The sequence below is a fragment of the Bombina bombina genome, chromosome 2, assembly GCF_027579735.1.
Source record: "Bombina bombina isolate aBomBom1 chromosome 2, aBomBom1.pri, whole genome shotgun sequence".
In the NCBI taxonomy this organism is placed as follows: Eukaryota; Metazoa; Chordata; class Amphibia; order Anura; family Bombinatoridae; genus Bombina; species Bombina bombina.
Genome location: NC_069500.1, coordinates 1,336,564,167 through 1,336,636,255, shown reverse-complemented (window position 1 = coordinate 1,336,636,255; position 72,089 = coordinate 1,336,564,167).

Here is a 72,089-nt window from a genome sequence, read left to right as displayed (position 1 = left end):
GTTTTGCGTTAGAGGCTATGCGGTGCTAACGAGCAGTTTTGTCTCACCGCTCACTTACCTACAGCGCTGGTATTACGAGTTTTTACAAACCCGTCGTTAAAAGACAAGAAGTGAGCGTTGAACAAAAATTTGCTCATTACCGCACTCCAATACCAGCGCTGCTTAAGTCAGCGGTGAGCTGATGTAACATGCTCGTGCATGATTTTCCCATAGGAATCAATGGGGAGAGCCGGCTGAAAAAAAGTCTAACACCTGCAAAAAAGCAGCGTAAAACTCAGTAATGCAGCCCCATTAATTCCTATGGGGAAATAACATTTATGTTTACACCTAACACCCTAACATGAACCCGAGTCTAAACACCCCTAATCTTACACTTATTAACCCCTAATCTTCCGCCCCCGACATCGCCGCCACCTACATTACAATTATGAACCCCTAATCTGCTGCTCCGGACACCGCCGCCACCTACATTATACTTATGAACCCCTAATCTGCTGCCCCCAACATCGCCGACACCTACATTATATTTATTAACCCCTAATCTGCCACCCCCTACTTACACTTATTAACTCCTAATATGCCGCCCCAACATCGCTGCCACTATAATAAACATATTAACCCCTAAACCGCCGCACTCCCGCCTCACAAACATTAGTTAAATATTATTAACCCCTAATCTGCCGGCACTAACATCGCCGCCACCACCTACCTACATTTATTAACCCCTAATCTGCCGCCCCAACATCGCCACCACTATATTAAAGTTATTAACCCCTAAACCTAAGTCTAACCCTAAACCTAAAACCCCCTAACTTAAATATAATTTAAATAAATCTAAATAAATATTACTATCATTAACTAAATTATTCCTATTTAAAACTAAATACTTACCTGTAAAATAAACCCTAAGATAGCTACAATATAACTAATAGTTACATTGTATCTAGCTTAGGATTTATTTTTATTTTACAGGCAAATTTTTTTTTTTTTTTAACTAGGTAGAATAGTTATTAAATAGTTATTAAATAGTTATTAACTATTTAATAATTACCTAGCTAAAATAAAGACAAATTTACCTGTAAAATTAAACCTAACCTAGGTAACACTAACACTACACTATAATTAAATAAATTAACTAAATTAAATACAATCACCCGGCTTGGATGAAGACGTCGCCTGGTAAGTCGATCTTCAGGGGGTTAGTGTTAGGTTTTTTTAAGGGTGTATTGGGTGGATTTATTTTTTAGATTGGGGTTTGGGCTTGCAAAAGAGTTAATTGCCCTTTAAAGGGCAATGCCCATCCAAATGCACTTTTCAGGGCAATGGGGAACTTAGGTTTTTTCAGCTAGTATTTTATTTGGGGGGTTAGTTGTGTGTGTGTGGTGGGTTTTACTGTTGGGGGGGTTGTTTGTATTTTTTTACAGGTAAAAGAGCTGATTACTTTGGGGCAATGCCCCACAAAAGGCCCTTTTAAGGGCTATTGGTAGTTTAGTTTAGGCTAGGGTTTTTTTTTATTTTGGGGGGGGCTTTTTTTATTTTAATAGGGCTAGATTAGATTAGGTGTAATTAGTTTAAATATCTGTAATTTGTTTATTATTTTCTGTAATTTAGTGTTTGCTTTTTTGTACTTTAATTTAATTTATTTAATGTAGGGAATTTATTTAATTGTAGTGTAGTGTTAGGTGTTAGTGTAACTTAGGTTAAGTTTTATTTTACAGGTACTTTTGTATTTATTTTAGCTAGGTAGTTATTAAATAGTTAATAACTATTTAATAACTATTGTACCTAGTTAAAATAAATACAAACTTGCCTGTAAAATAAAAATAAAACCTAAGCTAGCTACAATGTAACTATTAGTTATATTGTAGCTAGCCTAGGGTTTATTTTATAGGTAAGTATTTAGTTTTAAATAGGAATAATTTATTTAATGATAGGAATATTTATTCAGATTTATTTAAATTATATTTAAGTTAGGGGGTGTTAGGTTAAGGGTTAGACTTAGGTTTAGGGGTTAATAACTTTAATATAGTGGCGGCGACGTTGGGGGCGGCAGATTAGGGGTTAATATGTTTATTATAGTGGCGGCGACGTTGGGGCGGCAGATTAGGGGTTAAAAAGTGTAGGTAGGTTGTGGTGACATTGGGGGCGGCAGATTAGGGGTTAATAAATATAATGTAGGTGTCGGCGATGTTAGGGTCAGCAGATTAGGGGTTCATAAATATAATGTAGGTGGCGGCGGTGTCCGGAGCGGCAGATTAGGGGTTAAAATTTTTATTATAGTGTTTGCGATGCGGGAGGGCCTTGGTTTAGGGGTTAATAGGTAGTTTATGGGTGTTAGTGTACTTTTTAGCACTCTTGGCAGGGTAGGGTGTACTGCTCACTTTTTGGCCTCCCAGGACAGACTCATAATATCAGCGCTATGGAAGTCCCATAGAAAAAAGACTTTACGAAGTTTACGTAAGTCGTTTTGCGGTAGGCCAAAGAAGTGTGCAGTGACCCTAAACCTTCAAGACTCGTAATACCAGCGGGCGTAAAAAGCAGCGTTAGGACCTCTTAACGCTGCTTTTTTACCCTAACGCACAACTCGTAATCTAGCCGTTATATTTTATTTATGTTAAAGTTAGGGGGTGTTAGGTTTAGGGTTAGGTTTAAAGTTAGGGGGTGTTAGGTTTAGGGGTTAATATAGTTTAATTTAGGTTGTTGCGATGTGGGGGCCAGCGGTTTAGGGGTTAACAGGTTTAGTTAGTATTGGCGATGATTGGGAACGGCGGTTTAGGGGTTAATAGCTTTAGTTAGTGTTGGCGATGTTTTCGAACGGAGGTTTAGGGGTAATAGGTTTAGTTAGTGTTGGCAAATTGGAGAGTGCGGTTTAGGGGCTAATAGCTTTATTTAGTGGCTGCGATGTGGGGGGGTTTGCGATTTAGGGGTAAAAAGGTTTAGTTCGTGTCGGCGATGTTTCGGAACGGCGGTTTAGGGTTTAATAGGTTTAGTTTGTGTCAGCAATGTGGGGGGGTGCGGTTTAGGGGTTAATAGGTTTAGTTCATGTCGGCGATGTGGGGGGGTGCATTTTAGGTTTAGTTTGTGTCGGCGATGTTTCGGGACAGCGATTCAGGGGTAAAAAGGTTTAGTTAGTGTCGGCGATGTCGGGTAATGGTGGTTTAGGGCTTAATACCTTTATTATACTTAGAGTTAGTGTCGGGGAACTGCAGTTTAGGAACAATGAAAAATTCCGAATATGAATAATGGATCCGAAAATTCGGAAACTAATTTATTAATTTTCGGAATTTTTTGTAATTTTTCGGGATCTGCCAATTTGGAAATTCGGATGCGTCCGAATCACTGAATCGTCCACAATTTGTCTGAAATGAAACGCACATGTCTACTAAATAGGCAAACCGCTGGAATTGGAAATGTTCCCTGTGGATAGGAACATGAAGATACGCGTCCTTCAGGTCGATGAACTGACCCTCCTGAACTAAAGGGAGAATAAAATGGATAGTCTCCATTTTTAAGGACAAAACTTTGAGAAATTTAATGTCAAAAAATTATCTCTTACTTGGGAATCACATAGGTTTGAATAGATCCATGACCTTGTGTCACCAAAGGAACTTTGACAATCACTCCTAGAGAAGCGAGATCCTTTACACAGTCTAAGAATACCTCTCTCTTTATCTAATTTGCAGATAATCTTGTCAGGAGAAATCTGCCTTGGGGAGAACAAGATTTGATCCCATACAGTAACCCTGGGAGATTCTTCCGCTGCCCAGGGATCTTTTGGAAGAAGATGAGGATTTCTGTCACTTGAAGTGTGCAAAAGGAATGAAAATTAGAAGTTAGGAGACCCTTGGGCCTACCTTTTTTGTCCTGTGGCATAAAGGCTCTCTAACCACCTCAAACCATGGAAAAAAATGTACGCAGACCAGGATAAATAAAGTCTTGCCCTTAAAGGGCAAAGACAGTGTTTAGACTTAGATGTGATGTCAGCAGACCAAGTCTCTAGCCACAGGGCTCTGCGAGATAGAAAGGCAAAGCAAGAAAACTTTGCCCCCAGACGAACCACCTGCATGCTGGCATCACAGATAAAGGAATTAGCCAGCTTTAGCACCTTGATCCTATGCTGGATCTAAACTGTTGCAGTCTCTTCCGAGATCAAATCAGACAAGAAGTCACACCAATAAGAGACCGCCCCAGCAACTGTCGCAATACTAGCAACAGGTTGCTATTGTAGACCCTGGTGGAGAACACCCGATTCCTATCCATTGGGTCCTTAAAAGAGGAACTATCCTCTAGGGTAATAGTGGATCTCTTGGCCAAAGTGTATATAGCGCCCTTCACTTTAGGGAGAGTGCCCCAAAGAGCTCGTACAGAGTCAGCAACAGGAAAAATCCTCTTAAAAACAGGAGCTGCGGAAAAAGGAACACCTGGCTTTTCCCATTCCTGAGAAATAATGTCAGACATGTGATCTGGAACAGGAAACACTTCCACAGATTTGAGTTTGACATCAAATACTCTGTTAAGCTTATCAGCCTTTTTAGGAGTCTCTCAAGTATCAGAGTCCTCCAAAGTAGCCAGAACCTCCTTCAAAAGTTAAAGGAGGTGTTCAAGCCTAAATTTAAAAATCACTGCTTCTGAGTCCGCTGTACTAGCCACAGCAGAATCAGAGATCTTGCCCTCAGAAGCCGCAGAGGAGAGATCCTCCCCAGATAACTGAGACAAGCTGACTAACTCAGCCCTGGGGAAATCAGAACTACTTGAATTAGCAATGTTCTTAGACTTTCTGTTTCTTACCAGCAATAGGTAAGGCACCCAGAGCTGCAAAAGTCAGCTGCACAGCAAAATCACCTGGAAAAATACACCCCCACGAACTGACTGAGAGGTACCGCAGGGCACTGCTTGTGTAAACTACCAAAGACTGAGACGTCTGAGGAGTAAGCTGAGGCATTTGTACGGACCATATGATCCTGAGAGAAAAATGGCTCTGAAAGGAAATCTTTACTCAAAGAGAGTAACATTATATTGAAGCATGTAGAGCAAAATTGCACAGAGGTATAACCTAGACAAATACAATAAAGGCACTTGCCAACATCCATTGTACACAGTATAGGTGAATAAAAGCAATATCAGATTTTAAAATTCCCCAAATGTGCAATCTATACCAATCTATACCGTTGACCAGGATCAATATCCACACTAGAGTAAAGTGATCCTAACCTCTGTAAAATGCGGCACCTTGATGTACCTAAGATCCGCTGTGGAACAGGAGGAAAAGCAGGCTCTCCAAAGACCGCTACTATCCGCCTTGTCAGCTAGCTGAAACGCCTACGGACATTGCTGTAACTAACGGACGACTAGATTACGCGTTTTGCGTTACAGTTTTAATGCTGACAAAAATGGCCATTTCAGGGTAAAAACAGTAATGCAGCCATTACGAGTCGTGTCGGTAAAGCTATACCGCAAGCATTTTAGCCTGTAACGCAACGTCAATCCCGCACTAAAAAAACAAAAACATTTTTGCGTGGGATTTCTATAGCGCCGATATTACAGGTTGTACAGTGAGGCTAAAATGCTTGCGTTACAGCCTATACCGACATGATCCATATCGCCATCTGAAAGCAGTAGTTATGGATTTTGTGTAACAAAAATGTTTCACAAAACTCATAACTAAAGTGTTACAAAGTACACTAACACCCATAAACTACCTATTACCCCCTAAACCACCACCCTCCTGCATCACAAACACTATTTAAAACTTATTAACCCCTATTCCGCCGCTCCCCAACACCGCCGCCACTAACTAAACCTATTAACCCCTAAGCCGCCAGCCCCCACATTGCCACTACTAAATAAATCTATTAACCCCTAAACCATCAGCCCCCCACATCGCCACTAATAAATTAAACTATTAACCCCTAAACCTATCACCCCCTAACTTTATCTTAAAATAAATAAAAACTTACTGTGAAAGGACCTTTTGTAGGGCATTGCCCTAAAGAAATCAGCTCTTTTACCTGGAAAAAATACAAAGAACCCCTCAACAGTAAAACCCACCACCCAACCAACCCCCCAAAATAAAAAACCTAGCTATAACAAAAACCTAAGCTACCCATTGCCCTGAAAAGGGCATTTGTATGGCATTGTCCTTAAAAAGGCATTCAGCTCTTTTACATTGCCCTGAAAAGAGCATTAAGCTCTTTTAAAAAAGCCCAAACCCTAATCTAAAAAAAATATCCACCCAAAAAAGTTAAAAAAAACCTAACACTAACCCCCGAAGATCCACTCACAGTTTCTGAAGTCCGGACATCCATCCTCATCTATGCGGCAAGAAGTCTTCATCCAGGCGGTGAGAAGTCTTCATCCAGGCAGCATCTTCTATCTTCATCCTGGAGTCTTCATCCAGGCGGTGAGAAGTCTTCATCCAGGCAGCATTTTCTATCTTCATCCTGGAGGATTTTCAGAAACTTGTAATGGCAGCACTATGGAGGGTGAAATAACGAACTATAGAGCAAAGTCAAGCGGTCCTGTGATTGCAAATACCTCTCACCCTCAAACAAGTGCGACACAGCAAACAGAAAATGGCATGAATACAGTGCAGAAGCAAAAAGAAAAACGATCCCTAAAATGCTTCCTAGGCCTTACACCTATATCCTATAAACTGCCCGATAAGGCAGTCAGTAAACAGAAAAGCGCGTGAATACAGCGCATAATTAAAGGGAAAACGATCCCTAAAATGGTTCCTAGGCTTTTCACTTATTTATATATATATATATATATAAACTGCCCGATAAGGCAGTATAAGAAACTATCAGTAAGGGCTACAAATAAACTGCCCGATAGGACAGAATGAAAAAGCCTCTCAGTAAGTGCTAAAAACACACAGAAAAAACATGCCTCCTATAGAAGCTGTAGCTTGTATCCCCCCTATAATAAGGGTAAACCTCTCAGAACCACAAAAAACTTTCACTACCTATAAAACAGTGCCCAGTCTCTGCTGCCCAGGAATTATACTGTATCCCCAAATGTAATGAGATACTTAACCCCTTGAAATGTCCACATTTTCTTAAAAGGGTTAACCCTATAAGTGCTGAATCCTTCAAACCTAGAAGGCAAAAGCACTTACCAGTGGATCTGCTGCAGGGCAGGTACTGCATCACAGGTATCACATACTCAGCCAACCTCTGACATGGACCTGTAGAGAAAGAAAAGCAGAGTAACCAACCCTGGTTTTCTATAGAGGGGTAGCATAAATGTTGGAAGGTAAGCAAGGACTACCTTGCCATCTTCCAACTGCTAAAGGCCACCATTACTCTTACTAAAGAGGATTACATGGACACAGCATAGCCCAAATCCTTGCTTGCAGGGAAAGTGCCCATTAAAGGATTAAAACTTGATTTTCTTCAGACACCATGTTTGCACACCGCCTACGATGTACACAGGCAAAGAATGACTGGGGATTGTGGGAAGTGGGAGGATACTTAAAGCATTGCTGGGGTGTCCTTTGTCTCCACCTGGTGGCCAGGAGTTGAATCCCCACTAGTAATTAGAATGGATTTGTGGAATGTCCATGCCATTGGAAAGAAAATTAGGACAAAGGTGAAGAATTTAAAAGTAAAAATATATTTTGACAAATCTCCGAAAATGTTTTTTTATGGATTGTTACAGTGGTGTCAAACTGTCTCCATACATTTGAATCATGAAAGTTTAATTTTAATTTACATTTTAATAAAAAAGAAAGAAACAAACTAAAAAATAACAACTGAACAACTGAGACCTGAGCCAGTATGTGTGCACAGACATGTATTTCTTTGTACATTAAATATCAATTTAAAAGGTTTAACTTAACCGATATTTATTTACTTTTAACATATTTAATTGCTATACTTTCATATGCATGATAGAAAATTAATGTAATATCTTTCAAGGGCAATATTAGAGTAATCAAGTTTATAAATAATATGTTAATAAAGAATGCTCCGTAATTTGAAGAAGCAAGATTTAGTGAAAGAGAAAAAAACTAATGGCCAATTATTGCACCACGAAAGTGGACTTGGGATGCTGGTGAAATAGTGGTGTATTTCCATGTCACCAGAGGCGTAACTAGAAACCACAGGGCCCAGGTGCAAGAATCTAAGAAGGGCCCCGCCCCCAAAAAAGTGAATTTGATACATATCTTTTTTTTTTTTTTTAAAGTTGGGCCCCCACCCTTGGGGGGGGGGGGGCAGTCATAATTGCAAACCTCTGCACCCCCTGTAGTTTTGCCCCTGCAATGTCACTTATATGACCAGTTTTGGTGTGGGGTTCAAAGTAAAAAAAAAACAGTATAGATTGGAATACTGGAAGGAAGAAAAGAGAGCGAGTGTGTGAGAGTGAAAGAGAAAGAGAGAGAGAGAAGTAGAGTGAGGGAAAATGTTCATTTCAAATAATTAAAAAATGTAGCTACTATATACTCTAAAATAGTAGTACTCTGAATAAATTATTCAAATCTAGTTAAATCACTCAGATTATTTTAAGAAAATTCTCTAGATTGTAAATAATGCCATACACATTAAGTATATTGATTTTTGGAGTAAATTGCTTTCCAATGTATGATGTGTATCCATCAAAGAAATGTGTTGTTCTTTGTCATGATTCCAAAAGTTCTATATATAGTTTGACCATATTCTTATTTACAAGTTTTATCCATAGGTATTCTATTAAGTTGAATGCATTACAATCAATATATAGCAAGCGCATTTCACCAAGAGATTTAATTCCAAGCTTTTATGCCTCATAGACAGAGTTCAACAAATGATCCAATTAACAATGTAAAAAGGGCCTATACTTATACAAAGTATTGTCAAAGGACTCCAATACACAGATCTAAAGGATTCATTTGCAAGTTTATGTTCATTGCATATACAGAGTTTAACAAATTATCCATACTGTTAACCATTTAGAAGACAGAGCTATTTTTTTAAATTAAAGACTGTGACATCCTAAATTAAAGGGACAGTCAACACTCAATATATAGATAACATTGTGCACACGCCTGTGGGTTCTGCACAACACAGCTAAAATGCAAGTCAATAGATAATAATTAAAAAGTCATGTGATCAGGGGGCTGTCAAAAAAGGCTTAGATACAAGGTAATCACAGAGGTTAAAAGTATATTAATATAACTGTGTTGGCTGTGCAAAACTGGGGAATGGGTAATACAGGGATTATCTATCTTTTTAAACAATACCATTTTTTTAGTTGACTGTCCCTTTAAGTAATAATTGTTTAATTATTTATTTAATAGTCTTTTACATTTATTGAGTTCTTAAATCATCACATAAAGATAACTGAATTATTTATATTTTAGACCTGTATTATGAATTATCTGTATCAATTATAAACAAATCTTATTACTATTGAAATTTTGAGGTTAAATATTTCCTTATACATTGTAAACAAAAATAGCATTAAATAATAAATAACCAATCAATAAATTAATATAGGCACTCAGTTACATCTCATAAAATAATTATATACTATAAAAATGAATAAAGGAAATAACAAATTTCAACTATTATAATTAATTTCAACTATGCAATAAATACAATATGAATAACACAAATCTAATTAAAAAACCTATAAAATTAGAATCATATTATAATAAAGTATATTAAAATATATATGTAGATGTGTGTATGATGTATGTATGTATATGTATGTATGTATATATATATATGTGTATTAGACTATCCCTTAATGTAAAAAAAAAAAAGGACTATAATTTCAGATCACATTTGCTGTATGGATTACACAGTGCTATCTGTCATGTGCCTTTTTTTTTTACTAGTTTGAGTAAATATATTGTATGTATAGAAACAAGACTAGGATGTCTGGATTTGGCTTAAGTTGCAATAGAATTACTGAGCAATATAAAATGGAAGAGACAGTTCAGCTGCCTCATATAACAGAGGTCAAAGATGTTTAACATAGAATATTGACCATTTTCTGCAGTGAAGTCATCTTAAATAACTTTATTTCAGTGCTGAGAAATAAAGCTACGTGCAGATGTTGACTTCCCCTGTCAACAGAAATGCTAGGACAAGTAGATTCCTGCATAATTAATGTAAATTAATGTAATTGGGCATTCCTTTTGATGCTATTGATCAATAACATAGTTCTAAAACCCTAAATGCTTCTCCTTTAATATTTGCTTCACTTTTTTTTAAATAGATTCTAGTTTTTAAATCTATATATTAGAATATAACTACTGAACGTTGCTTAGTAACACTAATTGTATATGTGCCTTTTGTTATGGAATTGCAGATTGTATTGATGTTATGAGAGTACCAGCAACATCTATATAAAAAGAGTTTTGTGTAAGTATGAAGTAAGTAAAATTGGTGGACAGGTCATTTTTATATGTGTGTGAAATGAAGGGTAGTTGATTATTAATAATAAATGAAATATGAGCTAATAGAATTCACGGTGACTTGTAACTGGTCTTGACATGTTGAACATTAAATCCTAGGGCCCTGTCTAGAAATGTCACAGCCAATTAAAGGTCTGGCTTAGAGAAACTATAATTATATGTTTCTGGAATTGAAGGCTGGCATCTGTTACTATACATAGAGACACCCAGCACTCACCAGCTAGCTCACAGCTCGCTAGTTTTGGGGTGTTTTTTTTTTTTTAGAATAGACATTTTTTATTTTTAATGGGCAGCAAAAGAGCTGAATGTCCTTTTAAGGGCAATGCCCATACAAATGTCCTTTTCAGTGCAATGGGTAAATTAGGGTTTTCTTTATTTTTATTTTAAGGGTTTGGGGGGGTTGTATACTATTAGGGGGTATGTTTTTCTTTTGTAGCAAAAGAGCTGATTTCTTTAGGGCAATGCCCTACAAAAGGCCCTTTTAAAGGGACACTGAACTAATTTAATGCTTGATAATAGCAGTAAATTAGAAAGTTGTTTAAAATGTCATGCTCTTTCAGGGTTGTCCGCTCTCCCCCCTTCTATTTGATGTGGCTATTGAGCCCCTGGCGATTATGATACGACAAAGTCTGGAGGGAATAAAGATCTCAAATCATGAGATGAAAATTGGTCTGTACGCAGATGATGTTTTGCTGTACATATCAAATACTAAAACTAACATCCCAAAACTCCTGCAGATAATAGACCATTATGGTACTTTTTCAGGATACAAAATAAATGCATCTAAGTCAGAAATATACTGGATTCGCAGGGATAATGACTCATGCATAGAAAACCCATTTAAAAGAATAACAGATTCGTTTAAATACCTAGGAATAAACATCCCGGTGAACTCTGACAAATTATATGAACTTAATATACCTCCTATTAGGCAAATTAAGGAAAAACTCAGACAATGGCATACTTTACCCCTTTCAGTCTCGGGACGAGTAGCATTGTTCAAAATGATTCTTCTCCCGAAATTATTATATGTACTGCAGAACGTACCAGTAATACTTTTTGAAAAGGATGTTAGGCTGATTAATAGTCTAATCAGCCAATTTCTTTGGCAGGGGAAAAAAGCACGAATATCCCTTAATAAACTTTCTCTTTCACGCGAGTTCGGGGGCTTGGCACTTCCAAATATTAGAGCATACAATCTTAGTTTTTTGGCACGAACAGCGACGGTTGGATTTTATCTAAAGACTATACCTTAAATAATCATCTTGAAACAAACACGTGTGATCCCTATCTTCCCCTAGCACTCTTACATTCTCCCCCTAAAGAGTTACCTCCAGAAATTAAAAGATTTAAAACTATCTCTAATCCTATTAAGGCGTGGTGGAAAATATCAAAGCTCCTTTCTATTAATACTAAAGTTTCAAAATATCTTCCTATGATAGGGAATCCAAAGTTTCAACCTGGATTACACTCCAAGGTTTTTAATAGATGGCATAAGAATGGACTAAATAAACTGATCCTGTTAATAGATAGTGACAGAAAAAATATTAAAACATTTGAAAAATTAAAAGGGGAATACAATCTACTCAACAAAGACTTTTTTGCCTATTTGCAGATAAGGCATTTCCTTTCTGAAACAACTAGAGAAGAGGGATGGTGCTGGAATTTAGGTAAACTTGAAAACTGGCTCATACTAATGGCTGCTGATCAGATGTCTATTTCCATGTGCTATCATTTTTTGGGTACCAACAGGGGCAATGTGAACTTAATAAGACTTGCCTCAACATGGATCTCACTGTCTGAACAGAACGAGGTAGACCCAAAAACACTGCAACATTCTATAAGTAAAGTGAAAAATACAACTCTTTCCGCTACATGGCGTGAAGCACATATTAAAGTGCTTCATAAGGCATACTTCACTCCGGAAAAGGGTTACAGGGTACATAACTCAGGATTTGATAAATGTCCTAAATGCTCACTTCCAGCAGCTAACATAGAACACATGCTCTGGTCTTGCCCAAAAGTCAGAAATACTTGACGCAAGTTAGAATACTGGCTGAACATGGTATTGAAAATCCCACCAGTAACTTTTACTTTATATCAGATTATACTATGTATGGATAAATTAAATTAGCGTCATCCCAATGATAAATTGATTTCCACTTCCATTCTAGCAACTAGATATCTGTTATGCAAAAAATGGAAAATGCGCTCAGTGCCCAGCGTGTCCGAAATCCAGAATTGTTTGAAAAAACAATGTTTATTAGAACAAAAAGATATAGATATAGATAATGATGAGGACATTAGAAATGTTTTCAACAAATGGGCAGTATACATCAAATCACTCTCTGAAAATGAAAGAGAATATATGATTTTTCCTTTTCAAAATTCAGAATTAATTCTGCTAGGCATATGGTAGAGGGAAGGCTGAGGGAGTTGAGCGAGTGGGGTTCCCCCCCTTTTTTTTTTTTTTTCTCTTCCCCTCCCTTTCCCTTCTTTCTTCATCCCCCTATTTATTTATTTAATTATTTATTAATTTTTTTTTTTTTTTCTCATTATTTTTTGGGGAAAGGGGAAAAAATGGAAAATCCCAGCATAAGGCGATATAATGAGGCAATGTTTCTTTTTTTCTTCTCTGATGAAAAGTAATTTTTTCTTTCTGGAGAAGAGTGTGGGTTAGAGGTTATCTAACATAATCTATTTTTGAATGTATTCTCTTCTCCAGCTCTCATTCTTTTTAAATAGCTCAGATTCTCAGATGATGATACATTTGTGTCTTGTATTATATCTTTATTTTTATTTTTTTGTAATGAGTCAAGGCCATATTACTGTACAATATTGCTTTTTTCTGCTTTTCTTTTGCTTGTTTTTGCTGGATAATAAAGAATTGTAAAAAAAAAAATGTCATGCTCTATCTGAATCACGAAAGAAAAAAATTGGGTTCAGTGTCCCTTTAAGTGCCTACAAAAGGCCCTTTTAAAGGGCCATAATAGCCAAATGTTTAAACACTTGAAAGTGATGCAGCATAGCTGTAAAAAGCTGACTAGAAAATATCTCCTGAACATCTCTATGTAAAAAAGAAAGATATTTTACCTCAAAAGTTCCTCAGTAGCCACCTCCCATTGTAAAGGATTTCTAAGCAGCATTTTAGTGTGTCTGTCCTGGGACATCTGAAGGGATGAGCATCGTGAACTCTCATATTATTTCACCAATCAGGTAAAGGAAGCTTACTATGAAATCTCATGAGAGTTAAGTCAAATCTCATGAGATCACAGTAAGAGTTCATGACCTCAGCACTGCTGATGCTGATTGGCTGCTGTTCATTTCTTCATTTTTTTTTTATTTTTACCTGCAGCTGGGAGCAGGTGAAGTATAACTTTTTACACAGAACTTACTCTGCTGAGCTGAGTAAATTGTGAGGTAAAATATATTCCTTTTTTACATAGAGATGCTCAGGTGATATTTTCCTGTCAGCTTTTTACAGTTATACTACATGAGTTTCAAGTGATTTAGCATATGAGTATTATGTCCCTTTAAGGACCCTTGGTAGTTTATTATAGATTAGGGTTTTTTTATTTTGGGGGTGGTTTTTTTCAACAAGGTATTAGAATAGGAATAATTTTTATTGTTTTGGATAATTTTGTTTGTTATTTTATGTAATGGTAGTTTTTTTTATTTTTTGTAAATTATGTGTTTTTTAATTTTTGTAATGTAAGGTTTTAGTGTAAGGCAGCTTAGGTTTTATTTCACAGGTAAATTTGTATTTATTTTAACTAGGTAGTTAGTAAATAGTTAATAACTATTTACTAACTAGTCTACCTAGTTAAAATAAATACAAACTTACCTGTGAAATAAAACCTAAGCTAGCTAAAATATAACTATTAGTTATATTGTAGCTAGCTTAGGTTTTATTTCACAGGTAAGTTTGTTTTTAGTTTTAAATAGGTATTATTTAGTTAATATTTGTAACTTTTAATTTAGCTTTATTTTAATTATGTTAAAGTTAGGGGGTGCTAGGTTTAGGGTTAGGTTTAGGGTTAGATTTAGGGGTTAATAGTTTAATTTAGGTTGTTGCGATGTGGGGGGCTGGCGGTTTAGGGTTTAATAGGTTTATTTAGTAGCAGTGATGTGGGAGGTTAGAGGTTTATGGGTTAATAACTTTATTTAGTGGTGGCGATGTCGGGGAGTGGCGGAATAGAGGTTAATAGATTTATGATAGTGTGGGCAATTTTGGGGTGTGGGGGAATAGGGGTTAATAACTTTAGTATAGTGGCGGCGATATCTGGAGCGGCAGATTAGGGGTTAATAGATTTATTTCTGTGGCTGTGATATCAGGAGCAGCAGATTAGGGGTTAATAACATTATGTAGGTGTCAGCGATGCAGGGGGGCAGCAGATTAGCGGTGTTTAGACGTGGGGTTTATGTTAGGGTGTTAGATTTAAACATAACTTTTTCTCCTCATAGACATCAATGGGGCTGCGTTACAGAGTTTTTCATTCCGCACTTCAGGTCAATGCAGCGCTTGTATTTTGTGCGGTATGGAGCTCAACGCAACCATATCGCATGCACAAGGCAGCTTTTCTAAAACTCGTAATGGCAGCACTATGGAGGGTGAAATAACGCAACTTTTGTTGCGTTCGTTAACTACCCTCTATAGCGCAAAACTTGTAATCTAGGTGATTATTAATAATTCAAAAGGATCAGCAAAAAATAGTTGATAACTTCGAAAGCAATTTTGCAGGGGCGGCTCAAGACATTATGCTGCCTGGTGCCTGGGACAATACAGTCAAAATCTAATCATAATCGGTTTTCACAGAGATGAAAGTTAAGTAGATTAACCCCTTAAGGACAAGGCCATTTTTCAATTGTCTTATCCTTAAGGACCAGGGCTATTTTCACATTTCTGCGGTGTTTGTGTTTGGCTGTAATTTTCCTCTTACTCATTTACTGTACCCACACATATTATATTTATATACCGTTTATTTTGCCATTAAATTGACTTTTTAAAGATACCATTACTTTCATCATAACTTATAATTTACTATTAAAAAAATTATAAAATATGATGAAAAATGGAAAAAAACAACACTTTTTCTAACTTTGACCCCCAAAATCTGTTACACATCTACAACCACCAAAAAACAACCATGCTAAATAGTTTCTAAATTTTGTCCTGAGTTTAGAAATACCCAATGTTTAAATGTTCTTTGCTTTTTTTGCAAGTTATAGGGCAATAAGTACAAGTAGCACTTTGCTATTTCCAAACCATTTTTTTTTTTCAAAATTAGCAATAGTTACATTGTAACACTGATATCTGTCAGGAATATCCTATACATATATTTTTTTTTTAGTAGACAATCCAAAGTATTGATCTAGGCCCATTTTGGTTTATTTCATGCCACCATTTCACTGCCAAATGCGATCAAATAAAAAAAATCGCTATCTTTTTCACAAACTTTAGGTTTCTCACTGAAATTATTTACAAACAGATTGTGCAATCATGTCACAAATGGTTGTAAATGCTTCTCTGGGATCCCCTTTCTTCAGAAATAGCAGACTTATATGGCTTTGGAGTTGCTTTTTGGTAATTAGAAGGCCGCTAAATGCCACTGTGCACCACAGTTGTATTATGCCCAGCAGTGAAGGGGTTAATTAAGTAGCTTGTAGGGAGCTTGTAGGGTTAATTTTAGCTTTAGTGTAGTGTAGTAGACAACACAAAGTATTGATCTAGGCCCATTTTGGTATATTTCATGCCACCATTTCACCGCCAAATGCAATCAAATAAAAAAAATTGTTAACTTTTTTTACTAACTTTAGGTTTTTCACTGAAATTATTTACAATTAGCTTGTGCAATTATGACACAAATGGTTGTAAATGCTTCTCTGGGATCCCCTTAGTTCAGAAATAGCAGACATATATGTCTTTAGCGTTGCTTTTTGATAATTAGAAGGCAGCTAAATGTCGCTGCGCACCACACTTGTATTATGCTGTGAAGGGGTTAATTAGGTAGCTTGTAGGTAGCTTGTAGGGTTAATTTTAGCTTTAGTGTAGAGATAAGCCTCCCACCTGACACATCCCACCCCCTGATCCCTCCCTGACCCCCCTCAAACAGCTCTCTTCCCTCCCCCACTTCACAATTGTTTTTTTTATATATATTAAATTCAGCAGCGATGGATCCCCCCTTAGCCCCCAACCTCCCTGATCCCCCCCATACAGCTTTCTAACCCTCCCCCTCTACCTATTCTCCACCATCTTGGATACTGTCTGCCAGTACCCAGTTTGCTCAAAACAAATTGCCCGTTTGTTGAAACCCTTAATTTTCTGTAGTGTAGTTGCCCCCAACCCCCTACCCTCCCAGATCCCTTTAGAATTTTTTCCCACCCTCTTCCTCCCTCCACCTCCCTGAGTCCACCTCCCTCCTCTACCTCCACCTCCATCGGACTAAATGAAGCGCGCACGCACGCCCTGCGCGCTCCCAATCATTTGCATGCTCTAATCCAGAAGTCCAGCCAACGATGGGCCGCCCACCCGCCTACCTGATACGACTAAGCCGGCTCCCACCTACCAACGATTGGCACCATCGCTGGCCGATGCAGAGAGGGCCACAGAGTGGCCCTCTCTGCATCAGTGTGCCAAAAAAGGTATTGCAGTGATGCCTCAATATCAATATTGCAGAGATGCCTCAATATACCCTGATCGCTTCCAGCCGCTTTAAACCCCTAACAATGTACAGGGTACGCCGCTGGTCTTTAAAGACCAGTTTGTGTAAGACGTTCCCTGTACGACGTGTGTCATTAAGGGGTTAAAAAATCACCTGAAAACATGCAGATGCGCATCATGTAAGAATAATTTCTCTTTAACCACTTCAGGGCTGAGAATTTCAGAGAGAAATGTGCCCAAAGTACTGGAGAATTTTTACCATTTTTGCTATTACTCCATACTATATAGTAGTATACTATATATATATAGTTTTGATAGGTAAATAAAAAACAAGGCTCTGTTTAAATTTAAACAGAGCCTTGTTTTTTATTTACCTATCAAAACTATATATATATATAGTATACTACTATATAGTATTTCAAGACACCATTTCCCCTTTGTTCAGAGGTAGCAGACATACATGGATTTGCCATTGTTTTTTTGTAAATAGAAGGCTGCCAATGGCAGCTGCACACCACACTTTTGAAATTACCAGCAGTGAAGGGGTTAATTAGTTAGCTGGTAAGGGTAATAGTAATGTAAAGTAGGTATAACCCTCCAAGCTGACACCTCCCTCCTCCCTGATCCCTCTCTAACAGTTCTCTCTCACCCACACTCCTCACCACTATCTTATATACTGGCACAGACAGTCTGACAGTATGTAGTTTTGTGACCTTTTTAAATTAATGTTTTGTTTTATTTCTCAGTGTAGGATCCCACCTCCCTAATCCCTCCCAAACAGCTCTCAACCCCCCCTCCCAACCTCCCAATGGTGTCAACTATCTTAGGTACTGTCAGCTGTCTGCCGGTACCCAGTTTACATAATTTTTTTATATTTATTAATTAATATAAAACATTTTTCTGTAGTGTACTGGTTTCCCTTACCCTCACCACCTACCCCTTCCAAGTGATTTTATCTAGTGCAGTCCTCTTATTAGCCCCATTTTTCTGCAGTATACCCCCCCTCCCCCTCCTGTCCCCTCTGGCAATAGGCCACCCACCTGCCTCCCTCTTATACCTTCCAAACAACCCATGGCACCACCGCAGCAGCTACAGACAGTGACACTGTCTATGTCACTGTCTGTATCAGCGATATGGCTTCATATGGTAAAGGGAGCATGATTAGATGTCTTCTGCCCTGGCTGCAGTCTTGGATGTCTAAGATGACAGCTGGGACTGCACCATGCAACTTTGTGTTGGATGTAGGTCCTACGTCAACAGGGTACGCTGGACAAAGTACTCTGTGACGTAGTACCTATGTCCATTTGGCGCAAGGGATTAAAAACACTGTAATCCATAGTATGCTCTCCAATGTGTTGCCCCTGTCATGTGCTACCTGCGTCCCATGGTCCCACCTGGTCCAATTATAGAGCTGTCTCTGCAATCTTTTTTTTGTGTGTGTGTAACCAGCTATATAGCTGTCAAAGTGGTGGTTAACCACAAAATAGTTAAATGGACAGTCTGCTCGAATATTGTTATTGTTTAAAAAGATAGATAATCCTTTTATTACCCATTTCCCAGTTTTGCATAACCAACACTGTTATATTAATATACTTTTTACCTCTGTGATTACCTTGTATCTAATCCTCTGCAGACTGCCCCTTTATTTCAGTTCTTTTGACAGACTTGCATTTTAGCAAATCAGTGCTGACTCGGAAAAAAGAAGTCCACGGGAGTGCGCACAATGTTATCAATATGGCACACATGAACTAGTGCTGTCTAGCTGTTAAAAACTGTCAAAATGCACTGATATAAGAGGTGGCCTTCAAGGACTTAGACATTAGCATATGAGACTAACAAAGTTTAACTTTCAACAAGGAATACCAAGATAACAAAGCAAATTTGATAATAAAAGTAAGTTGTTTAAAATTGCATGCGCTATCTGAATCAAAAAAAGTTGCATTTTGACTAGACTGTCCATATAAGGAACCTCCCTTTGATTATATCCCTATACCAGGTACAGTGAATTAATTGTGTCACACTTGCAACTCTATGGTACTGCAAGGCTCTGTCCTCAGTCCCCTTCTCTTCTCAATCTACACGTCATCACTAGGTTCCCTAATAAAGTCCCACAGTTTACAATATCATTTGTATGCAGACGACACCCAAATCTACTTCTCTGCACCAGACCTATCTCCTTCCTTGCTAATCCGTGTCACTAACTTTCTCACATCTCTTCCTGGATGTCCTCTCACTACCTCAAGCTAAATCTCTCTAAAACTGAGCTCCTCATTTTCCCCCCTTCTTCCAAAATCTCCTCCCCCAATCTCTCTATAAATGTCGACAACTACATCATTACCCCTGACAACTCCATCATTACTCCTACCCCGCATGCCCGATGTCTCGGGGTCACATTTGACTCAGATCTGTCTTTCACTCCTCACATTCAGTCCTTGGCTAAAGCCTGCCGCTTCCACCTTAAAAACATCTTGAAAAATTCGACACTTCCTTACACAAGACACAAGTAAGATTTTAATCCACTCTCTCATTCTTTCCCGCCTCGATTACTGCAACTCTGTCCTCTCTGGTCTCCCCACCTGCCGCCTAGCTCCTTTACAATCCATAATAAATGCCTCTGCCAGACTCATCTTCCTTACACGTCGCTCTTCATCTGCTGCACCTCTCTGCCAATCCCTTCACTGACTTCCTCTTGCCTCTAGGATCAAACACAAAATTCTCACTCTGACATACAAAGCCCTCAACTGCACTGCTCCCCCTATATCACAGACCTTGTCTCCAGATACTCTCCCTCCCGTCCTCTTCGCTCTGCTCATGACCTCCTACTCTCCTCCTCTCTGGTTACCTCATCGCACTCCCGTTTGCAGGACTTCTCCAGACTGGATCCCATCTTGTGGAACTCTCTGCTCCACAAGACTCTCCCTTAGTTTTGAAAGCTTCAAGCGCTCCCTAAAGACTCTACTGTTCAGGGATGCATACAACCTACACTAACCTTTCTTTATACCCGCTCCTCTCCTCCATTGCTATCCCCTGAACCCCCTTAGCATGTAAGCCTAAGAGTCCAGCTGTTTGTAGATCACCTTCTTAAGAGCTGACTACAACAGTGCAACTCTTGGCAGGGCCCTCTACCCATTTGATCCCTATATTTGTTTTGTCGTACACCCCCATTGTTTATAGCGCTGCGGAATCTGTTGGTGCTCTACAAATAACCGATAATAATAATAATAATAAATAATGGTACCTATAATAATATAAGTAAAGCCATATTTGATTTATGTTTTGCTAGCTCTGGGATTATTTTAGCTATGATTTGTTGCAGATGGCAATTTACTATGCACTCCTTGATTGGACTGAATTAGATGACTTATTAGAGCACCTACATGTCAAGTGTGATTAAAATGCTAAATTAAAGTTATGCTGATTAAAATACAATATGTATTTATTTCAAACAAATTTTTTGTTAAGTGGAATTATATTTTCTTGTCTTAAAATGTTACTAATCTATAGCAAGTAGAAACATGCGCCTAGATAACGAGTTTTGCGTTAGAGGCTGTGCGGTGCTAACGAGCAGTTTATGCTCACCACTCACTTACAGACAGCGCTGGTATTATGGGTTTTACAAACCCAGCGTTAACCGCAAAAAAAACTGAGCATAGAGCAAAATTTAGCTCCACATTTCACCTCAATACCAGCGCTGCTTACGTTAGCGGTGAGCTGGCTAAACGTGCTCGTGCACGATTTCCCCATAGGAATCAATGGGGAAGAACTGGCTGAAAAAAAACCTAACACCTGCAAAAAAGCAGTGTAAAGCTCCTAACGCAGCCCCATTAATTCCTATGGGGAAAATACATTTATGTCTACACCTAACACCCTAACATAAACCCCGAGTCTAAACACCCCTAATATTACACTTATTAACCCCTAATCTGCCGCCCCTGACATCGCCGACACCTGCATTATATTTATTAACCCCTAATCTGCCGCTCCGGACACCGCCGCCACCTACATTATACTTATGAACCCCTAATATGCTGCCCATATATCGCCGCCACCACCTACATTATATTTATTAACCCCTAATCTGCCGCCCCCAATGTCGCCGCAACCTAACTACATTTATTAACCCATAATCTGCCACCCCCAACGTGGCCACCACTATAATAAACATATTAACCCCTAAACCTAAGTCTAACCCTAACCCCCCCTAACTTAAATATAATTTAAATAAATCTAAATAAAATTACTACAATTAACTAAATTATTCCTATTTAAAACTAAATATTAACTATAAAATAAACCCTAAGATAGCTACAATATAACTAATAGTTACATTGTATCTAGCTTAGGGTTTATTTTTATTTTACAGGCAACTTTGTATTTATTTTAACTAGGTGCAATACTTATTAAATAGTTATTAACTATTTAATAACTACCTAGTTAAAATAAAGACAAATTTACCTGTAAAGTAAAACCTAACCTAAGTTACAATTACACCTAACACTACACTACAATTAAATTAATTACCTAAATTAAATACAATTAATTACAATTAAATAAAATTAAAGTACAAAAAAACAAACACTAAATTACAGAAAATAATAAAGAAATTACAAGAATTTTAAACTAATTACACCTAATCTAATCCCCCTAACAAAATAAAAAAGCCTTTCCAAAATAAAAAAAGCCCTACCCTACACTAAATTACAAATAGCCCTTAAAAGGGCCTTTTGCGGGGCATTGTCCCAAAATAATCAGCTCTTTTACCTGAAAAAAAATTACAATCCCCCCCAACATTAAAACCCATCACCCACACAACCAACCCTACTCTAAAACCCACCCAATCCCCCCTTAAAAAAACCTAACACTAACCCCCTGAAGATCACCTTACCGGGAGACGTCTTCACCTAACCGGGCCAAAGTCCTCAACAAAGCCGGGAGAAGTCTTCATCCAAGCCGGGCAAAGTGGTCCTCCAGATGGGCAGAAGTCTTCATCCAGACGGCATCTTCTATCTTCATTCATTCCGGCGCGGAGCAGGTCCATCTTCAAGACATCCGACGCGGAGCATCCTCTTCAAATGACGGCTAAACACAGAATGAAGGTTCCTTTAAATGACGTCATCCAAGATGGCATCCCTTCAATTCTGATTGGCTGAATTCTATCAGCCAATCGGAATTAAGGTAGAAAAAATCCTATTGGCTGATGCAATCAGCCAATAGGATTGAAGTTCAATCCTATTGGCTGATCCAATCAGCCAATAGGATTGAGATGGCATTCTATTGGCTGTTCCAATCAGCCAATAGAATGCCAGTTCAATCCTATTGGCTGATTGCATCAGCCAATATGATTTTTTCTACCTTAATTCCGATTGGCTGATAGAATTCTATCAGACAATCGGAATTGAAGGGACGCCATCTTGGATGACGTCATTTAAAGGAACCTTCATTCTGTGTTTAGCCGTCGTTTCAAGAGGATGCTCCGTGTCGGATGTCTTGAAGATGGACCCGCTCCACGCCGGATGGATGAAGATAGAAGATGCCATCTGGATGAAGACTTCTGCCTGTCTGGAGGACCACATCGCCCGGCTTGGATGAAGACTTCTCCCGGGTTCGTTGAGGACTTCGGCCCAGTTGGGTGAAAATGTCTCCCGGTAAGGTGATCTTCAGGGGATTAGTGTTAGTTTTTTTTAAGGGGGATTGGGTAGTTTTTAGAGTAGGGTTGGTTGTGTGGGTCGTGGGTTTTAATGTTGGGGGGAAATTGTAATTTTTTTTCAGGTAAAAGAGCTGATTACTTTGGGGCAATGCCCCGCAAAAGGCCCTTTTAAGGGCTATTTGTAATTTAGTGTAGGGTAGGGCTTTTTTATTTTGGGGGGCTTTTTTTATTTTGTTAGGGGGATTAGATTAGGTGTAATTAGTTTAAAATTCTTGTAATTTCTTTATTATTTAATGTATTTTAGTGTTTTTTTTGTACTTTAGATAATTTTATTTAATTGTAATTACAGATGGCCCTCGGTTTACAACGGTTCAATTTAAGCCGTTTCAGAATAACAACCTTTTTTTTTCAGTCATGTGACTGCTATTGAAAAGCATTGAGAAGCAGTGCATTGATTAAAATATCCTGTAGGTGGAGCTGCCCGCTTGTGTTGCAGCAAAGATATGCAAGCCAAGCAAGGAGAAATTAATTTGTGTAACTAGACCTGAGCTATCGAGCAGTTTTCAAAGGGACAAGATCTTCCTCTTTATAAATCAGTCCAGATTGAAATGTATAGAAAGAACCGTTTGCAGAAAAATGCAAGTAAAGTCTGTGTTGTGTGATTATTTTATTAGGTTTATAATGCAGTTTAGCAAATGTTTTTGTTCATTTAACTTAGTTTAATTATATATTCTGTGTTGTGTGATTATTTTTAATAGGTTTAAAATGTTGTTTAGCATTTAAAGTCTTTATTTCAAAGCTTTAAAAATAATTTTTAAGTGTTACTTATGACAATTTTGAGAGGGGCCTAGAACCTAACTCCCTCACTTCCCATTGACTTACATTATAAACTGGGTTTCAATTTACAACGGTTTCAATTTACAACCATTCCTTCTGGAACCTAACCCCGGCGTAAACTGAGGGCTACCTGTAATTGTATTTAATTTAGGTAATTAATTTAATTGTAGTGTAGTGTTAGGTGTAATTGAAACTTAGGTTAGGTTTTATTTTACAGGTAAATTTGTCTTTATTTTAGCTAGGTAGTTATTAAATAGTTAATAACTATTTAATAACTATTTTACCTAGTTAAAATAAATACAAAGTTGCCTGTAAAATAAAAATAAACCCTAAGATAGATACAAGGGCCTCTAGTTATCAAGCCGTCAACCTCAAATACGCTGGAATTCCGCAGCGTATTTGTGGCGAGGCTGATTCACTGTAGTTATCAAGCACTACAGCCCGGCAAAAGTAGAATATAGTGACGTAAGCTTCGATCCGCCGGACTCAGTCCGACACAGATCGATTCTTACGTCACTCCAGATGTTCTGAACGCAAGTTCGGCACAATCTGACTACTTTTGGGAGTTATCAAAAAACTAGCAGGTACGCTCGCCACTATTCCGGGCCAGCGTACCTGGTTTTCAATCCGCAACCCTGGAGGTGGTGGATCCCATAGGAATCAATGGGAGTCTGACCATAGCGAAAGCTCATGTTCGCTGCTGCCCGACATCCCATTGATTCCTATGGGAAGTGTGTACACCTAACACCCTAACATGTACCCCGAGTCTAAACATCCCTAATCTGCCCCCCCTACACCGCCGCAACTAAATAAATGTATAACCCCCTAAACCGCCGCTCCCGGAGCCCACCGCCACTCTAATAAACTTATTAACCCCTAAACCGCCGCTCCCGGAGCCCACCGCAACTATAATAAATATGTTAACCCCTAAACCGCTGCTCCAGGACCCCGCCGCCACCTACATAATACCTATTAACCCCTATCCTGGCCCCCCTACACCGCCGCCACCTATAATAAATTTATTAAACCCTATCCTGCCCCCCCTACACCGCCACCACTATAATAAAATTATTAACCCCTAAACCTAAGTCTAACCCTAACCCTAACACCCCCCCCCTAACTTAAATATTAATTAAATACATCTAAATAAATATTATTCTTATTAACTAAATTAATCCTATTTAAAACTAAATACTTACCTTTAAAATAAACCCTAATATAGCTACAATCTAACTAGGTACAAAAGCTATTAAATAGTTATTAACTATTTAATAGCTACCTAGATAAAATAAAGTCAAATTTACCTGTAAAATAAAAACTAACCAAAGTTACAATTACACCTAACACTACACTATCATTAAATTAATTATTCCTATTTAAAACTAAATACTTACCTGTAAAATAAACCCTAAGATAGCTACAATGTAATTAATAATTACATTGTAGCTATCTTAGGATTTATATTTATTTTACAGGTAACTTTGTATTTATTTTAACTAGGTACAATAGTTATTAAATAGTTATTAACTATTTAATAACGACCTAGCTAAAAGAAATACAAAATTACCTGTAAAATAAATCCTAACCTAAGTTACAATTAAAACTAACACTACACTATCATTAACTTAATTAAATTACTTAACTACAAATACCTACAATAAAATACAATTAAATAAACTAACTAAAGTACAAAAAATAAAAAAATTACAAGATTTTTAATCTAATTACACCTAATCTAAGCCCCCTAATAAAATAATAAAGCCCCCCAAAATAAAAAAAATGCCCTACCCTATTCTAAATTACAAAAGTTAACAGCTCTATTACCTTACCAGCCCTTAAAAGGGCCTTTTGCGGGACATGCCCCAAAGTAATCAGCTCTTTTGCATGTAAAAAAAAATACAATGCCCCCCCCCACATTAAAACCCACCACCCACATACCCCTACTCTAACCCACCCAAACCTCCCTTAAAAAAACCTAACACTAACCCCCTGAAGATCTCCCTACCTTGAGTTGTCTTCAGCCAGCCGACCACTGATGGAACAGAAGAGGACATCCGCAGCGGCCGAAGTCATCATCCAAGGGGTGCTGAAGAGGTCTTCCATCCGATAGAAGTCTTCATCCATTCGACGTCTTCAATCTTCATCCATCCGGAGCGGAGCGGAGCCTTCTTCAAACGAGCCGACGTGAAGCCATCCTCTTCCAACGACGCCTACCCGACGAATGGATATTCCTTTAAGTGACGTCATCCAAGATGGCGTCCCTCGAATTACGATTGGCTGATAGGATTCTATCAGCCAATCGGAATTAAGGTAGGAAAAATCTGATTGGATGATGCAATCAGCCAATCAGATTCAAGTTCAATCCGATTGGCTGATCCAATCAGCCAATCAGATTGAGCTTGCATTCTATTGGCTGTTCCGATCAGCCAATAGAATTCGAGCTCAATCTGATTGGCTGATTGCATCAGCCAATCAGATTTTTCCTACCTTAATTCCGATTGGCTGATAGAATCCTATCGGCCAATCGGAATTCGAGGGACGCCATCTTGGATGACATCACTTAAAGGAATATTCATTCGTCGGGTAAGCGTCATTGGAAGAGGATGGCTCCGCGTCGGCTCATTTGAAGAAGGATCCGCTCCGCTCCGGATGGATGAAGATTGAAGACGCCGCATGGATGAAGACTTCTATCAGATGGAAGACCTCTTCAGCGCCCCTTGGATGATGACTTCGGCCGCTGCGGATGTCCTCTTCTGTTCCATCGGTGGTTGGCTGGCTGAAGACGACTCAAGGTAGGGAGATCTTCAAGGGGTTAGTGTTAGGTTTTTTAAGGGGGGGTTGGGTGGGTTAGAGTAGGGGTATGTGGGTGGGGGGTTTTAATGTTGGGGGGGTTGTATTTTTTTTTACATGCAAAAGAGCTGATTACTTTGGGGCATGCCCCGCAAAAGGCCCTTTTAAGGGCTGGTAAGGTAATAGAGCTGTTAACTTTTGTAATTTAGAATAGGGTAGGGCATTTTTTTATTTTGGGGGGCTTTGTTATTTTATTAGGGGGCTTAGATTAGGTGTAATTAGATTAAAAATCTTGTAATATTTTTTTATTTTTTGTAACTTATTTTTTTTTATTTTTTGTACTTTAGTTAGTCTATTTAATTGTATTTTATTGTAGGTATTTGTAGTTAAGTAATTTAATTAAGTTAATGATAGTGTAGTGTTAGGTTTAGATGTAACTTAGGTTAGGATTTATTTTACAGGTAATTTTGTATTTCTTTTAGCTAGGTCGTTATTAAATAGTTAATAACTATTTAATAACTATTGTACCTAGTTAAAATAAATACAAAGGTACCTGTAAAATAAACCCTAAGATAGCTACAATGTAATTAATAATTACATTGTAGCTATCTTACGGCTAGATTTAGAGTTTTGTCGGTAAGGACCCGCGTAGCTAACGCCGGCTTTTTTCTGTCCGCACCATAAAAATAACTCTGGTATTGAGAGTCCACATAAAGGCTGCGTTAGGTTCCAAAAAAGGAGCGTAGAGCATATTTAACGCAGCTTCAACTCTCGATACCAGAGTTGCTTACGGACGCGGCCAGCCTCAAAAACGTGCTTGTGCACGATTCCCCCATAGGAAACAATGGGGCTGTTTGAGCTGAAAAAAAAATAACACCTGCAAAAAAGCCGCGTTCAGCTCCTAACGCAGCCCCATTGTTTGCTATGGGGAAACACTTCCTACGTCTGCACCTAACACCCTAACATGTACCCCGAGTCTAAACACCCCTAGCCTTACACTTATTAACCCCTAATCTGCCGCCCCCGCTATCGCTGACCCCTGCATATTATTTTTAACCCCTAATCTGCCGCTCCGTAAACCGCCGCTACTTACATTATCCTTATGTACCCCTAATCTGCTGCCCCTAACAACCCACCACCCACATACCCCTAATCTAACCCAAACCCCCCTTAAATAAACCTAACACTAAGCCCCTGAAGATCTCCCTACCTTGAGTCGTCTTCACCCAGCCGAGCCAAATTCTTCATCCAAGCGGAGCAAGAAGAGGTCCTCCATCCGGTAGAAGTCTTCATCCAAGCGGGATCTTCTATCGTCATCCATCCGGAGCGGAGCGGCAGGATCCTGAAGACCTCCGACGCGGAACATCCATCCTGGAATCAGCCAATCAGAATCAAGTTCAATCCGATTGGCTGATTGGATCAGCCAATCGGATTGAACTTGATTCTGATTGGCTGATTCCATCAGCCAATCAGAATATTCCTACCTTAATTCCGATTGGCTGATAAAATCCTATCAGCCAATCGGAATTCGAGAGACGCCATCTTGGATGACGTCATTTAAAGGAACCGTCATTCGGCTAGTAGGCGTCGGGAGAAGAGGATGTTCCGCGTCGGATGGAAGATGATGGCTCCCGAAGAAAGAAGATTGAAGATGCCGTTGATAGAAGACTTCATCCGGATCATGGACCTCTTCAGCTCCCGCTTGGATGAAGACTTCAGCCGGATCATGGACCTCTTCAGCTCCCGCTTGGATGATGACTTCAGCCGGATCATGGACCTCTTCAGCCCCCCGCTTGGGCTTGGATCAGGATATCGGAGGAGCTCTTCTGGATCGATCGGTGAACCTGGTATGGTGAAGATAAGGTAGGAAGATCTTCAGGGGCTTAGTGTTAGGTTTATTTAAGGGGGGTTTGGGTTAGATTAGGGGTATGTGGGTGGTGGGTTGTAATGTGGGGGGGTATTGTATGTTTTTTTTTACAGGCAAAAGAGCTGAACTTCTTGGGGCATGCCCCGCAAAGGGCCCTGTTCAGGGCTGGTAAGGTAAAAGAGCTTTGAACTTTAGTAATTTAGAATAGGGTAGGGCATTTTTTTATTTTGGGGGGCTTTGTTATTTTATTAGGGGAGTAGGTGTAATTAGTTTAAAATTGTTGTAATATTTTTCTTATGTTTGTAAATATTTTTTTATTTTTTGTAACTTAGTTCTTTTTTATTTTTTGTACTTTAGATAGTTTATTTCATTGTAGTTATTTGTAGGTATTGTATTTAATTTATTTATTGATAGTGTAGTGTTAGGTTTAATTGTAGATAATTATAGGTATTTTATTTAATTAATTTATTGATAGTCTAGTGTTAGGTTTAATTGTAACTTAGGTTAGGATTTATTTTACAGGTAATTTTGTAATTATTTTAACTATTTTAGCTATTAAATAGTTCTTAACTATTTAATAGCTATTGTACCTGGTTAAAATAAATACAAAGTTACCTGTAAAATAAATATTAATCCTAAAATAGCTATAATATAATTATAATTTATATTGTAGCTATATTAGGATTTATTTTACAGGTAAGTATTTAGCTTTAAATAGGAATAATTTATTTAATAAGAGTTAATTTCGTTAGATTAAAATTATATTTAATTTAGGGGGGTGTTAGTGTTAGGGTTAGACTTAGCTTTAGGGGTTAATACATTTATTAGAATAGCGGTGAGCTCCAGTCGGCAGATTAGGGGTTAATAATTGAAGTTAGGTGTCAGCGATGTTAGGGAGGGCAGATTAGGGGTTAATACTATTTATTATAGGGTTAGTGAGGCGGATTAGGGGTTAATAACTTTATAATAATAGCGGTGCGGTCTGCTCGGTAGATTAGGGGTTAATAAGTGTAGGCAGGTGGAGGCGACGTTGAGGGGGGCAGATTAGGGGTTAATAAATATAATATAGGGGTCGGCGGTGTTAGGGGCAGCAGATTAGGGGTACATAAGTATAACGTAGGTGGCGGCGCTTTGCGGTCGGCAGATTAGGGGTTAATTATTGTAGGTAGCTGGCTGCGACGTTGTGGGGGGCAGGTTAGGAGTTAATAAATATAATATATGGGTCGGCGGTGTTAGGGGCAGCAGATTAGGGGTACATAAGTATAACGTAGGTGGCGGTCGGCAGATTAGGGGTTAAAAAAATGTAATCGAGTGGCGGCGATGTGGGGGGACCTCGGTTTAGGGGTACATAGGTAGTTTATGGGTGTTAGCGTACTTTAGAGTACAGTAGTTAAGAGCTTTATGAACCGGCGTTAGCCCAGAAAGCTCTTAACTACTGACTTTTTTCTGCGGCTGGAGTTTTGTCGTTAGAATTCTAACGCTCACTTCAGAAACGACTCTAAATACCGGAGTTAGAAAAATTCCATTGAAAAGATAGGATACGCAATTTACGTAAGGGGATCTGCGGTATGGAAAAGTCGCGGCTGAAAAGTGAGCGTTAGACCCTTTTTTTAATGACTCCAAATACCGGAGGTAGCCTAAAACCAGCGTTAGGAGCCTCTAACGCTGGTTTTCACGGCTACCGCCAAACTCCAAATCTAGGCCTTAGGATTTATATTTATTTTACAGGTAACTTTGTATTTATTTGTATAACTATTTAATAACTATTGTACCTAGTTAAAATAAATACAAAGTTACCTGTAAAATAAATATAAATCCTAAGATAGCTACACTGTAATTATTAATTACATTTTACAGGTAAGTATTTAGTTTTAAATAGGAATAATTAATTTAATGATAGTGTAGTATTAGGTGTAATTGTAACTTAGGTTAGTTTTTATTTTACAGGTAAATTTGTCTTTATTTTATCTAGGTAGCTATTAAATAGTTAATAACTATTTAATAGCTTTTGTACCTAGTTAAAATACATTTAAATTTGCCTGTAAAATAAAAATAAATCCTAAAATAGCTACAATATAATTATAAGTAATATTGTAGCTATATTAGGGTTTATTTTAAAGGTATTTAGTTTTAAATAGGATTAATTTAGTTCATAATAGAAATATGATTTAGATTTATTTAATTAATATTTAAGATAGGGGGTGTTAGGGTTAGTGTTAGACTTAGGTTTAGGGGTTAATAATTTTATTATAGGTTGCGGCGGTGTAGGGGGGGGCAGGAAAGGGGTTGATAAATTTGTTAGAGGTATAATATAGGTGGCGGCGGGGTCCGGGAGCGGCGGTTTAGGGGTTAAACAATTTATTTAGTTGCGGCGGGGTCCGGGATCCGCAGGATAGGGGTTAATAAATTTATTATAGGTGGCGGGGGTATAGGGGGGCAGGATAGGGGTTAATAGGTATTATGTAGGTGACTGCGGGGTCCGGGAGCGGCGGTTTAGGGGTTAATACATTTATTATAGCTGCGGCGGGGTCTAGGAGCGGCGGTTTAGGGGTTAATAACTTTATTTAGTTGCGGGGGGCTCCGGGGGCACCGGTATAGGGGGTAGAACAGTATAGTTAGTGTGGGTGCTTAGTGACAGCTTATCAATAAAGCTGGGAAAAAGCCGAAGAGCAGCGAGATCGGATGAGTGATATCACAGTCCGCTGCTCATCGCCCCGTACTTGATGCGCAGCTTTTTTGATAACTTTGGCGAGTGTATTCAGTTCTGCGGCGGTGATGTGAGGCGAGCTTATGCGGGCGTATTGGGGCCGGCGAAGGCAGTAAGTAGACACTTGATAACTAGAGGCCATGTAACTATTAGTTTATATTGTAGCTATCTTAGGGGTTATTTTATAGGTAAGTATTTAATTTTAATAGGAATAATTTAGTTCAATATAGTAATTTTATTTATATATTATTTAAATTATATTTAAGTTAGGGGGTGTTAGGGTTAGACTTAGTTTTAGGGTAAAAACTTTAATATAGTGGCGGCGACCGTAGGGGGGGCGGCAGTTTAGGGTTAATAAATGTAGTAGGTGTTGGCGATGTTAGGGGACGCAGATTAGGGGTGTTAATAATATTTAACTAATGTTTGCGATGTGGGAGTGCGGCGGTTTAGGGGTTCATATATTTATTATAGTGGCGGCGATGTCCAGTTCGGCAGATTAGGGGTTAAAAAAATTATTTTAGTGTTTGCGATGTGGGGGGGGCCTTGGTTTATGGGTTAATAGGTAGTTTATGGGTGTTAGTGTACTTTTTAGCACTTTAGTTAAGAGTTTTATGCTACGGCGTTGTAGTGTAAAACTCTTAACTACTGACTTTAAAATGTGGTACCAGGCTTGACAGGAGAGGGTCTACCACTCACTTTTTGGTGCTATGCAAGTCTCATTGAAAATATAGGATACGCAATTGACGTAAGTGGATTTGCGATATTTCCGAGTCTGGCCAAAAAAGTGAGCGGTACACCTGTACCTGCAAGACTCGTATTACCAGAGGGCGTTAAAAAGCAACGTTAGGACCGGCCAACGCAAGACTCGTAATCTAGGCTATGGTGTTTAGTTTCCTCAATACACTGTGTCTCTGAGGTACCTCCATGTCAGTTCTGGGTGCTGACAGCTTAGCCCTGTATATTCCTAAGCAATCAGTCACTATAGTAGCATTTGAAAGTATTTTGCAAAACAACCTGTGTGGTTGAAATGTGTTGATAACTTCTAGAACAGCTTATCTCAGGCATCAAATAATTTTCTTAGCAGAACTGAGCAGACAGATCTGGCAATTGGCTGTATATGTAATAGTGGAAGGCAAGATTGTAATTTTCCTAGGTCTTTTACTATGACTTCAAACCATTAATCTAACTATAAGGGGAATTTATTTTCAAGTATACAAAATATGCCCCTTGTCGTGACTTACACATTTACTTACTGCATTATGGGGCATTTATGGAGCTATATGTTTGATAAATAAATAAAGACCAATTCTATTTGACTACATGGATGTTTCACTCATATTACTGTAAACATTATTGGGACTGTACCATTTTTAAGGGTGTCACTTTGACAAGTGTAGTTTTTTCTAATTTTTATAGGGAATTTACATATGTATTATGTGATATAACCTATGTAAGATTTGGTGATATTATTTTCCATATTATTTAAAGGTTAGATTTGATATGGCCCTTGGCATCATATTTTGTGGACCTTTCTGGGAATAGCAGGAATAGCAGTGTGCAGCATAGTGTTGCGGTCATAAGTAGAAAGTGGTGAGCTCAAAATGTGTGCTTTGGTGTGACCCACAACTGTTTGCTTAATATCCATAAATTTATATGTAGCCCTTAAGGCTTCTAAAATATTGAACTGCGGCCCCTGTGTGCTTAGGAAGTTGGCCAAAACTGATTATATTATATCTTTTCATTTTTATATTATACACCTGTAAAATTATTATATTTATTATTATTATCAGTTAGTTGTAGAGCGTAAACAGATTCTGCAGTGCTAATATTTACATATATATTGTTTTTACTTTATTCTTTAAACGTAGTAAGATATCATTATTACTGTACCAGCATATTCACTGAAAGAACCCTGTTGTCTTTAATTCTGTGTTTTTTATTCCGATTAGTCAGCAAAACAAGTAATGAAATGCCAAAAGGGGACAGTTACAGCAATTTCCTCAACATTGAAAAGCCTCAGACATCAGCTCAGATTTCCTACAGCTGAATAAGCAGAACATTCCGCTATTATTAATTTGGGGACATCTATCTACTAGTATTTATTTTCTCAAACATACGTTATCAGTGCCAGAAGTAAAGTTGTTAGGTAATGTAAATTGCTTCAAACAGTTCCAAGGAGACAATGAAAACACCATACTAGTTTAAAATATATATATATATATATAAGAAGTTGTGCAAGAGTTAAACATGACACTAGCTAGAATAATTGAAATCTTGGAAATATTTAAATCAGAGACCTAAATTTGCAGGTTGAAAGAATGCTAAATTAATTTGGGGAGGTGTTTACTTCCTTCACTCCTTTACAGATTACATAACGTTGTAATACAAATGAATTCAAATTATTAATTTACTGGCTACTAACACTGTAGTGGCAAAAATAAATACATTTATGCTTAACCTGATAAATGTATTTATTTCTTGACACTGTGAGTCCACGGATCATCTTATTACTATTGGTAATATCACTCCTGCCCAGCAGGAGGCGGCAAAGAGCACCACAGCAAGCTGTTAAATATCACCTCCCTTCTCTCCAACCACAGTCATTCGGACTGAAGTAAAGGAGAGAAAGGAAGCAACAAGGTGCAGAGGTGTCTGAGGTTTATAACATAACAAAAAACCTGTCTTAAAAACAGGACGGGCCATGGACTCACCGTGTCAAGAAATAAATACATTTATCAGGTAAGCATAAATTTTGTTTTCTTTCTAATGATACGATGAGTCCACGGATCATCTAATTACTATTGGGGAATCAATACCCAAGCTAGAGGACACAGGTGATAAGGGAGAGACAAGACAGGGGACCTAAACAGAAGGCACCACTGCTTGAAGAACCATTTCTCCCAAAAGACGCCTCAGTCGAGGCAAATGTATCAAATTTATAGAATTTAGAAAAAGTGTGAAGAGAGGACCAAGTTGCAGCCTTGCAAATCTGTTCCACAGAAGCTTCATTTTTGAATGCCCAGGAAGAGGAAACAGCCCTCGTAGAATAAGCCGTAACTCTCTCAGGAAGCTGCTGCCCAGCAGTTTCATAAGCCAAGTGAATGATACTCTTCAGCCACAAAAAAAAAAGAGAAGAAGCCGTAGCTTTCTGCCCCTTAAGTTTCCCCAAGAAAACCACAAACAGAGCAGAAGACTGACGAAAATCCTTAGTCACCTGTAAATAGAATTTCAATGCACGCACCACATCTTGGTTGTGCAGCAGACGTTCCTTATGAGAAGAAAGATTAGGACATAAAGAAGGAACAACAATCTCCTAATCAATGTTCCGATCCGAAACCACTTTGGGGAGAAACCCTAACTTAGTACGCAAAACTACCTTATCCGAATGAAAAATAAGGTAAGGGGACTCATACTGTAATGCCAAGAGCTCTAAAACTCCATGAGCAGATGAAATAGCAACAAGAAACAAAACCTTCCAAGATAACAATTTAATATCTAAGGAATGCATAGGTTCAAACGGAGCCTGCTGAAGAACCTTAAGAACAAGGTTAAGACTCCAGGGAGGAGTAACCGGTTTAAACACAGGCCTGATTCTGACCAAGGCCTGACAGAACGATTGCAGACAAGGCAGATATTTGACCCTTTAAGGAACTTGCTGATAAACCCTTCTCCAAACCCTCTTGGAGAAAAGATAAAATTGTAGGAATCCGAACTCTACTCCAAGAGTAGCCTCTAGTTTCACACCAATACAGATATTTACGCCATATCTTATAGTAAATTTTCCTGGTAACAGGCTTACGTGCCTGAATCATGGTCTCAATGACCGACTCAGAAAACCCACGCTTAGATAAGATTAAGCGTTCAATCTCCAAGCAGTCAGCTTCAAAGAAACTAGATTTGGGTGAAGGAAGGGCCCCTGAAGTAGAAGCTCCTTCCTTAGTGGAAGTCTCCAAGGAGGGAGAGATGACATCTCCACTAGATCCACGTACCAGATCCTGCGAGTCCATGCCGGTGCAATGAGGATCACCAACGCCCTCTCCTGTTTGATTCAGGAAATACCCGAGGAAGGAGAGCAAATGGAGGAAATAGATATGCAAGGCTGAAATTCCAAGGGACCGCCAGAGCATCTATGAGTACAGCCTGAGGATCCCTCGACCCGTATCTTGGGAGCTTGGCATTCTGCCGAGATGCCATGAGATCCAGATCCGGCTGTCCCCATTTGAGAATCAAGCTGGAAAACACTTCCGGATGGAGTTCCCACTCCCCCGGGTGAAAAGTTTGTCTGCTCAGAAAATCCGCTTCCCAGTTGTCCACCCCTGGAATGTGGATCGCAGACAGACAGCAGTTGTGGGTCTCCGCCCACTGAATTATCTTGGCTACCTCTGTCATGGCCAAGGAACTCTGAGTTCCCCCCTGATGGTTGATGTAAGCCACTGAAGTTATGTTGTCCGACTGAAATAAACCAAATAGATAAATAAACTGATATATTATTTAGAAATTATCCCACAAAAAACAACTGTTACTGTTCCTTTCAATTTTAAAATGAAAGTTCTTTATTTTTCTGCAAGAAAATAATAAACTATCATGCAAAACACTCCAGACAACCTCTACACCTCAGCTTTAGCCTTGCTGAGGTGCTTACCTGCCACTGATAACGGAGTGAAAGTTCAATTAGATAATCCAGACTCAACCTCTCTATACTGAAAATGCAGTCCGGTAACTGTAGCACTGTCTCTCAACTGCGACAAAAGCTATCTCCGCTCCGGAACACAGGAAGAGTATAAGGAAAAAGGAGTGCAACAGAAATTGCCCCCTCAGCTAACCCCGCCCATCGTGGGCGTTACAAAATTAACCTCAGCTAAATGTATTCTAAATCCACCGGGAGTAAAATAACATAAAAAACACCACCTATTAAGCCATAAGTCTCCTCGTCCCCAGTGCCTGCTAATACTGCCAATAATAAAATGATCCCCCTAGCAATAGGAGAATGTCTCTTGTTCCATAAACATATTTTAAAGTGCCATCTTTCTTTCTGTATATGCGTTTCCAGAAAAAATAAAGTCAGCACTTACCTTAGACTTCTGCCAGGCAGCAAGGTAGCTCACTACGTTTGAGAGGCCATTTTCCTCACATGGACCTGTGGAAGAAAACAAAGACTGAGTAATCTTACACAGGCTTGCAAAGTCAGGGCAGCATTAAATACATGGAAGACGTAGTAAGGATTGTACACCACAAGTTCCCATTACTTAAAAGCCACCACTGCTCTACTGAAGAGACTGATATGGACTATGGCTACACCCTAGGACAAAGCAGAACAATCTTGAACTGCTTAAAAACAATAAAATCTTGCTAGAAGAATCTTCTTTCAAACACCTAAACTTTACCACTTCCTTGCTCTAACGTAGACAAAGAGAATGACTGGGGTTGGAGGGAAGGGAGGTGATATTTAACAGCTTTGCTGTGGTGCTCTTTGCCGCCTCCTGCTGGGCAGGAAAGATATTCCCAATAGTAATTAGATGATCCGTGGACTCACTGTGTCATTAGAAAGAAAAACATGATTTAAAGGGACATGAAACTCAATAAGCAGCAAACTCCCCTTATCTATATAGCTTTACACTACCGTCATAGTTACATGTATATTTTAATTTATAAAATCAGCTATTGTTACAGCGGCATCTGGCAGCCTGTACTACTCTACACTATGTCACATGCCGCCACCAACATCTCTTCCACCAGCATAAGCTTACACTTTAAATATTGTTGCTGCCAGGAAATTATTTTTCCAGGGGGAGCTACAATATTTAAATTGTAATCTTATGCCTTGCTGTTTTACCTACTGGAATGATCCAATGTATAGCTCAGTCATTCTACAGTCTTGAGGGCTCATGTTATTCCTGGAGGATCTTTGAGGTCATCCCTCTATTGCATTTCCTGGTTTCTGTTGTCTGCAAGCTTTGTGATCAGGTATACAGCGCTAGTTTTCACCTAGACCTGTGAAGAATTCTCTCCTACCAAAGTATATTTTAACTACTTTCCAAGTAAGTCTAGAGACTGTTTGCTATCAATGCTTTCCAAAGTATTAACCTTTTTTTTTTTTCAAATTTATATCCCTGCCTGCTCCTCCTCTAACTTGTTCAAACACAAGTTCAACCTGCAAGATTGCAATAAAAACATATAGGAAGCGGTGCTTCAGGATAAATTAAAAAAAAGGGGCACTTTATTTTCTTTTTCATATCATAGAATGAACACAGGATAAAACCACACACTTGCAAGTGTCAGAAAAAGGGCTTGACGCGTTTCGGCTTATGCCCTCATCAGAAGCCTTAATCCTATTACCCACCAACACCCTTTTAAAGGCATTATTACATTATTACAGCTTTACAGTTAACATTACTGCATTTATAATGCCCTTTGCACAAAAGCCAGCTACTCTTATTAGCTTTTTTGGAGTTAACTGCACTCAGTGAAAGGTAACTGCCTAAAGTGTGATTGCGTTTAGAAACAAAACAGCACCCTCCTTTCACAATATCATACATAACATTGTCCCCTTTAAGAATAGAAAAGTGTTTTTTTAATATCTTGACAATTTCTCCATACTGACTGCTGTAGTAAGTTATACAAGTCGGTCTATCCTTATTGTGTACTCTCTTACGCTTTATGTCATCTGATAGTAACTCTTTCCTGTCAAAATCCACCACTTGTGTTATGGCTCTGTCTATGACCTCACCATTATAACCTCTGTCCAAAAACTTCTGTTTAAGCTCTTGACATTTGTTTTGAAAAACATTAACCTCTGAGCAGTTTCTTTTCAGCCTTATACATTCCCCTTTTATTATCCCAAAGCCTGTATGCTTGGGATGTAAGCTCTTAGCATGTAGAATTGTATTAGACTGTAACAACTTACGATATAGCTCGCTTTTGGTACTGCCTTTTGCAATATCACCCCTCAATGTCACATCCAGAAATGATATCTCTTCAGAACTGACTGTATATGTGAACTGTAAACCTACAATGTTAGAATTTAAATACTTTATAAAGTCTTCAACCTCTGAAATAGAGCCACTCCAAATAAAAATCAGATCATCTATATATTGATGATAAAACTTGATATGGTTTATGTATGGGTTACTATCTCCATAAATGTGGAACAGCTCCCACCAACCCATGAATCGGTTGGCATAGGAGGGGGCAAACTTTGCCCCCATAGCTGTTCCACGCTTCTGGAGATAGTAATTCCCATCAAACAAAAAATAATTATCGTTTAACAGAAATCTTATCACTCTGATAACATAATCCTTAAATGACTCGTCAAAGTTAGCATATTTGTCTAGAAAAAATCTGACTGCTGTGAGACCTTTACTGTGTGGAATGCTAGAATAAAGCCCTACCACATCTACTGTCACCCAAACATATCCATCCTGCCAAACTTCATCTTCCAATAATCTCAGGAGATGCTTGATATCTCTGAGATAGCTAGGAATAAGCTTGAAAAGTGGTTGCAGGAAAGAATCAATCCAAGATGAAATATTCTCAAAAGGGGAACCTATTCAAGAGACTATAGTCCTCCCCTGCACCAGGGACTTGTGTACATTTTGCAAGTGATAGAAAATTGGCACTACCGGGTCAGACACAAACAAAAATTCAAAAGTTGAGTCATCTATAAGACCTTCTCTGCCATTGTCCAATATTCCGTACACAAGCCCCTGGAAAGTCCCAGTGGGATTGCCAGACAGTCTGCAATACACTTCATCATCTGCAAGTTGTCTCTCTGCCTCCTTCCCATAGTCATTCCTCCACATAACTACTATATTCCCTCCCTTGTCTGCCTTTCTGTAAACTAGATCACTTCTGTCACATAAAGACCTTAGGGCCTTTCTCTGTACAAAGGTAAGATTACCGGTATCTTTTTTGGCCTGACTCTGGCTGTGAAGTAACTTTAAATCAGTCTCTATACAGTTGTGAAAAGTTTCTAAGACTCCCCCTCTAGTTTTTGTTGGATAAATAGAATGTGGCTTAAAACCTACACTTCCTTTTATCAGGCCAAAATTTTCCTTATACGTCTCAATTTCTAACTCTAGCAGTGACAGATAATCCTTTGCCTCATCAAAAGCTATATCACACTGTGCACCCATTGTCAAGGGAGACATATCACCCATACTTTCAAAGGACTTCTCATTTTTATTTGCGAAATACTTTTTTAATGTTAACTTTCTAACAAAACAGTTTAAATCAATAATCGTATCAAAAAGGTTGAAATTGCAACTTGGAACAAAACTTAGACCTAGGCTGAGAACATCCATTTCTGATTTATTAAACTCCTCTGTAGTTAGATTAATTATTGCTAGATTTTGTATATGTTCCTTGCCTTGGCTGTTCTTAGCCCATACCTCTTGGTTGTTTGGCCGTTTTCCTCTCCTTTTCCTTTTTCTTGTGCAACTCCTATTCCCTGTTTTGCCACTACATACTGAAAATCCTGATTCTCACTACTTGTTTTCTTGTTCTGCATAATATTTATATTTCAAGCACTTGATGTTTTCTTCCTTACTATCAATTCTCCCTGAACATTTGAGGTACTAGTTTCCATAATATTTTGTACCTCTCTAGTCTGCACTACGTCTCCTAGGTTACCCGTCATTCCTTGATCTTGAGTTGCCTCTAGTACTTCCCTTGTTTCTAAGGCCCTTCCATTACTCAGGGGATCTTCATGTGCCTGATCTAGTATGGTAGAAACCTGTTCATCATCTGTGTCTGAGATAGAGAATGAAACATGTTTTTTCTTCTCCTTATGTCCTTTTTTCTTATTGGAACGTTTGTTCCTGTTTCTCCTTAGTTGGTTATTGGGCCATACATACACACTGTTATTTTTATAGTCTGCAACGTCCCGGTCAAATTTCTTAATTTTAAGAGAGTCTATGTCACCCTTGATAGCTGTTATAGAGTCCCTGAGCACTTCATCCAACCTCTTATACTCCTTGTGATCCAAAAACAAGTTCAAATCCTTTTGTAACTCCGTTATATCAGACCTTAAATTTTCCAGATGTGCTTTCTTATGTGTGACCAACATTAACATCAATCTTGACGAGCACTCTGATCAAACTAAATTTCACTCTTTAATGAAATCTTGGTCTGTTACTGTAAAGGTTGGAAACTTGTATACTCTAAGTCCTCTTGGGATCATTTTGAGCGAGATATATTTCTCCATTAAATTAATATCCCACCATGACTTATATTCTTTAAGCAGCAAAACCTCCATTTTCTGGAAAACATCAGTAATTGTGTTTTTTTTTTTTTGTTTTATCTGAAAGTAATTCATCTAATGATGGCCTCATTAACTCCATATCATTAACAGCCCTAAGGTAAAACGCACACTATCTATGCTGCTTTGTTTTTTGTTTTTTGGGGGTTTTTTTTATATTTTATTTTTATTGTTCAGCATAATAAATTCAAACAAATTATTTACGCCATGCACGCACATATTAAACATAAACATTATTTACATCGAGACTTATGTACATTGTTAATACAGACTAAATTAACAATCGTTAATTTAGTAGCACAATAATAATATCATCGTGATCTGACTCACAGCTTAACCAAATTAAATAGTTATCGAACATGGCCTTAGTTATCTGTTTTATACTGCTGAACCATTTTTATTTCCTACACAGAAAGGGGAGGGAAGGAGGAGAGGGAAGAAAAAAAAACGATAATAATTAATTACAACCTCGTTCTTTCTGTCATTTTTCCATATTTACAATTCTATTACTGTTTACCATATCCCCAGAAGTACCAATTCTGAGTTTTGAAAGGGAAAAATTATATAGTCAATTTCTGTTGTCGGAAGTGACTTAATAAATATTGCCCATTTGCTGAAAAATTGTCTAATATCTGATTCATTATCTATGTGTCTCGCTGTTCTATTATGCATTGTTTCTTAATATAATTTTTTGTATCTCTAATACACTAGGTATCTCTCTTGTTTTCCATTTCTTAAAAATTTAATACCTGGCCGCCAGGAGAGACGAAATTATTAATTTTTCACTGGGCTGGTGTTCTTGCTGGTTTCTTAAAAAGAACAAAACCTGACTCAGTGATAGCACCAGAGGAGAGATCTTGAGTGATATATTCATCCAAAATTCTAATTTATGCCAAAATTGTCTAATCAATGGGCAATTCCAAAGCATATGTATGAGGTCTGCAGCAATAAAAGAACATTTAGGACATTTATAAAAATTTAGATTTCGGAGCTTATGTCCTTTTTCAGGAGTGAAGTAAAACTTATGTAAGAGTTTAAGGTGTGCTTCTCTCCAGGTGGCTGATAGAGTAGCCTGAGATACTTTATGAATGGAGGCTTGTATAAATTTAGAATCAATATTATCCTGTGATAACATTAAGTTCCAATCTTGAGCAATTGGGAACTAGACATGAGCCCTGTCTTTACCAGAGTGAACCATCCTTCTAAACAGCCCAAATCCCAATGCCACCTCACTTCTCTCATTAGGTCTGAGGCAAAATGCCTTACCTGCAGATATGCAAAAAACTCTTTATTAGAGAGGTTAAAACTATTCTTAAGCTTCTCAAACGTTTTAATGCATTTTTTTCTTGATCAATAAAATGTACAATCCTATCGAGTCCTAATGAGTGCCATTTTTTAAAAACTAATGAGTCTAGGCCAGCTTGGAATTGTGGGTTCCCCATAAGGGGTAAATATTGGGAGAACTTGCAATTTATTGTAAGAAGCTTTCCTATCTTCCACCAAGCCCTTAACGGGTTAAAAACCATTTTAAGTCTCTTAATTCTAGCTGGCAATCCTTTTGTCTCGCAATGTATCAATGCACGTGGAAGAAATGGATCACAAATACTTTCCTCCAATGCATTGTTCAAGACAAAATTATTGCAGAAGATCCAGTCTGCAATGATTCGTGCTAAAAAAGCAAGATTGTACAGTCGTATATCAGGTAAGGCAAGGCCTCCATAGGCCTTTGCAAGTGATAGTTTGATCAACGATATCCTAGGTCTTTTGTTCTGCCATATAAATCTTCTGAGCATACTATTTAATACTCAAATATCCCTTTCTAGGAGTGTTAATGCAGTGTTCTGTAGAATATAAAGTAACTTGGGAAAAAGGACCATCTTGAATAAAGCTATACGTCCGGAAATAGAGAGTGGTAGATTTTCCCAGCTTCTGAGTTTCTCTCTAAACCTTATTACAATTGGAGGTATATTAAGTTTATACAAGTCGTCTGGTTTACTTGGGATTAAAATCCCTAGATATTTAAATGACTCCTTAACCATTCGAAAGGGAATGATAAGAAGGGAACTATTGTTTTTTCTAAGCCAAAGAAGTTCTGATTTTGTAGCATTTACTTTATAGCCAGAAAATGACCCAAATTGATTAATAATTTGAAGGATTTTAGGTATATTATTTTTAGTGTTTGATAAATAGATAAGTATATCGTCAGCATAAATAGCAATTTTCAGCTCTTGTTTACCTATTTTGATACCTTCTAATTGCCGTCTGATCATAATTGCTAATGGTTCAATGCAGAGATTGAAAAGAAGAGGGGAGAGAGGGCATCCCTGACGAGTTCCTCTACCCAGCATAATTTGTAAGGACAAAATGTTATTGACTATTATTTTCGTATGGGGTTGATTCTATAAATTTTTGATAAAATTGAGAAAGCCTCCTCTGAAACCAAATTTACCTAGGGAAGAGAAAAGATGATCATGCTGGATGGAGTCACAAGCTTTCTCAGCATCAATTGAGATAACAGCTAGGTCAGGGACTACCTCTCCTCTCCTCTTCCCCGACATTTCGATGTTATAGAAATACTCTAATACAACCAAAACCTCTATAATTTTCACTGAAGAGTTTCGGTAGTTTAAAAACCCGGCTTGATCTTTATGAATAATATTAGCAAGTATTACCTGCAGTCTTTGAGCCAAAATTGACATAAATATCTTATAGTCAGAGTTTAATACGGCTATAGGTCTATATGACTCTTTCTGAGTTGGATCTTTCCCGCTCTTAAGAATAAGGGTTGTAAATGAGGCTGAAAAAGAATTGGGCACAGGCTCTCCTTTGATATACATATAGTTATATAAATTACAGAGATATAACGTAGTCTCTGAAGATAAAATTTTATAGAACTCATTGGGTAGCCCGTCAGGCCCTGATGCTTTATTCACAGCCGAGTCAGAAATAATCTTCTTTATTTCCTCTTCTGTGATCGGGGCATTGAGAATCTCTACTGATTCCTCAGATATCTTAGGACAAAGAATTTTGCTCCAAAAATCCTCAGCCTGAGCTGTATCTGAGTTTCTGGAGGCATATATCTCTTGATAATATTTTACCAGATCATCAGATATATCTTCACTTTTAGAGAGATACTTCCCTCTTGAATATAATTTTTCAATTAAGGTTGGCTTTTAGTCGTTTTTTACCAATTTAGCCAATAGTTTCCCAGATTTATTTCCATATCTGTATTATTTAGATTGTAATTTTAAATCTTTTTGCGTTTCTCGGTAAAGTGAAAATGTATCTCTATCACTCTTGGCTCTAATGTATTTCGCCCAGTTATCCAAATTTTTATCAAGGAGAAGTCAGTTATATGAATTTATTACTGAATTCATTAATTCTTTCACTCTTAGTTTCAGTTTCCTATTTACCATAGCATTATATGCAATAATTTTGCCTCTTAAGACTGTCTTTGCAGCTTCCCAGAAAAAAACAGGGCAATCCCGGTATTCATTATTGCATTGGACATAATCATTAAATTTATTCCTCAGCCAGTTCTTAAATTTTGAGTCAGATGCTAAGAAGGAAGGAAAATAGAACCGCATGGGTTTCAGTTTAGAATGTTTCATCTGAAAATCCAGAGAAATTGGTCCATGATCTGATAAAAATATAAGCATTATTCTTGCTTTTACCTTAAGTGTGCATAGCCTTTCATCAATCAAAAAAAAAATCAATTCTTGATAGTGTTTTGTGGGCTTTAGACAAACACGTTAACTCCCTACAGTCAGGATTCTGGATCCTCCAAATATCTCTGATATCTAAGTTCTGCATAATTCTAGCCAGTAATTTGGTTTATAAATTGTCTTTTTTATTCTTTATTTGTTTCACATTTTCATGTGGAGTCCCTATGACCTCTAGGGAAAGAGGGGGGGAGAGGTTTTGGGGTTTGTCCCTCGGAACCTATTGAAACAGAACCTGAGTGTTTACAGTAGGTAGTGCCTTATGCCAAATAATAAGAATTATTAACAAAAGAAGGACAGAGAAAGTGAAGCATATTGGGCACACTTATAAGGGTCAAAACCAATACTATATTGCAGTGTGGTGTGTCGTGTATTGATTAAAACTTAACTTTTATATCAATTTGAATAAAAAATTGTGGAGATTCCCACCATTGAGTGTTTAAAAATATATTAAAATTGTGTCCTAGTGATACTCGGTACGCAAAGGCTCCTCTCAGGTTTGATACAGTGATCAGTCTGTATCGCACTGTCCTGTTGGGCTAGTTCAACAGAATCAATACTAATAACCTTAACTAAATATTATTCACACAAGATATTTAGTACCATAACCATTAGTTATATTGTTGGATGATAACAAGTGATAATTGATCATTCAAATACTACTCCATTCCCATATGTTAGGAGTGTAATGACGATGTCAGTCTATTCAACCACTACTTGGATATATGTGGGAGTGTGTTATTATCACAGCATGATTATTTACAGTTTTTATAAAAAGCGTTATTATTTCAGTACAATTTTATTAATAGGTATCTGTGACCTTGAAGTTGTGACACAGTTCACTGAATTCTATTTGTGTAGAGAACGACTCATAAGGGATACGTATATATCAGATTAACTTTCCCATAAAAATTATTCAGAGAAAAAAATATCGCTTATGGAAGTGTGATTGTTTTCATTCCCCGTGTTTTTTGTGACACTGTTTGCACTTCTATTTCTAATTAAATTCAAATAGATGTTTGTACTGATATCATATGATTCTAAGGTTATACAGAGTCAGGTGGCACTATACAGGCTTGTAGACAGCGATAGCCTGAATTGTGTGCAATTATATTATGAGGCTAAATAGCCAAAACCATTTAAATTCAAGCTGTAAATATCGCTCTAGTGAAAAAGCGCTGTAGTTATACTGGACCATGAAATATAACCCAGAATCAATTGGTACTAAAATAATCTGTCCCCTAGCGATAGCCTAAAGTTTGAGCAATGTGCTCCGATACAAGTAAGGCTAACTTGACCTAAATCATTATTGTTTACAGGATAGTACTCGCTATGGTGGATTACCAGTGATTTAAATTAAAGTTTTTAAGGTTAAAGATAAGGTGCATAAAAGAGGCCAACAATTAATACGAAACCCAACGGACTGAGTGAGAGGAGCAGTGCGAACGCCTGACGCGCGTTTCGCAACTGCTTTTTCAGAGGCGTCCGACCCGACCGCCACACGCTACTTTTAAAGGATCATCAGCCAATCGCATGGCCGATTACATTCTTGCCAATGAGTATCAACCTATCGGCTGCTCTCTAGCATCTTACAGTGTTACGATGACATAGTAGCGTCATCATCAGCTGTGGCCTATAAGATGCGGGGGGGTGTCTGTTATCGTAGTCCATTGTGGTGTTTATGTTTTTATAACAGCTTGTCTTGACGTGCATTTAAGCAATCAACAGAAATTACAAATACTACATATGTGTATTATTTAATACTGGGCAAGTATCAGAACATCTGTCCATAATGGTTGACAATATATGTTGCTTAATGGCCAAAGCAGAGATCATGATATTTTCACAATCCCATTTTTATCGCGGCTATTGCCTTACCCTTTCTACTGGATCTTATGATGGGATGTTTTGTGTACTCGTATCAGTGCTTTATTCATATACATTTAACGATCAACATTAATAACAGTTTTCTTATACATATGTGCAATTCTGATACATGGCAGAGGGGCAATTCATCGCTATTGTGACATCACTATTATTTCCACAATGGTTGTTATGCAGTTATGTTACGTTTCATTATACATTAATTTTTTACAATATGTTTCCACTGCAAGGTTTGTGTTAGTATCTTTAATGTTAGAAGGACATGAATTTACAATTTGATTCAATGTTTGTGTCTTTGTGTGTTCAAAGATATAATACTCATATAACATAATTTCTATGCTGATGGAGTATGTTATATCGTTATACATGAAATTCTCAAATTGTTGGAATATTCAATGTCTTATATAGTTCTTACTTATTAACAGATTACACTTTTAGATTATATATGGTTACATATGATATCCTGATTTTTAAGTTAAGAGTTAGGCCAACCCCATTTGGATATTCCATTAGATAATGTATATCAATCCATATCAAGCTGGTTCTATAATTTCTTGATATTATTATTAGACTCCAATCAATATTATGTATATTATTTGGACTGGGGTCCCATAGATATATCAGTGTGGTTAGATTATGAAGTCTTTCTCTCTTATCTATCAATTCGTCTTTTTTTGCTGTTTCAATTAAGGTGTTAAGCAAAAAAAGACGAATTGATAGATAAGAGAGAATACAAATTCCTAAGTGTCAGTAACCCTAAAGTAGCTACGCTATACTTGCTACCAAAAGTGCATAAAAATCAGAAAATACCTCCAGGCAGACCAATTGTGTCAGGCATTGGAAGCCTATGGGAACAGGCATCACGATATATTGATCTAAGACTTAGGGACATAGTACTCTCTCTCCCCTCATATACATGGGACACCATGGACATTCTGAACAAAATTGAAGGCATGACCCTTGACTCTGACACTCTACTTGCAACATGCGATGTCGAGTCCCTATATACGTCGATAGAGCATAAATGGGGATGTCACGCAGTAGGGTACTTCCTAGAAATGGAACCAAGTGCAAACACACTCAAAAATGAATTTGTATTGAAACTCCTAAAATTTGTCCTGAGTCATAATTACTTCGTCTTCAACGATAAATTCTATCTCCAAATACGTGGCACTGCCATGGGCACTGCATGTGCCCCAACATATGCTAACATATATCTTGGATGGTGGGAGCGAGAACACGTATTTGGAGAAAAAATGGAAAAATATATGGACAACATACTGGTATGGCTCAGGTACATAGATGATGTATTCATTCTATGGAAAGGGGATGAATCAAGGTTTAAACAGTTCATACAAGAGTTAAACTGCAATGATCTCAATCTAAAACTAACCTTTGAAATCAGTAAGACGGCAGTAACATTCCTCGACTTGACTATCTCAAGAGATATGTTTGGATATGTACAATCTGGTATACACAGAAAGGAAACAGCTACAAACTCTATATTATCTTTTGATAGTGCACACCACCCTTCTACCAAAAAAGCCATTCCATATGGAGAATTCTTACGAATACGTAGAAATTGCTCAGAAATTGATACCTTTAAAAAAGAATCAAAAGATCTAAAAACAAGATTGAAAAATAGAGGATACCCAAATAGTATTCTCAAAAGAGCATATCACAAAGCACTACATATGGATAGAAATGACTTACTATTTCCAAAACAAAAACAGAATAAAGATACCAGAATCCGTTTTGTAGGCACATACAACGTAGCCCATAAAGAAATAACCACAATTTTGAACAAACATGTCCATATATTACATACTGATGGAGATCTAGCCAAAAATGTGGGAGATAAGGTTGCCATCAGTTGGAAAAAGGCTCCAACAATCAGAGACAAAGTAATGAAGAGTCATTTTGCAAGGAAACCTAGTACTAGAAAGGATGGCCTAATGGGCACTTATCCATGTGGTGCATGTAAATTTTGTATTTATATGAAGAACATCAAAGAAATGCCCATCTTCCCAGAAGGTGTGAAAAAAAATAATGGCTTATTCAACTGTAGAACATACAATGTAATATATTGCTTGGAATGCAGCTGCAACAAAAAATACGTGGGAATGTCCACTAGAGAACTCAGAAGAAGACTAGGTGAACATCTGGGAAATATAAAAAATGCCAAGAAAGATCTTGAGAAAGATAAAAAACTCACATCTGTTGCAAGACACTTTTTAGATTATCATGACAGTAAACCAGAATTAAAATGTTGGGTCTTACAAAGACTCACTTTGGGTATCAGGGGAGGGGATATGGAAAATACCCTCTTAAGAGCTGAATCCAAGTGGATTTTTTGGTTACAGAGCATGAAACCCAATGGTCTGAACGAAATGATACAATATAGTGCATATCTACATTAATCCTTACAATTACATTCTTGTACCAAAAGGGGATTAAGCCAAAACAAGATCATCCTGTACCATATCAAATAAACATATGAAAACATAAATAAAGATATAAATGAAAGACTTCTTAATCTAACCACACTGATATATCTATGGGACCCCAGTCCAAATAATATACATAATATTGATTGGAGTCTAATAATAATATCAAGAAATTATAGAACCAGCTTGATATGGATTGATATACATTATCTAATGGAATATCCAAATGGGGTTGGCCTAACTCTTAACTTAAAAATCAGGATATCATATGTAACCATATATAATCTAAAAGTGTAATCTGTTAATAATAAGTAAGAACTATATGACATTGAATATTCCAACAATTTGAGAATTTCATGTATAACGATATAACATACTCCATCAGCATAGAAATTATGTTATATGAGTATTATATCTTTGAACACACAAAGACACAAACATTGAATCAAATTGTAAATTCATGTCCTTCTAACATTAAAGATACTAACACAAACCTTGCAGTGGAAACATATTGTAAAAAATTAATGTAGAATGAAACGTAACATAACAACCATTGTGGAAATAATAGTGATGTCACAATAGCGATGAATTGCCCCTCTGCCATGTATCAGAATTGCACATATGTATAAGAAAACTGTTATTAATGTTGATCGTTAAATGTATATGAATAAAGCACTGATACAAGTACACAAAACATCCCATCATAAGATCCAGTAGAAAGGGTAAGGCAATAGCCGCGATAAAAATGGGATTGTGAAAATATCATGATCTCTGCTTTGGCCATTAAGCAACATATATTGTCAACCATTATGGACAGATGTTCTGATACTTGCCCGGTATTAAATAATACACATATGGAGTATTTGTAATTTCTGTTGATTGCTTAAATGTACGTCAAGACAAGCTGTTATAAAAACATAAACACCACACAAGAAATCTATTGGACTACGATAACAGACACACCCCCGCATCTTATAGGCCACAGCTGACGATGACGCTACTATGTCATCGTAACACTGTAAGATGCTAGAGAGCAGCCGATAGGTTGATACTCATTGGCAAGAATGTAATCGGCCATGCGATTGGCTGATGATCCTTTAAAAGTAGCGTGTGGCGGTCGGGCCGGACGCCTCTGAAAAAGCAGTTGCGAAACGCGCGTCAGGCGTTCGCACTGCTCCTCTCACTCAGTCCGTTGGGTTTAGTATTAATTGTTGGCCTCTTTTAGGCACCTTATCTTTAACCTTAAAAACTTTAATTTAAATCACTGGTAATCCACCATAGCGAGTACTAGCCTGTAAACAATAATGATTTAGGTCAAGTTAGCCTTACTTGTATCGGAGCACATTGCTCAAACTTTAGGCTATCGCTAGGGGACAGATTATTTTAGTACCAATTGATTCTGGGTTATATTTCATGGTCCAGTATAACTACAGCGCTTTTTCACTAGAGCGATATTTACAGCTTGAATTTAAATGGTTTTGGCTATTTAGCCTCATAATATAATTGCACACAATTCAGGCTATCGCTGTCTACAAGCCTGTAGAGTGCCACCTGACTCTGTATAACCTTAGAATCATACGATATCAGTACAAACATCTATTTGAATTTAATTAGAAATAGAAGTGCAAACAGTGTCACAAAAAACACGGGGAATGAAAACAATCACACTTCCATAAGCGATATTTTTTTCTCTGAATAATTTTTATGGGAAAGTTAATCTGATATATACGTATCCTTTATAAGTCATTCTCTACACAAATAGAATTCAGTGAACTGTGTCACAACTTCAAGGTCACAGATACCTATTAATAAAATTGTACTGAAATAATAACGCTTTTTATAAAAACTGTAAATAATCATGCTGTGATAATAACACACTCCCACATATATCCAAGTAGTGGTTGAATAGACTGACATCGTCATTACACTCCTAACATATGGGAATGGAGTAGTATTTGAATGATCAATTATCACTTGTTATCATCCAACAATATAACTAATGGTTATGGTACTAAATATCTTGTGTGAATAATATTTAGTTAAGGTTATTAGCATTGAATCTGTTGAACTAGCCCAACAGGACAGTGCGATACAGACTGATCACTGTATCAAACCTGAGAGGAGCCTTTGCGTACCGAGTATCACTCGGACACAATTTTAATATATTTTTAAAACACTCAATGGTGGGAATCTCTACAATTTTTTATTCAAATTGATATAAAAGTTAAGTTTTAATCAATACACGACACACCACACTGCAATATAGTATTGGTTTTGACCCTTATAAGTGTGCCCAATATGCTTCACTTTCTCTGTCCTTCTTTTGTTAATATTGTTTCACATTTTGCCTTAGTCGAACGAGAGGACAATGCAGGGCCATATTAAAATCCCCTCCAAGGATTAAGTTAGCCTCCGAGATAGAGAGAATAGAGAGAATAATATGGCCACCCCTCTCTTTCTCCCAGAGCCTGATGAGGAATAAACATCTTTTACCCAGGATGTTTTAAGCTTCATGGTTTCCTCCAGGATTAAATGTGTTTCCTGGAGAAATGCTATATCTGTCTCAATTCTCCTTAAATGAGTGAGAATGGATTTCCTTTTAATGGGAGTAGTGATGCCTCCCACGTTCCAGGAGACTACTTTAAAATTAGCCATTGAATTTGTCATTCATCTGTGGGAGAGAGAGAGAGGTAACACAATAATGAGGAAAAAAAGGGGGGGAGGGGAAAACAAAAGAAAATTCTACCCATAATATAACCCTGCATTCTATTATTAACAAGGAATTAAGCGGCAGTATGTTTTTTTGTTGTTGTTTTTTTTATTTATTTTTTATAGCCAGCAAACAATACATAGGCATTCAATATAACTCATAAGCCACACAGGGCTTAGTACAATTTGATATGTACAGGCAAAAAGAAATAATTTTGGCATACATTAAAGGAACAGATATAAAATAAAAATATTCATCGCCAATATGTAATATATTTATTGTCCTGCATGGTTTGCTGGGATTTTGTACCTTTTAATGACTTAACACAAAACTATAATGGACACTCTATTATAAAATTACCTAATGATAATTTTCTTGACCAAAAAAAACAACCCATAATCGCAGAGAACAAAAAAAAAAAAAAATAACCCTGCATTCTATTATTAACAAGGAATTAAGCGGCAGTATGTTAAACTGACCCAGTACTACTCAGGAGGATTTAATTGCCGCAAGAGTTTTTCTACCTCTTGTGCGTTATCAAAAAAGAAAACTTCTCCTTTGACATATATTTTCAATTTTGAAGGATAGATAATTAAGGCCTGATAGCCCTGTTGTATAAATTTAGTGCAAATTGGGGCCAAATTCCTTCTCTTAGATGCTGTTTCCGCTGAGTAATCTTGAAATAGGAGAATTTTATTTTCCTTGAAAATAATAGGCTGATTCTTGCGAAAATGTTGAAGTATTGTGACCTTATCCTGAAGATTGAACAACTTTGCTATTATTGGTCTAGGTCTACTGTTTCCTGTATTATCCACCTGTGGTTTCCCTATTCTGTGTGCCCTTTCAACTGCTATCTGATGATAAGTGGGAGGGATTTTAAGGAGCTGAGCTAGTGTCTCTGAAATGAATGTACTTAAATCTTCAGATTGTCTCCCCTCAGGTACCCCTATAATTCGGATATTATTTCTCCTTGTGCGATTTTCAAGATCCTCAATCTTAATCTGCATTTTAGAAATAGTTGCAATAGTAGCTTCTAAACTTGAACTCTGAGTTGCAGTAAAATCTTCATGATCTGATACTCTCTGTTCCACATCGTTTATTCTATTAGTGAAATGTCTCATTTCTTTCATTAATAGGGGGATATATTGTTTGATCTCTGTTCTAAGTCCATCGAATTTGGGGGTTAGGGCTTCCGAGATATTTGTTACTAAGACCTGTATGTTGGTCACCTCGTTTATAGATGGTACATTTGCAGAATTATTATTATTATTATTGGTTATTTGTAGAGCGCCAACAGATTCCGCAGCGCTAGAAGTGTGTATCTATTGGAGGATCTGTAGTAATTTTGTTTCTCCTATCTCTTTGCTTAGCTGCCATGTCTGGTGAAGGAGTCCGAGAGTGACTGTGCAGAAATGTATCCATACGCCGTGAAAAGTAATATGTGCCACAAGAAAGAAGGAACCAACCTATTTAAATTAGAATTTCCAGCTAGTGACGTGAAGGAAGAAAAAAAAAGAAAAAGAGAACCCCCCCCCCCCCCAGAGGAAGGGGAAAGTATAACCCCGTGAAGAAAAAAAGTGCAAAAAAAATAGGACCTGGAGAAAAAAAAAATGCTCAAAAGGAAAGTGCAAAGTGAATAAGACCTAGAGCATAGAAAATTGCTCACGAGTTAGCTTAATGTGAAAACCAGTGAGAAGGGAGTCACTAGACCAGCCACGAGCGACATAAAGCGTTAAGGAAAAACAATTAGATTTGTAGGAAATACTTTCACCACCCCCTTAGCATATAAATGCGTATATTCAAAATACTGAAACTAGTATCAAAAGATTTTACTGAAATTATTTAAGACAACAGTTAAAGACCACCCTGTTGCTTAGAGTTGAACCGTAGTTATATTGAGGCGGGGGGTATGCCTAAATAAGGGAGACCCCTTTTAACCAAAGTTTTATTTATGACAGAGATTTATAGAAACAGGCTAGCAATTAAAGGACAGTTTTTGTTTTGGTCCTTTACCCTCTCTTATTCACTCTCCACAGCATAGTTATTAAACAGACCTTAACAGGTGGGGAAAAAAAGAATATAAACCTCTAAAAGTATAGAAAAAGATTTTGCAGGTTATTACATTCACACAATTGCTATTTGCTCTTAATAGAAGTTTAACTATAGTATAAAGCTCACTTCATTTGTTATTACTAATAGTGTATTCCTGTCGTTAACATAGAGGTAGTTAAATAGAGAGGAGATTCACACATTTATCCCTTAGGATTTCACAGATTCACCTTAAACTTGGCTATAGACAAAACCAGCGTGAACAGTTTTAGAGAAAAGAGATACTTTTGTTCTTATTTATTACAAAGTCAATGTATCTGAATTTTACTTCGATTCAGCAGCTACTAAGTATCCTTTTCTTCTTGGAACAAATGAAAAAGTCAAGTACAGATAGCTACAGCTATACAGATCGTTACGATCAACCACAGTCACACTGCAATATTAAATAAAAGGATTTCTTCTTCTGTTGTATAATAATCCCCTTAGTAGTATATCAATCCTGTAAATAAGTCCTGGGTTTGGATTTACTGCAGGGCTTTCAAGCCAAGGAGGAAGAGAAAAAAAAGAAAACAATTTTTTTAACAGTACCTTGTATAGTACCACCGTACTATCTGCTCTTCAATCACTTCCTTGTTATTGGGAAACTGCTCCAAGGACTTTATCTGGCTGTGTAAGCAGAAATTGTTAGGACTCACTCGGTCCTCCGCTCGCAGCACCGGTGGGAGGAGGAAACAAGATGCAGCCTATTGATCGCCGATATCTCTTCCAGGTTTCGGCACAGCCATCATGGGTTGTTGAGAAAGTTCCCCTCAACCGGCCAGCTCCGCCACACACAACTCACCCGCCTCTGTGCTCTTCAGCTGATTGTACCACCCTTCACGCTACAACCGCGAGAGGCGGGAGCTGAAGATACGCAGGGTGATCGCTATGCAGGTGTGCGCTAAGATATCCAAGCTCCAAGTGAATTGATGTGGTTACATAAAGCTAGCCATAAGGTAGTTAATGCAGTGTTTAAGGAAGTGGACTCTCTTAGATACCTTGGGATTTATTTACATAGGAATCCATTAAGGTGGTACGGACTCAATTTCCATTCACTGCTACAGAAAATTCAAACTGATTTGAAACTCTGGGCGGCATTCCCGCTGTCGATGTCTGCTAAGGTCAATCTTATTAAAACTATTATTTTCCCGCGGCTCCTCTTCCCATTACAGAATTTACCATTAATTCTAAATAAAGCAGACCTTCGGAGATTAAATACAAGCTTTTCTAAATTTATTTGGCATGATAAGAAAAAAACGCATATTGCATTAGAGAAATAGATGCAAACGTGAATCTGTCGGTCTAGCATTACCTAATATTAAGTTTTATAATCTTGCAGCTTTAGGTAAAATTGCGATAGATTGGCTTGCAGAAACGAATTGGTTCTCTACAGAAGAAATTGAAAATTTCTTTGTTTTCCCCTTTTCCGTAAAAGCCTTATTGCATATTTCTCCTAAAGAAATACCATGTAATATACAGAATTTAATTTCTTTTAAGAATATCATCTTTGCCTGGCATAAATTGTGCACTTTAATAGGTATAGATTACTCCTTTTCAGAATATTTACCTATAATAGGTAATCCAGAGTTCTCCCTCGGGAATAATCAGGAGGTATTTAGAACATGGTCTAATAAGGGTCTTAAGTCGATATATCAATTCTTTATAGAAGAAGGACAAATAATATCTTTTTACAATTTAACGCGTCAGTTTGATATATCAAGCAACAATCTTTATGCCTACTTACAAGTACACCATTTTATCAAGACAAAAAGGTGGAGCGGTAGTGGGATTGCCGCATGGTCTGAGATTAGATCCTGTATTGTTAATTCTGGCATCAAAGCCCCCTCAATTTCTTTATTATATAGTATTATGTTGCCTAAACAAAGCGAATCTTTTCATCTTAGAGAAGCAAGAGAAAGGGAAATCAGGAAATTTTTTGATAGGATGGTTACCCATAATTAAGACATAATCATTATGTGAACAGAAGACCATTCTATACCCATTTTTTAGCTCTGATTGTTTTTGTGACCTGGTCTTACTAGGGAGTTATAATTAGAGATATTCCTCTAAGAGGATATCTTTTCATGCCCACACATGTCCTAGGGGGAAGACCTGGGGACAAGGGGGGGAGGTGGGGAGCGGGGTAGAGAGAGACTTATTTCCCTGACTTTACAGCCTCATTTTAATCATGTGTGATCTCATGTCGTCATTCTATGCTAAAAACTTAACTCTTTATGTTAATAACATTCAATACCTATAACCATCTACAAGAGCCTGAAACGGAGTAGTTTTTACATAACAAAGAATTAAAAACATATAGAGTCAATATTGCATACATACTAACTATTAGTAATACATGTTAGTGAGATCTATTTTTGATATAATTATAGTAGCTCAAGATTGTTATATAAGCATTGAAGATACATTTCCATAGACTTATGTTTACAGGTAAAGCTATTGCTCCCATCATATTTAGCATTATTCTTCAGTTGACACCCTAGAAAGGAGAAAAGTTTTCTTCTACCTTGAAGCTATAGGAGCTAAATGCATAACTGATTTTGTCAGTAATTTTATACCAACTTACAGGTTATTCTTTAATGTTTGCATAAATTAACTTTAGTAAAACAAAACCTTTATAGTCTTTGATGGAAAGTTATTATATATTTAAATATAGATTTTTGTATGTAGTCTAATACAGTATGGCTGTATCTAACCCTCAATATATATATAGTTATCTGAACTTCTTGATATAAAGGGAGCAGCATAAATTCACATTCTTATTCCCAGAGGTTAATCAGATCAGTATGCACATTAAGACCTTGAGGCGATCTGGATTTTAACTTAAAAATCCAGAATGCTTCTCGTTTCTGTAAAAGCTGATCTCTATTCCCTCCTCTCCAAGGTGTTTTCACATGCTCTATTACTTGCCATCTAAGATTATCCAATTGTTCATTGTGCATATACCTGAAATGGTAAGCTACTTGTGAGTTAGGGGAAACTGACTTTACAGCATAGATGTGTTCCTTAATCCTTGGCTCTCTGGAGGTTAGACCAACATATTGTAAATTACAGTGTGTACATGTTACCAGATATACTACATAGCTACTGCGGCAATTAGTGCAAGAACTAATGTCAAAAACCCTTTGAGTGGCAGTCGACTGGAAGTGCTTTCCTACCTGAGTATAGCTGCAAGCTCTGCAACTGTTTGCACCACATCTATAGTGGCCTTTACAGTATAACCAGCTACTACTTTCTTTTATTTCTCTCATTTTTATCTCACTAGGCGATAAAATGTTACCTAATGTTTTATTTCTTCTGTATACACATTTGCAACCATCCTTAATCCAAGGATAAAGGTGTTCATCACCCTGCAAAAATAGGTAGACTTCTCTTAATAATTTTCGCAATTTCTTCAAACTGATTACTGTAATTTTTGACAAAGATAGGTAAATTCCCTTTCTCATTGTTCTTATTGTTGCTATCCTCATATATCATTGATCCTCTATCTAGGTTTTCCACTACTTCAGCGGCTTTCTCTATGAGATATTTAGGGTACACCCTTTGTATAAAACGTATTTTAAAATTTTCAGCTTCTTTAACATAGGTATCATAAGATGAACAATTTCTTTTAAGCCTTATGAATCCCCCTTTCAATATCCCATATTTAGTATGTCTGGGATGCATACTTTTTGAGTGTAAAAAACTATTACCTGCTATTTCCTTTCTATGTAAACCTGTCTCAATGGATAAATAAAAAGAGAGAAGCGCTCAACCTGGGAATGAACTATAGCATAATAGCTTGTTCTATGGCTAGTTACCACCCTAGAAGCAGCCTCTTTTTGCTCAATATGTGCCTTTCACAAAGAAGAACTTTCCTGTAGCATATCAGTCTGATCCTGACTTAACAGTGCAGTCCAGCCCCGAAATACCAGGCAATCCCTCTCTGAACGAGAGAAACGGCAAAATCCCAGACGTACGTTTCGGCCTATTGTGGGCCTCGTCACTATTATGACACTTGGGGAAGTCTCCCTAAGTGTGATGCGGGAATCCAGACGTGGACCCGTTGCTCAGTGTGCCTAGAGGGATATGGCTGCACCTCACTGACGAGGCCCACAATAGGCCGAAACGTACGTCTGGGGTTTTGCTGTTTCTCTTGTTCAGAGAGGGATTGCCTGGTATTTCGGTGCTGGACTGTACTGTGAAGTCAGGATCAGACTGATATGCTACAGGAAAGTTCTTCTCTGTGAAAGGCACATATTGAGCAAAAAGAGGCTGCTTCTAGGGTGGTAACTAGCCATAGAACAAGCTATTATGCTATTGTTCGTTCCCAGGTTGAGCGCTTCTCTCTTTTTATTTACTGTCTCAATGGAGTTCAATGATATATTTCCCTTTAATGTTAGGTCTAAATAGTTTATTTTTAAGGGGTTCATTTCATAAGTAAAGCTTAACCCTTTGTCATTGTTGTTCAAATTTGTCAGAAAATGTTCACATTCTATATCAGATCCCTACCATATAAATAGGAGGTTATCAATATATCTCTTATAAAGCTTAATTTTTTTTTTCCCTCAGAGGGCAGTCTCCCCCACAAATAAAGGCTAGCTCCCACCAACCCATATAAATGTTGGCAAAAGCAGGCACAAATATTTCACCCATTGCGCTTCCTCTCTTTTGTAGGAAAAACTGCCCTCTGAACGAAAAATAATTATGTGTCAACAAAAATGTGAGACCTCTCAGTACATAGCTCTTTTATTCAGATGTATAGCTTGCGAAGGTATAAAAAAATAGCTAACTGAATCTATTCCCTTATCTAAGGGTATGATGGAATACAGATTGACCACATCAACAGTCATCCAGATGTAATTCTGTTTCCATTCCATATTATCCATTATACCCAATAGCTCCTTGGTGTCCCTTAAATATGAAGGTAACAATTTCACCAATGGTTGTAATATTTTTTCAATCCATTCTCCTAAAGGCTCCAACAATGACCCTATACCAGAGACAGAGGGGCATATGTATCAAGCTCAAGAGGGGCATATGTATCAAGCTCAAGCAGTTATGAAGCAGCGGTCTCAAAGACCGCTGCTCCATAACCTGTCCACCTGCTCTGAGCAGGCGGACAGACATCGCCGGAAATCAACCCGATTGAGTACGATCTGGTTGATTGACACCTCCCTGCTGGCGGCCTATCTGCAGGGGGCGGCGTTGCACTAGCAGCTCTTGTGTCTTATTTAGCGAGGTCTGTCAGACCTGATCCGCACTGTCGGATCAGGTCCGACAGACCTTGATACATATGCCCCTATGGGTCTCCCTTGTACGCTGGTTAAAGATTTGTGGGTCTATGGGAGATGGTAAAAAATTGGTACTTTCGGATTCTTAACATCCAGAAATCTATATGTATCATCATTTATAATGCCCAATTCTTTCCCTTCATCAAGGATATAACTTAAACTCCTTTTATAAGCTGGAGTAGGGTTAAAGTCAGGTTCTTGATAAACATCACTATCCTTCAATTGTCTGAAAGCCTCTGAGATATAATCTCTTTTATTTAGCACTACTACATTGCCACCTTTGTCATTGCGCCTTATGACAATATTATCATTTTCTGCTAGCTTCTGTATAGCTTCTTTCTCTGGTTTATTAAGATTACATTTATTACATGACTAGTCCTAAAGCCCGTTCACACGGGCCGTGTTGTGTTATATTTAATATTTAATCTCTCTCTCTCTCTCTCCCCCTCTCTCTCTCCCCCCCCCCTCTCTCTCTCTCTCTCTCTCTCTCTCTCCCCTCTCTCTCCCCTCTCTCTCCCCCTCTCTCTCTCCCCTCTCTCTCCCCCTCTCTCCTCTCTCTCTCCCCTCTCTCTCCTCTCTCTCCCCTCTCTCTCTCCCCTCTCTGTCCCCTCTCTCTCTCCCCTCTCTCTCTCCCCTCTCTCTCCCCTCTCTCTCCCCTCTCTCTCTCACCTCTCTCTCCTCTCTCTCTCTATCTCCCCTCTCTTTCTCTCTATCTCCCCTCTCTCTCTCTCTCTCTCTCTCTCTCTATCTCTCCCCTCTCTCTCCTCTCTCTCCCCTCTCTCTCTCCCCTCTCTCTCTCCCCTCTCTCTCCCCTCTCTCTCCCCTCTCTCTCCCCCATCTCTCTATCCCCCCTCTCTCGCTCCCCTCTCCCTCTCCTCCCCTCTCTCTCTCACCTCTCTCTCCTCTCTCTCTCACTCTCCCCTCTCTTTCTCTCTCTCTCTCTCTCTCTCTCTCTCTCTCTCGTGCGCCTTCACTTTGTTTCACTGATCAGCTGTGCTGCCGGGTCCTCGCGCTGCTGCCGGGTGGGTGCGCGTGCGATCACCTGCAAGAGTTTGTCTGAACTGCGCATGACGGCTTCAGACAAACTCTTGTCTTTTATAATATAGGATAGATTGTCTTGTAATCTGTGTAGTTCCTGTTCTACCCTCCTATGAAATGATTCTAAGTAAATTCCTCTAGTTCTTGTAGGATAAAAAGTGCTTTTGGGTTTAATCTGGACACTTGCATTTTTTATTCCTGAAGATTCAGCCTCAATGTTAAGCAGTGCTAGGTAATCTCCAGCATCTTCAAAGGGGATATCATTCTGGATACCCCTTTCCTGCTTTTCAACTTCCCCTGATTCTGAATCCTCAGGACTAGTTTTAAAATACTTCTTAAGGGTAAGATTTTTTACAAATTTGTTAAGATCTACAATTGTGTCAAACAGATTGAAGTTATTGGAGGGGAAAAAACCCTAACCCATATCTTAGTACTTTTTCCTCTAATTCACTCAGTTCCATATCTGAGAAATGTAATACTGTTATATATTGTATTTGTTTTTCAGTTGCGTGTTGGTTCTTAGGGAGTATCTGTTTTTTCCTACTCTTCCCCCCTCTTTTATGGGGCCGCCTTCCCTTAGATTTGGCCTGCCCCTCTGAAAAACCTGCTCTACTTGTGGTTGAGAGTGATGTTGTATTTGACTCTGTATAGGTATTTCATCTACATTACTTAATGCCTTGCTTTGTGCTGTATTTACACCTAGTTCTTGCAATGCTGCCCTATACATATTGGTAGAAATCTCAGATACTACAGTATTATCGTTTATGGTAGATTCACTACTTCCTTCACCTCGTGCCTCTTGCAGTATGTTAGTATTAATAGTGAGTCCAGCTTTTTATCATCTGAGTCATAGTCTGTATCCGAAAAAGTCCCTCTTCTTCTGTTTCATCTTCCCCTTGATCTTGACCTTGAAGAGCGAGAGCTGTTATTCTGTCTCCATTTATATACCATATTGGTACTGTAATCCAGGCTATCAGGCTCAAATTTACCTTTCTTCGTCACATCAGTCTCCTTTTTGATAGATGTGATAGTTTCACTTAATATATTGTCTAATGTAGTATACTTGTCATGTCCAACAAATTTATTTAGCTCTTTCTGTAACTCAATGATTTCTTCAGTCAGGGTTAGGTAGACGTTTTAACATTTATTACACATATAGCGGTTAAAAACACTCACAAAATAGTTAAAAAGCACAAGCCTGTATCCCAGTATAGGGGAAGAAATTGAGCAGTCCCGGTTTACATCCAGTGAATATCCTTTAGGAACTCGAAAATACAAAAGTCAGATTGTTTCCCTGCAGCTGAAGTTAGTCCTTAGTAGCCTCGTCAAGCTCCGTCCCAACGCGTTTTGTTCCCCCTGTGCGAACTTTTTCAAGAGGAAAATGATTGTAAGTTGTATGGAACAGCGTGTCCTTAAGAACATCTATTAACAGTGAAGCAGCACCACTTTGTTTTATCATCTACCAAAGGTGCATAAGGATCTGCAGAACCCACCAGGGAGGCCTATTATCTCCGGGGTGGGTTCTTTGACGAGTAACTTGTCCAGCTACTTAGATTGGTTTTTACAACCAACTGTTAAACTTATTAAATTACATCAAAAGGACACTACGGAAACTATAAAAATCTTTGAAGGACTGGATTGGGATGAAAGCTATTTGTGGATCTCTTGTGATGTTACATCACTGTACACATTCCACATGTACAGGGAGTAGCATCGTTTGAGGAATTTTTTGATAGGTATAGTGATTTACACACGGCCCAAGTCCAGTTCTTAGCTAGGGGTATTGAATTTATTTTGTTCCATAATAATTTCTCTTTTGAAGGCACATATTATCAACAAATACGGGGGATTGCCATGGGGACTTCCATGGCACCCTCGAATGCTAATATTTATATGGCAGCCTTTGAAGAGAAATATATTTGGAACAATAATCCTTTTATAAATAATGTTGTGATGTACCGTAGGTACATCAATGACATTATTATGATCTGGAAAAGAGAGGAAAAAGAAGCTAGAATTTATTAATTGTATTAACAATAATAGTTTTAACCTCGAATTTACAGGAAAAATTAAAAGTCAACACATGGAGTTCTTAGATTTACTTTTGCATGTGGATGAAGAAACTAAAAAAATAGCAGTAAAGAATTATAGGAAATCTACGGATATTAACAGATTTTTGAATGCCAAAAGTGGACATTTTCCCCAATGGAAAAATAATATACCTTTGGGGCAGTTTTTAAGAATCCGTAGAAATTGTACAGCTATACAAGATTTTGAAATGGAGGCGGAAATTCTCCAACAGAAGTTACTACAGAAAGGGTACAATAGTGAACTGGTACAAACGGAAAGGGAGAATAGTAGAATTAGAGCAAGAGACGATCTCTTAACTAAGAAGGATAAGACGAATGGGAACACAAAAAGGATAGGAGCTAAATTTATAACAACATACAATGTGGGGGCCAGTTTTATTAAGTCGGCTCTAAGGAAGCATTGGAATATCCTGACAATGGACCCTATTTTAGGGCCTCATCTAGATAAAATCCAGTGACCATCTTTAAGAAAAATAAGAATATCAAAAACATATTAGCATCCTGCAAACTTAGACCCTTGAAGATAGGAAGAAAGGGAGATCTGTTATCTTGGAGTGGAAGTAAGGGAGGGACTTTTAAATGTGGTAGATTGAACTGTTGTATGTGTGGACTCATTAGAAAAGGAGATTTTGTAAACAACTGGAGCCACACGAAGGAATTTAAAATTAAAGATAAAGCCTCCTGTATATCCACGTATGCTGTGTATTGCCTGACCTGCGATTGTAATAAGATCTATGTAGGTAGAATGAAGAGAAAGGTAAAGCGCTGCATATATGAACATATTGACAATATCAAAAGAGGCTATGAGAACCACAGTCTTTTTGAACATTTTAAAGTTACACATGAACAAAATCTGAGCAGTCTATCTATTAGAGTCTTAGAACTTATACCAGCAACAGTGGTTAATGAACAACTTAGACTCATGAAACTTCAGTGGATTCACTTGCTAGATTGTATGGCACCAAAAGGGCTCACTATAGACTTGGATTTACAAGCCTTTATGACTTGAATAAAATCTAAGGAGGAATAGAATAGGATTTCTTTCTAGTTTCCCTTGTTAAATGAGGAATTTAACACCCTATATGAGCATAAGGCGCAATAGAAATATTTAAATTGTGATTTTTAACCATTAGTTCATTTATAGATTTTTATGTGTGAATTAGTATAAAATGTATTGATTTATTAATTCTTATTTAAAATGGATTGCATTTATTAATTTGGATTGATGTATATTATTTTTTACTCATTTGTAAGGTTTTTATTATTTATCTTTTATATAAAAAATTTGTATCTATACAAATGTATTATAGAAGTAATATGTGCTTTTTAATTAAATCGTTTTTGTAGGTGAATTGTTTATTAGCCTATTGTGTGTATATAGATATTAATACAAACTTGTGATGTTTCGATTATTACATTGTATCACCCATTCATTTTCTCTGTGTACAAAATAGAGATCTTGTGTAAAGTAGAACAATGTGCAATGTGCCTGGTGCAAGAAGAGTTTCAGTGTTTGTGTTTACCTCTGTTTAGAGGCCGGTCCGGATCATCTAGCATACTTGACTGACATGAAAATGTATGGAATAGTCTAAGCACTCACGGATTGGAGAGCGTCATAGTGACGTCAGCACGTACACGTACTGTCTGTGAGGCCATCCCGCTGTTATTAGATTGGTCACTGGACTACCAATGGGTATTCAGCATCCTGTTCTTAAGGACACACTGTTCCATACAACTTACAATCATTTTCCTCTTGAAAAAGTTTGCACAGGGTGAACGAAACATGCTGGGGGCGGAGCTTGACGAGGCTCTTAAGGACTAACTTCAGCTGCAGGGAAACAATCTAACTTTTGTATTTCCTAAGTTCCTAAAGGATATTCACTGGATGTGAACCGGGACTGCTCGATTTCTTCCCCTACAGTGGGATACAGGCTTGTGCTTTTTAACTATCTTGTGAGTGTTTTTAACCGCTATATATGTAATAAATGTTAAAACGTCTACCTTGATATCTTTGTCACAAATTACAGTAATCAGTTTGAAGAAATTGCGAAAATTATTAAGAGAAGTCTACCTATTTTTGCAGGGTGATGAACACCTTTATCCTTGGATTAAGGATGGTTGCAAATGTGTATACAGAAGAAATAAAACATTAGGTAACATTTTATCGCCTAGTGAGATAAAAATGAGAGAAATAAAAGAAAGTAGTAGCTGGTTATACTGTAAAGGCCACTATAGATGTGGTGCAAACAGTTGCAGAGCTTGCAGCTATACTCAGGTAGGAAAGCACTTCCAGTCGACTGCCACTCAAAGGGTTTTTGACATTAGTTCTTGCACTAATTGCCGCAGTAGCTATGTAGTATATCTGGTAACATGTACACACTGTAATTTACAATATGTTGGTCTAACCTCCAGAGAGCCAAGGATTAAGGAACACATCTATGCTGTAAAGTCAGTTTCCCCTAACTCACAAGTAGCTTACCATTTCAGGTATATGCACAATGAACAATTGGATAATCTTAGATGGCAAGTAATTGAGCATGTGAAAACACCTTGGAGAGGAGGGAATAGAGATCAGCTTTTACAGAAACGAGAAGCATTCTGGATTTTTAAGTTAAAAACCAGATCGCCTCAAGGTCTTAATGTGCATACTGATCTGATTAACCTCTGGGAATAAGAATGTGAATTTATGCTGCTCCCTTTATATCAAGAAGTTCAGATAACTATATATACTGTATATTGAGGGTTAGATACAGTCATATTAGACTACATACAAAAATCTATATTTAAATATATAATAACTTTCCATCTATAAAGGTTTTGTTTTACTAAAGTTAATTTATGCAAACATGAAAGAATAACCTGTAAGTTGGTATAAAATTACTGACAAAATCAGTTATGCATTTAGCTCCTATAGCTTCAAGGTAGAATAAAACTTTTCTACTTAAAGGGACATAAAACCCATATTTCTTTCTTTCATGATTCAGATAGAGAATGCAATTTTAAACAACTTTCTAATTTACTTCTATTATCTCATTTGCTTCATTCTCTTGATATTATTTGCTGAAAAGCATATCTAGATAGGCTCAGTAGCTGCTTAATTGGGTGCTGCACGTAGATGCCACGTGTGATTGGCTCATACATGTGAATTGTTATTTCTTCAACAAAGGATATCTAAAGAATGAAGCAAATTAGATAATAGAAGTACATTGGAATGTTGTTAAAAATTATATTCTCTATCTGAATCATGAAAGAAAAATGTTGGGTTTAATGTCCCTTTAAGTCTATGGAAATGTATCTTCAATGCTTATATAACAATCTTGAGCTACTATAATTATATAAAAAATAGATCTCACGAACATGTATTACTAATAGTTAGTATGTATGCAATATTGACTCTATGGGGCATATGTATCAAGCTCCGTATGGAAACAGAAGTTATGAAGCAGCGGTCACAAAGACCGCTGCTCCATAACCTGTCCGCCTGCTCTGAGCAGACGGACACACATCGCCGGAAATCAACCCGATCGAGTACGATCGGGTTGATTGACACCCTCCTGCTGGCGGCCGATTGGCCGCAAGTCTGCAGGGGGCGGCGTTGCACCAGCAGCTCTTGTGAGCTGATGGTGCAATGCTGAATACGGCGAGCGTATTCAGCGAGGTCTGGCGGACCTGATCCGCAGTGTCGGATCAGGTCCGCCAGACCTTGATAACTATAGGCCAGTATGTTTTTAATTCTTTGTTATGTAAAAACGACTCCGTTTCAGGCTCTTGTAGATGGTTATAGGTAATGAATGTGATTAACATAAAGAGTTAAGTTTTTAGCATAGAATGACGACATGAGATCACACATGATTAAAATGAGGCTGTAAGGTCAGTGCAGCACGGTCTATGAGGAAGGCGCAAGCTGAAACACGTAAGACCGGTGCTGCACTGGCCTCTTGATCCTGAGATGTTGGATTTTATCTTTTGCTAAATAAAAGTAACATTTTAATTTTTTACATCCGCTGCCTCGCTATATTCTGTTTTGAATGATTACACATAGCCATGACCCCCAAAGACAATATTGCAGTCAAAATTTGCACTGCACATTCGCCTTCGTGAAATAAAACATTTGCAAATTTTCATGAAACTTCTGCAAATTGTAGAGGTCTATAGTGAGCATTAGTATGTGCAATTTGAAAGCCATACATTGCATAGCTTGGTGGCCATTTTGTTTCGTATGAGCTGTTTTTAAAAACTACAAATATCTTCTTCTCCGAAACCGCTTTTTGACAGACTTGAAATTTTGTTTATGAAGTTATATTATGACTAACATTCAGGTTTGTTCAAGACAAGTTGATAGGTCATGTGGTTTGGCAGCCATTTTGAATTGTTAAAAAATGCTTAACAATATTTTTGTAATTAATAATAAAATAAAAACCACTTTACAAAAATGCTTTATTTTTGCCATGTTTATTGACATCTATGGTGATAACTATTGTGCATAATATGGAGGCTGTATATCATATGATCTGGCAGCCATTTTGTTTTATGCGAACATTTTGAAAATCTATTTTCTCTGCAACTGCTTATGTTAGAACTGTGAAAGTTGCTATATTGTGACCTAGAGTTAGATCTGTTTGTGTTAAAAGTATTAGTCATATTGTATGGCAGCCATCTTGAAAAACGCAAACATTTAGAAAATGTGTTTTCTTACCAATTGCTTATGTTAGAACTGTAAAACCTTGCTTTATAGCTTTATATGGTGACTTAGCAGCTTGTATGCCATTGCAAAGGCGATGCACTTGGTCACCTCTATTGCTGCTTGCAGCTATATTTTTTATTATTATTATTTCCACCAAACTTTTTCTATTGCCCATAATTCTTGAACTGCTAATGCAAAGCTCTTGAAATCAGGTATGCTGGCACAGCCTATTGTTCTGCTACATCTCATGCAACATTAAACTCATAGGTCATAAGGTTAGGCAGCCATATTGCTTTTTGCAACAAATTTTGAGTAACGCTTAAAAATCTTTAGCTCTGTAACTGCTTATGTTACAACTTTGAAGCTTGCTGTGCTCAGTACTGCTATGATCTAGATTTGCCATTGCTTAACAGAAGCAGGGAGGTGTCAATCAACCCAATCGTACTCGATCAGGTTGATTTTCGGCGATGTGTGTCTGTCTGCTCAGAGCTTTAAACCACTGCTTCGTTTCTGGCGAGCCTGCAGGCTCGCTAGGAACACGGGCCCTAAAGCTCCATCTGGAGCTTGATAAATGGGCCCCCTAGAGTCACAGTTGTTCATGTTGAAGGAATTGGTCACAAGCTGTGGCAGCCATATTGGTTTATGTGAAAATTTTGAAAATGTGTTTTCTTTGCAACCACTTATGTTAAAGCTGTGAAATTTGCTGTATAGCCATATATTGTGACCTAGAGTTACATCTGTTTGTGCTGAAAGTGTTAGTCATATGGTGTGGCAGCCATTTAAAAAACGCAACCATTTAGAAAATGTGTTTTTTATAACTGCTTATGTTAGAAATGTAAAAACTTGCTTTATAGCTTTATATTGTGACTTAGCTGCTTGAATGCCATTGCAAAGGGAATGTGTTTGGCCACCTCTATTGCTGCTTGCAGCTATATTTAAATATATATTTTACATTAACATTATATATAAATATATATCCATACACCTATAGGAATATATAAAGGTATAGGTATATACCTATACATATACTGTATGTATATATATATATATATATATATATATATACACAGATATAAATATATATATATATATATATATATATATATATATATATATATATATATACTGAGTACAAGAAAGAATCACTGCAAACCACAGTAATCTTGCTTCAAAGTTGAAAAGGGTTTATTACATCCACTTAGACATGAGCAGACAAACGCCTAACATGTTTCGCATGGGCACTCCCACGCTTCATCAGAAATGAATATATATTTAATAATAATAAAAAATTCTGTATGTAAAGAACATACAGTCATTACACATTATTAAATATTATTATAGAATTCTTATTTAGACATATATATATGTATATATATATATATATATATATATATATATATATATATATACATATATATATATAGGATCCAAAGAGAGCACTCGCTATAAATTAAAGAATATATTTAATCCCATGTGTGTATATATATATATATATATATATATATATATATATATATCTAAATAAGAATTCTATAATAATATTTAATAATGTGTAATGACTGTATGTTCTTTACATACAGATTTTTTTTTTATTATTATATATATATATAATAGCCCTATGCAGTCAAATAGATGGCCATATACCTATTAACCCTTATACAAAAAATATGAATATTTATATGATACATTTTCATTAGATAGTGTTTATATGAGGGTAACAGTATATTTTAATTTATTTATTTTGTGTTTGGTGCTGCTTTTATTTTATCCCTAACCATTTGCTCCAGCTCTTCAGTTGCACTAACCTGATTTGCGTTAAATTCGATTGCGCTCAAGAAAACACATTTACTTTTAACTGTTGTGCAAATGTTAGCCATTTCTAATCTAGCCCTTTATGGGGAATTCATTTTTAAACTAAATGTCCCTCTAAAAAATCAAATAAAACACACCAATAAATCTGGAATTTTAAAATCATAAACCCCCAAAAAATAAAGATGGTAGAAAGTAATACAAACTTACCAGTAAAGTCAGTGAATATTATGTAGTCATTTCAAGCCTTGAACAAAAATAAACAATTTTGTAATTAGAGACTACAGAACATTTAGTCATCAGACAGTGGAACATAGCAGATAAAATAATACTGTACAACAGGACTTCTATTTAATACATTGAGGTGATTTACTCCTATGCTATGAAAACCTAAATGGTCATTTGTAATCTTTTGAATGTTATGAGTGAAGGATGTGAACCAACCTGTGTTTTTGAGGCCTTGATTCCTGTATGTTATGAATGGAGCATACATCACAGAGGGGGGCGTTAACCTGGGCAGGAGAGTAGGTATCTGAATGGGCATCTCAGAGCAGTGTGTAGCTGGCTTCTTGCCAACTAAAGCATATCTGAGGCTCCTAATTTGTACTTTATAATAGTTGGAAAATGTAGAAAAAATGCGTAAAAAAAACAACAAAAAACTAAATGTCATGTTGTTTGCAACCATCCAGCACAGACGAACATAAAGCAATCATAATTTATTCTACAACTCTGTATAATACTTAGAATTATTAAAGTTTATTTTTTTACTATTTAATTTATGTATTCCTATCTCAATAACATTAATATGCAAAAACACTTACCCATAACCATGAATCTGAGTTAAAAGTGATTTAATCAATGTAACGGCTGTATGAAAGTAAAAAATTATTTTACACAGTTCAACACTTTGGGCTCCATGTACTAAACCATCAATTTCCTCACCAGTCGACATGTGGATAAACTTGCATCAAGTATTATGATGTCCGCTACCCATATGTACTAAAGAACACCTCTGAAAATGTTGAGTCTAATCCACTGCGAGCAGTGGCGGAGGATTGATAACTTTGACGCCTACTCGCTGTGATTAATCTAATATACTATTCTGTCTGCAGAATTGTAAGGCCGATTATTCCCACGTGACCTGCAAGGTGTCACAGATGTCATAATAGTTGTGGGAATAGACGTAAGCTTATATAAAAAGGACAACTTTTGTGCAGATACCTTATATATATCTACTTGTTTTGTTTATAAACTTTGGTAGCAGCGTGATTTATTGAAATCTATACTCAATCATTTCTGAATCACAACCTAAAAATCACAAGAACCCCCATTTTTCTCACCAGCAGAATGCGGTTCTAATTGATATGAGTCTAGATTGTTATGGCTTTGAATAAGTAACGTGAAAAAGCTGATTGTCTCATTCCAATAATGATGCTAGACACTGCCTGAAAGGAATATGTGGCGAAAAAGTGCAATGCTGCTAATAGCTTAAAAGTCCTGGAATGACCCTTGACCGTGCAGTCATCAATTTAAGATAATCTTCTATTTCATGATACAAATTCAATATTACTTCAAAATCAAGCCTGAGTCTATGAACGATCTCGGTCTGAAAAGCCATCTAAACCAACCCATGGAAGGAATACACTGGGTACCCATATTCTCCTTCTTAATTGATTGTCCACATCTGTTTCTTAATTCTGCCTTCTATCCCTGATTTGCATCAAACGAATAATATACAAATAAAGAATTGTCTCCATGGCTGACCCTATCAATAATATAAGTAAATAGATAGGTCAGACCTTTTATACAGCTAGTTATAGGCATCTTTCTTGTACCTCCTATTTTTTTGTTATGTACTCACCACCTAAAAGGTGCTGAGGCAAAATCCATGAGGTTGATGCGAATAAAGTATTAAACGGATACATTAATTTTTTAGTAACTTTGTATTATTGCAATGCCTTTTTCACACAAAAAAGAGTGGGATCGAGGAGTGGTGGACAAGTTCGCTCTCAAATTTAAAATTGCGGGTTTTGGCTTAGTTGACTACTTTGTACATACGATTTTCTATCCGTGACCCCGAGTGACGTGCAGTACTAGGAGTGCTGGACATTAGTTCCTGAGTTGTCACATGAACATTCTCAGTATTAAATTCTCTAAATGCTTATACTAAAATCTCTAATCTAAATCTCTAAATGCTCATTTGTTTTTAATCCTTGAAAACATTTGAAAATTATTTTGCAATCATAAAGTTACAAATTTAGCTCCTGTCAGCTAGCTTAGGCCTAGATTTAGAGTTGGGCGGTAGCCGTCAAAACCAGCGTTAGAGGCTCCTAATGCTGGTTTTTACCGCCCTCTGGTATTTGGAGTCAGTCATTAATGGGTCTAACGCTCACTTTTCAGCAGCGACTTTTCCATACCGCAGATCCCCTTACGTCATTTGCGTATCCTATCTTTTCAATGGGATCTTTCTAACTCCGGTATTTAGAGTCGTGGCTGAAGTGAGCGTTAGAAATCTAACGACAAAACTCCAGCCGCAGAAAAACGTCAGTAGTTAAGAGCTTTCTGGGCTAACGCCGGTTTATAAAGCTCTTAACTACTGTGCTCTAAAGTACACTAACACCCATAAACTACCTATGTACCCCTAAACCGAGGTCCCCCCACATCGCCGCCACTCGATTAATTTTTTTTAACCCCTAATCTGCCGACCGCTACCTAAGTTATACTTATGTACCCCTAATCTGCTGCCCCTAACACAGCCGACCCCTATATTATATTTATTAACCCCTAACCTGCCCCCCACAACGTCGCTGCCAGCTACCTACAATAATTAACCCCTAATCTGCCGACCGCAAAGCGCCGCTACTTACGTTATCCTTATGTACCCCTAATCTGCTGCCCCTAACACCGCCGACCCCTATATTATATTTATTAACCCCTAATCTGCCCCCCTCAATGTTGCCTCCACCTGCCTACACTTATTAACCCCTAATCTGCCGAGCGGACCGCACCGCTACTATAATAAAGTTATTAACCCCTAATCCGCCTCACTCCTGCCTCAATAACCCTATAATAAATAGTATTAACCCCTAATCTGCCCTCCCTAACATCGCCGACACCTAACTTCAAACATTAACCCCTAATCTGCCGACTGGAGCTCACCGCTATTCTAATAAATGTATTAACCCCTAAAGCTAAGTCTAACCCTAACACTAACACCCCCCTAAATTAAATTATAATAAATAAATTAACTCTTATTAAATAAATTATTCCTATTTAAAGCTAAATACTTACCTGTAAAATAAATCCTAATATAGCTACAATATAAATTATAATTATATTATTTCTATTGGCTGATCGGAACAGCCAATAGAATGCGAGCTCAATCTGATTGGCTGATTGAATCAGCCAATCGGATTGAACTTGATTCTGATTGGCTGATTCCATCAGCCAATCAGAATTTTCCTACCTTAATTCCGATTGGCTGATAGAATCCTTGGTTTTTCCACACGCTTCTTGCGACCCTGTTGACTATTTTGAATGAAACGCTTGATTGTTCGATGATCACGCTTCAGAAGCTTTGCAATTTTAAGAGTGCTGCATCCCTCTGCAAGATATCTCACTATTTTTGACTTTTCTGAGCCTGTCAAGTCCTTCTTTTGACCCATTTTGCCAAAGGAAAGGAAGTTGCCTAATAATAGGGTGTTGATGTCATTAGACCACACCCCTTCTCATTACAGAGATGCACATCACCTAATATGCTTAATTGGTAGTAGGCTTTCGAGCCTATACAGCTTGGAGTAAGACAACATGCATAAAGAGGATGATGTGGTCAAAATACTCATTTGCCTAATAATTCTGCACTCCCTGTATACAAATATATTTATGTGTGATAATATGTGTAGATACACATATTATTTTAACACATAAATATATATGTATATAAGCATATGCATATATATTTTACTGGGAACACACAGTTCCCATAGGCCCCAATGTAAAGATACTTTTCAGTGCTGTTTTTTTTTCTAACACCAATTTTTAAGCCCCAAAACTGCCTAGTGCAGTTTTTTTTTTTAATAAAAAATCTATAATGCCTCTATTATGAGGGTAGTTGGGGCACTTTTAGAAAATTAAAAAGACTTCGGATCACTTGTTAATT